The 72089-nt window shown below is 42.9% G+C and overlaps 4 protein-coding genes across 7 annotated transcripts in view; 1 reads left to right on the top strand and 3 right to left on the bottom strand.

Moving 5' to 3' along the window:
• Window positions 1-1770, top strand: part of LOC103281185 (zinc finger protein OZF-like) — a 5828-nt gene extending 4058 nt beyond the window's left edge. Inside the window, exon 2 of the mRNA XM_062969474.1 lies at window positions 1-1770. This exon is cut by the window's left edge and continues 2123 nt beyond it. The gene's annotated coding sequence lies outside the window, so the exon portion shown is untranslated.
• Window positions 1771-6772: 5002 nt separating this feature from the next.
• LOC100552227 (zinc finger protein 658B) lies at window positions 6773-17503 on the bottom strand. Its single transcript, XM_003228541.4, has 3 exons — window positions 16281-17503; window positions 12915-13037; window positions 6773-8654 (listed from the first exon to the last, which is right to left on the bottom strand). Exons 2-3 carry the CDS (start codon window positions 12923-12925, stop codon window positions 6806-6808), a joined length of 1860 nt encoding a protein of 619 aa, XP_003228589.2. The 5' UTR covers window positions 12926-13037; window positions 16281-17503; the 3' UTR covers window positions 6773-6805.
• Window positions 17504-23397: 5894 nt separating this feature from the next.
• Window positions 23398-40110, bottom strand: LOC134296980 (zinc finger protein 658B-like). The gene is made up of 3 exons (XM_062973197.1): window positions 40015-40110; window positions 26178-26251; window positions 23398-25393 (listed from the first exon to the last, which is right to left on the bottom strand). Exons 2-3 carry the CDS (start codon window positions 26186-26188, stop codon window positions 23527-23529), a joined length of 1878 nt encoding a protein of 625 aa, XP_062829267.1. The 5' UTR covers window positions 26189-26251; window positions 40015-40110; the 3' UTR covers window positions 23398-23526.
• A 7604-nt stretch (window positions 40111-47714) lies between these two features.
• LOC100552620 (zinc finger protein 709) lies at window positions 47715-66285 on the bottom strand. 4 transcript variants are annotated; one of them, XM_062973200.1, is made up of 5 exons: window positions 66200-66285; window positions 63965-64038; window positions 53928-54096; window positions 52428-52552; window positions 47715-51201 (listed from the first exon to the last, which is right to left on the bottom strand). In XM_062973200.1, the coding sequence occupies exons 4-5, from the start codon at window positions 52454-52456 to the stop codon at window positions 49407-49409; spliced, it is 1824 nt and encodes a 607-aa protein (XP_062829270.1). In that variant the 5' UTR covers window positions 52457-52552; window positions 53928-54096; window positions 63965-64038; window positions 66200-66285; the 3' UTR covers window positions 47715-49406. The 4 variants fall into 4 exon arrangements, with proteins under 4 accessions (XP_062829270.1, XP_062829269.1, XP_062829271.1 ...); XM_062973199.1 differs by lacking the exon at window positions 66200-66285 and adding an exon at window positions 65818-66188; XM_062973201.1 differs by lacking the exon at window positions 66200-66285 and adding an exon at window positions 64162-64813.
• Between the last annotated feature and the right edge of the window lie 5804 nt (window positions 66286-72089).

Here is a 72089-nt window from a genome sequence, read left to right as displayed (position 1 = left end):
ACTGAGGAAGTCTGGAGTTTGTTCTGTGCGTCTTGAGCGGCTGCTCAGAACGTTGGAGGAGAGGAAATGAGACCGAGAGGTGATTAGTCTCAATTTAACCATTTCCTGACAGATATAACCCCTAAGACTGTAACGACTTAGTCTTCTGTTGCCTACATGTACATCTCTACTCACTTGTGCACTTGCTTTCATAATACAGACATGTCTCTGTATCTGCACAAGGTTGACGCAATCTATGAAACAGCAGTTCCCAATCTGTGCTCCACAGAGCCCTGAGGACTCAAGTGTGCACTTCCCAGAGGCTCTAGGACTGAAAATAAATAAATGAAAATGGAATTAAATTGAATAAAAAACAAAAGGTACGATCAAAGTAAGAGTTGAACAGAAAATTGCCTAGTTGCATTTCGCACCTTGTCTAACGCTTGGTCATTCTGCTGCCACTAGCTCCAAAATTATTGTAGTGTGAGGTGGAGAGATGACGAGGCTGAGCACATACACATTGATCGTAAAGGGTAGAGTTGTAATGTATTTAAAAACACAAACAAAGTTTAAAACTTCGCATTATACTAAATGTTCTTTTGATTATAGCTCAACATGGACAGGGCAGGAAGATGGGGTCTGCTGAACAACATGACATGGATGGGGTAGGAAGACGCCGTTTTTTAACAGCAAGACAGCCACTCACATCAACTTTAGGTACCGCAGAGGCTAAATGCATTCTCCATTTATTCCCTGTATTCATGATCACAGGCTATCGCTCATGGCCGAGCATGATTGTCTTCCAGAGGTAAGTCCTGGCAGTGGGTTAGAACAACTGAATACAGATTCACTGCTCATGGACCTGTCCATAACTAGGGGCTTTCAGATTTCACAGTCCTTCCTCCATGAGACTTGACTGGTTTAGGGTCTGCTTGGAAGACGCCTGGGCGTGGATTCATTTTATGTGTGGGGATTGGTGCACAACAACCAAAACAACCTTCACTGAAAGAGCTTCCTATGCAATTGCATGGATGTTGTAATGATTGGGGGCCTCTTACCTGTTGCAGCCTTTGTCTACCTTCACAGCCATTCAACAGCTACAATGCTGCTGTGTCTTGCTGGAGGACAACCTTCCACCCTATTGCCCCCAGAATGTCAGTTGGTGATACTGTTAAGGACATTTAAGTGCTACTGCAGAGGAGACAATAGAACTAATTTTGCTGGATGGTTGCCTCCCATCCTGTGTCTACCGGAGTGTCATTGGTGGAAGTGGGAAGGGCTCTCAACAGTTACTGCAGAGGACATGATGGTGCTGTGTCTTCACTGCCTTCAACCCATGCAAGAAATGTCCAGTTCAGTCCAGGTGATGGAGGTAACTGCACTCCCCATTAGTTGCCTGCTGTGGAGGCTGCATGGCACTCCCACATCACTCCCCGTGCGTTGTCTGTAGTGGAGTGTGAGCTGCTCAAGACAAGAGGTTATTAAGACTTTATTTCAAGGGGATTTTTGCAAAGATCACTGCAGATGCAGACTGCAGCCAGGAAATCAGAAGACGTTTCCTTCTTGGGAGGAGAGCAATTGCCAACCTTGACAAAATAGTGAAGAGCAGAGACATCACACTGGCAACGAAGGTCCGCATAGTCAAAGCAATGGTATTCCCCATAGTCACCTATGGATGCGAGAGCTGGACCATAAGGAAGGCTGAGTGAAGGAAGAGAGACGCTTTTGAACTCTGGTGCTGGAGGAAAATCCTGAGAGTGCCTTGGACCTTGGCAAGAAGATCCAACCAGTCCATCCTTCAGGAAATAATGCCCGACTGCTCACTGGAGGGAAGGATATTGGAGGCAAAGTTGAAGTATTTTGGTCACATCATGAGAAGACAGGAAAGCTTGGAGAAGATCATGATGCTGGGGAAAATGGAAGGAAAAAGGAAGAGAGACCGACCAAGGGCGAGATGGATGGACGGTATCCTTGAAGTGACCGGCTCGACCTTGAAGGAACTGGGGGCGGTGACAGCCGACTGGGAGCTCTGGCGTGGACTGGTCACGAAGAGTCGAAAACGACTGAACGAGTGAGACAACGACGAAAGGGGATTTTCCGCATCATCCTCTGGGTTGTGGGAGTATGACTCAAGCCAAGAGAGTGTGACTTGCTCAAGACAACAATTAAGAGGTTATTGAAAGGGGGGATCTTCTGCATCTTCCTGGCCATGGAGATAAGACTCACATACATGGTATAAAAATAATTTCAAAAGGGGGGGGGGGGTTCTGTACCTTCCTCTGTGCCCTAGTGAGCGTGGCCTAAGGCTGAGAAAGTGTGATGCACTCAACACACAAATTAATCAAATATTTAGTTTTAAAATAGTGTGTGTGTGTATGGGGAGGGGTGTCATCAATGCCTTCCCCTGAACTTGCTCCAGGGCCTAAGGCTAGATGAGGAGGCAAATCTTGGACAGCATGGCCACCCACGCAGCCTTGGTGCCCTGTTTCGAAATGTATGCTGCCACCAGCAGCATCAGGATATATGGTAGGGGAATGCCTCACAGGAAAAAGCACTGCAGTTAGAAACAGGGTCACAAGGAACTGGAAATGTGTCCCAGTGAGCTGCTCTGTCACACAGACAGGAAAAGGCCAGCCTTGGTCCTCAAGGAGAAAGGAGTCCCATCCCAGACTCAAATAAGGAACAGACAAAAGCAACGGGTTGCTACTTAAATGATCTAACAAAGCAGTGTTCAGTGATCTCTGATTTGGAAGTCGTTTCAAGATCGTGGGTCAACCCCCCCCCCCCCCCCCCAATTTCACCATTACTTTCTGTTGGTCATGTTGGCTATGCGTGCCAAGTTTGGTCCAAATCCATTGTCATTTGAGTTCACAGTGTTCTTGGGTGAACTACAATTCCCAAAGTTGTGGGTCATTTCCCTTAGATGCTTAGATGTTGGAGGAACAATAACAAGTTTATTCAGGCACAGAGCTTAGTGGTTACAAAAGATGTTTCTCAGAGGCACTTTTATTAACAGTTACAATACTAGAATGAACTGAATCAAATTCCCTAAAGTGTCGCTTCTTTTACTTAAAGTAGTTAGAACTTCTTCCTTCTACTACTTTTAAACTGCAGTCACCCTGTGATTTACGATCACAGATTCTCTGTTCCTTACCAGGACACAGACTACATTAAATAAGTCACTAAACTTATTTTAAACCGACTCAAAAGGAACAATTGAGTCTCCCTGATCCCCTCAACTTAGGATCAATCTTCCCTGTGCCTCATCACATATAAGTTCACATATAAATCTACGTAAGTGATTGCAAGATGTATTATTAATAATAACTTTATTCTTGTATCCCACCCCATCTCTCCAAAGGGACTCGGGGCAGCTCACATGGGGACCAAGCCAAAAATACATCACAAAATACAAGGTACATTTAAAACATATAAACATAAAAAAATCAAAGGCATATAAAATACAGTAGAGTCTCACTTATCCAAGTTTCACTTATCCAATGTTCTGTATTATCCAAGGCAGTCTGCCTTTTAGTAGTCTTTGTTTTTGTAGTAAATCTTGCAATGTTTTGGTGCTAAATTCATAAATACAGTAATTACTACATAACATTACTGTGTATTGAACTGCTTTTTCTGTCAATTCCTTGTAAAACATTTTATTTATTTATTTATTTATTCAAACTTATATGCTGCCACTCCCCTAAGGCTCGGGGGGGCTTACAAGAACAGGCTAAAATCTAACAATTTAAAAACATCTTAAAAACATCTTTTAAAAACATCAATAACAGAAATCAAAAGCCAGCCAAAACAGGTGTGTCTTACATGCCTTACAAAAGGCTGACTAAGTCCCGTAAGGCACGAACTTCATGATGTTTCGGTGCTTAATTTGTAAAATCATAATGGAATTTTGTTTAATAGGCTTTTTTCTTTTCTTTTTGAATTATTTTTTATTGTGCATTTTATAAGCAACTTGTATCTTCTTATTACGGCCATTAAACAAGAGGTCCCCCCCCTTAAGAATAAAAAAACAAAAAGAAAAAGAAACACCACATAGATACCATAACCCAAATACCAACGTGGAAAAAAAGAAGAAAAAAAAAAGAATTACCAGTAGATATATACATATCATTTATCAGTTGCTATAAGTCTCTATGACTTCCAGAACTCTGGAATTGATCCTCTTTATTTTTCGCAATAATCATATGATTTACTTTTATAATTTAAAGAAAAGGTTTAACTACATTTATTATTGTTGTTGTTTTTAATCCTAAAAGGCTTTTTTCTTAATCCCTCCTTATTATCCAAGATTTTCACTTATCCAATGTTCTGCCGGCCCGTTTATCTTGGATAAGTATGACTCTACTGTACAATAAAAGCATACAATAGCCAATAGCCTTCTAGGCAGCAGTGAGTATTAGTAATTCTTACTCAAAGGAACAGAAATACAAGCGTGCAAATAGAAACAGATAACAGAAAAAAATTCCCGTGAATCAGAATAATATCTCCCCACAAGCACAAAACAAAAACAATGGTGCAACAACTAACAGAACTGTCTAAAACAATCATCCTAATGTATGCAACCCCATACGACTTATAGCAGAAATCCCGCAACTGAAATATTCAGAAAAATGCCTAATGAGTCCAAGTGTCTCTTAAAACTAGTCAAGGATTTCTCCTGCATCAACGTGATTAGTTTATCCATCTCAACTAATTTGTACATCTTTGTCAGCCAGTCCTCTTGCATCAGGATTGCTGGTTCCAGCCATCTCTGGGTTCAGATGATCCTCGCTGCAGACATTATGAAGAATAATAGTTTTCTATATTTCCTCTTTAATAGATCACCCAGCGTCCCAGCAAGGAAAACTGTAGTTTCATCATCATTTTGACCTTAACCATTTTTTTCTAACATCATATATCCTTGAGTCCAATACTTCTGGGCCTTTTTACAAACATATCTGGTAAAAGGTCTCAACATTATTCTCACATTTCCAACGTTTACTAGAACTGGGGACAGGGTAAACCAAACAAAGAAAGGCATTCAAACTCATGGAAAGGGCCACCGGGTATGATAATGATACACAATCAAGATAACTGCTTTATTACTTTAACCAAAATATTATTTTTTATAAAACAAAGGCTTTAACTTGTTGGCCTAAAAATGATTTTACTAATCTAGCTACAGAAGAGGTGGGAAAAAATATATTTCTAATATTGTGGGCCACAGTTGAAAAACACAGAATTAAAAATAGATAATTTTTGATTTGTAGTATTTATATTCCGCCCTTATTTCTCACCCCGAAGGGGACTCAGGGTGGATTACAATGCACATATACATGGCAAACATTCAATTCCATTGGACATGTTACATATATAGACAGACAGAGGCAATTTAACATTCCAACTTCATGAGGGTATGCTTGATTCCGGTCACAAGGGGAACTGCTGCTTCACCGTCCACTTGTGGCACCGAGTCCTTGATGGAGTACTTCCTCATTCTTCCGCTCGCTGCTGGAAGGTTTTATGGTGTTGTAAATTAGTTAATTTAGCCTCTTTGCATAAAGCAGTACCTAAATTTCCTTCTTGACAGATGCAACTATCTTTCGGACTGCACAGGTCAACATCAAGCTAGGCTATTTAATGGTCGGGAGCTTAATCTGACCTGGGCTTCGATCCCATGACCTTTTGGTCAGTAGTGATTTATTGCAGCTGGCTACTAACCAGCTGCACTACAGCCCAGTCTTTGACACAAATGGGCTATTAATTTTCATTGTAGTGGTTATCAGTATATACAAGTGAGGTGCTAGATTTTTCCTGTCCAATTATGTAAAAGAAAACCACTAACTTTTTGCTCCAATCCTAGGAGTTTATCCTGGATCAATAACATGAGAAACTGCAAATAATCCTAGCTTTAACATGCTGTTTGAGTAAAGATTATGCTGATGGTTGGATTGTTCATACGCTGTACACTGAAATTAAAACCTGGGTCTAATGATAATATCACGATAGGTAGTTCTAGATTGATTACTAACCAGCAAAAGGGGACTGGAAATTAAGGGATAGTTAAAAACTTCCATTGACAATTGCTTGTTTTATTAATTACTTTTTCTGCTGGAGCTCAGTTTGGAAAGGAGCTTAGCAAGTGAGGTTTCGCTCCTAGTCTGCTGAAGGAAGACACTGCATGGACATCTAAAGGACTATTTAAATCTCTCTTAAAAGGACATTGTATCAGTCAGTGCAACTGCTCATATGAACGTATATATGTTGCTCTGCATTTTGAAGAGTAAAATTCCTGTTATTTACTGTTCATCAGTGTGGCATATCTTTTCTTTGGCAAGACAGTGCGTAGACTGGTCAGGCGTGAACTATGAATGATTTTCATTTCATCACAAAGGATCTCCCCCAGAGCCAAAGATGAGCATCATCTCCAGAAGCCGGAAATGAAAGGAGAAGCCTTTGCCTTTGCTTGTGTTTGTATGTGATTGTAAAGGCATTGAATGTCTGCCTAGGTCTACGGTAAATGCCATAATCTGCTCTAAGTCCCCTAGAAGAAAAGATGGAATATTAATAAAATATGATGATCATGATGATTATTGTTATGGTAAATACAAAAATATACACATAGGGGAAAATATCAAGTCTAAAGACACACTGGAGGAACATTTTCCTAATATAAAGAATAGAAGACATTGGTTTGCCATTAGTAAGGAAATGTGTAGTAAGGAAATCTGCCACAGACCTCAAATTCTGGGTGCTGGAAAAAGCGGCAAACTGTAATGAACTAAGTGAACAAATATTTCCACTGAATTTTATTCCACATTCTATGCATTCACATGGTCTCACCCATGTGGGTCTTTAGATGTTTATTATATGAGCAACTTTTTGTGAAGGCCTTTCCACATTCCATGCATTTATATGGTTTTTCCCCTGTGTGGGTCCTATGATGGGTATGCAGATGTCCACTGTCGCTGAAGTTCTTTCCACATTCCATGCATTTATATGGTTTTTCCCCCGTGTGGGTCCTATGATGGGAACGCAAATGTTCACCTCTGCTGAAGGCCTTTCCACATTCCATGCATTTATATGGTTTTTCCCCTGTGTGGGTCCTATGATGGGCATGCAAATGTCCACTGTCGCTGAAGCTCTTTCCACATTCCATGCATTGATATGGTTTTTCCCCCGTGTGGGTCCTTTGATGGGCACGCAAGTCTCCCCTGGTCCTGAAGCTCTTTCCACATTCCATGCATTCATAAGGTTTCTCCCCTGTGTGGGTTCTTTGATGTGACTGCAAACTGCTACTACTAGAGAAGCTCTTTCCACATTCCTTGCATTCATGAGGTTTCTCCCCTGTGTGGGTTCTTTGATGTATACGTAGATTTGAACTGCAACTGAAACTCTTTCCACATTCCAGGCATTCATACGGTTTCTCTCCTGTGTGGGTCCTTAGATGTTTATTACATGAGCCACTATCACAGAAACCCATTCCACATACTGTGCATTTGTATGGTCTCTCCCCTGTGTGTATCCTTTCATGTACTTGTAGATTTCCCTTCTGACTGAAGCTCTTTCCACATTGCATACATTTATAAGGTTTGTCTCCTGAATGCGTTCTTTCATGTATACGCAGTACAGAAGTGTGACTGAAACTCTTTTCACATACCATGCATTTGTATGGTTTCTCTCCTCTGTGTGTTTTTAGATGTGTGTTTAGATTTGAAATGTAACCGAACGTTTTATCGCATTCCATGCATTTGTACGGCTTCTCACCTGAGTGAGTCCTTTGATGTAGATTACATGCTCTCCTATTACTGAAGCTCTTTCCACATTGCATGCATTCATATGGCTTCTCCCCTGTATGGGTGTATTGATGTACACGTAGTTGTCCTCTTTGTTTGAAGCTCTTCTCACATTCCATGCATTTGTACGGTTTTTCACTCGTGTGTGTTTTTTGATGTACACGGAGATTTGAATTCTGCCTGAAGCTCTTTCCACACTCCATGCATTCATATGGTTTCTCTCCTGTGTGAGTTCTTTGATGGGTACGTAGACTTCCATTGCAACTGAAGCTCCTTCCACATTCCATGCATGTGTATGGCTTCTCTCCTGTGTGTGTTCTTTGATGCATATATAGACCTGCACTCTGACTGAAGCCCTTTCCACATTCCATGCATTTGTATGGTTTCTCCCCTGTGTGTGTTCTTTGATGTGTACAAAGGTATGTACCGTTACTAAAGCTTTTTCCACATTCTAGACATTTATATGGTTTTTCTCCTGTGTGAGCCCTTAGATGTTTGTTATGCGATCCAGCGTCAGTGAAGCTCTTTCCGCATTCCATGCATTTGTATGGCTTCTCTCCTGTGTGTATTCTTTGATGTACCTGTAGAGTTGCTTTCTGACTGAAGCCCTTTCCACATTCCATGCATTTATATGGTTTGTCTCCTATGTTTAACTGTGCATGACATTTACACATTTCCCCACAGTCTGGACATTCCGTTTTATTTGATTCTGAGGTACAAGATTCAGAATGTTCAGCGTGTTTGAAGGAAGAGGAGCTCTTGTCTTTTTTCACTTGGGTTATGTGTTCTGTTTTCATTCTCTTTTGCTTTCCAAACACCTGTTTTTCCATGCCAGACTTTGTTACTGCTGGCTCCTTGCGTTTCATGTTCTTCTTCCGATTTCTTTTTTTGAGGAAAAAGAAAAAAAAAACACCTTTAGACAAAATGACAGAAATCAAAGACCAAAAGAGAGACTTATCTCAACTGCTTCCTTATCTCCAGACTCGTTAATCTAACATGACATACTGAAATCTAACAGTAACATCAACAGCATTGCCTGTTCAATTCTAAGAGGAACAGATGCATGTCCTTCACTCTTCTGGTGATATATCAATGCTTTCCATTTGTATTTGAGAAGTGAAAGATAACCCTGAGCTGTAGGAAGGATAAATGAAGAAGAGAATAACTCCTTGCTGCATAGCAATCCTCAGTCAGAAAGAGTCCCTGCTCCATTACAAAAACTGTTAGCCATTTGTGCTGAGTTTCTCCACATTGCAATGAGCTCATTGTGCACTTTCTAAAAAACGCAATTCCTGGCATATCTGTTATGAGTAACTTTTCAATAACTTTAAAGCAGAGGTTCTTTTTATTCTCTGTGTTACACTTTCTATCTCAGAAGATATCCCTCTCACACTGAAAAGAATAATCCTGCTCACAGTGCCAATTTGTCATGACCACTTTTTAAACAAAGGTTCTTTTTACTGCAATTTTCAGCAGGAGAAAGGGTATCTGAACTTTTACATTTGTACACAAAGAATGGCACTGGACATAGACATACAGATTCTATGTAACTACACTGGATTCACAAACAACCTCCAGTTACATTGGCTAACAAACAAAGGGGAAACTACATTTTTACTCAGCATTCACATCCACATTCATTTGTCCACATTCAAACATCACTATTTCTCCTGCTGTCTCTTGTAGAAGAACATCTCTTAGGCCAGACTGCTTCCTTGAATATCTGCTAATACACAGTTCCAAAACTTCTAAAATGCTTCCTCTTTCCCCAAGCACAATGCCAACAACCAGTTCTCTGTTTTCTATACAGAAGATCCTGGCTCCTGCACAAAACCCAAAACTCCAAAATCGCACTCCTTTCTTATGCCTTGAAAAAAGGAGGCCAAAGGACCAGACTTCTGCTTTCCATTGCAGATATGCCACTCTCCAAATACATACACCATCGCTATCCTTCCCATGGACCAGAGCATGGCGGGTGAGCCAGACTCCTCCGGTCTACCACAACTGAGAATTATTAGGCTGAATCTTTTATAGGAATATTCGGCTGATATGTTCTAAAGTTGTAAATGAATGATGGATGTTTTTCCAGCCTGAAACATCCTGACTTCGTTTCAGTTTCCTGGCAGACACTGATTCTTTGTAATTGATGTTGGTAAACATAATCTGCTTGTGTTGACTTCCTTCTTAAGAGATACAGTAAAACCCCGCTCGTTCGAGCCTCCGTGCAATCCGAGCAGGTGAATGGGGGGGGGGGGCGTAAAGGCCCTCCCCGTTCACCTGCTCGCTGGCGTGCGTGTTGCTAGGTAGATAGCAAGCTACCTAGCAACATGCACCGGGCGCTCGCCCCTTGGGAGGCGGCCCCTGCGTGTTGCTAGGTAGATAACAAGCTTGTTATCTACCTAGCAACACGCACGTCCGACTCCTTCGCCTCGCCGGGCACCGGGCTTTTGCGGCCCTCCCCGTTCACCCACCTGCCGAACGAAGGGGCTTTCTTCCTTTGGCGAAGGCTTGGAGCCAGGGAAGCGAGAGTCACTTCCCTGGCTCCAGGCCTCCGCCAAAGGGAGGGAGAGCCCCTTCGTTGCGGGGGTGCTCCCAACCGCGGGGAGGCCTCTCCATGGGGACGAGGACTGAACCGGGAGGCGCTGCAAACAGCGACTCCCGATCCAGCCTTCGTCCCCATGCAGAGGCCTCTCCATGGGGACGAGGGCTGAACCGGGAGGCGCTGCAAGCAGCGGCTCCCGATCCAGCCTTCGTCCCCATGCAGAGGCCTCTCCATGGGGGCGAGGGCTGAACCGGGAGGCGCTGCAAACAGCGGCTCCTGATCCAGCCTTCGTCCCCATGGAGAGACCTCTCCATGGGGGCGAGGGCTGAACCGGGAGGCGCTGCAAACAGCGGCTCCCGATCCAGCCTTCGTCCCCATGCAGAGGCCTCTCCATGGGGACGAGGACTGAACCGGAAGGCGCTGCAAACAGCGGCTCCCGATCCAGCCTTCGTCCCCATGGAGAGACCTCTCCATGGGGACGAGGGCTGAACCGGGAGGCGCTGCAAACAGCGGCTCCCGATCCAGCCTTCGTCCCCATGGAGAGACCTCTCCATGGGGACGAGGGCTGAACCGGGAGGCGCTGCAAACAGCGGCTCCCGATCCAGCCTTCGTCCCCATGCAGAGGCCTCTCCATGGGGACGAGGGCTGAACCGGGAGGCGCTGCAAACAGCGGCTCCCGATCCAGCCTTCGTCCCCATGGAGAGGCCTCTCCATGGGGACGAGGGCTGAACCGGGAGGCGCTGCAAACAGCGGCTCCTGATCCAGCCTTCGTCCCCATGGAGAGACCTCTCCATGGGGACGAGGGCTGAACCGGGAGGCGCTGCAAACAGCGGCTCCTGATCCAGCCTTCGTCCCCATGGAGAGGCCTCTCCATGGGGACGAGGGCTGAACCGGGAGGCGCTGCAAACAGCGGCTCCCGATCCAGCCTTCGTCCCCATGCAGAGGCCTCTCCATGGGGACGAGGGCTGAACCGGGAGGCGCTGCAAACAGCGGCTCCTGATCCAGCCTTCGTCCCCATGGAGAGACCTCTCCATGGGGGCGAGGGCTGAACCGGGAGGCGCTGCAAACAGCGGCTCCCGATCCAGCCTTCGTCCCCATGCAGAGGCCTCTCCATGGGGACGAGGGCTGAACCGGGAGGCGCTGCAAACAGCGGCTCCCGATCCAGCCTTCGTCCCCATGCAGAGGCCTCTCCATGGGGGCGAGGGCTGAACCGGGAGGCGCTGCAAACAGCGGCTCCCGATCCAGCCTTCGTCCCCATGCAGAGGCCTCTCCATGGGGACGAGGGCTGAACCGGGAGGCGCTGCAAACAGCGGCTCCCGATCCAGCCTTCGTCCCCATGCAGAGGCCTCTCCATGGGGACAAGGGCTGAACCGGGAGGCACTGCAAACAGCGGCTCCCGATCCAGCCTTCCTCCCCATGCAGAGGCCTCTCCATGGGGACAAGGACTGAACTGGGAGGCGTTTGCAGCGCCTCCCAGTCCAGCCTTCGTCCCGCCTGGTAATCCGAGTTATCCGGTTGACCGAGTTGCAGTCCGCCGGTTTAACTCGGGAGTACTGGGGTTCTACTGTATTGGTTTCTGGGCAACGTTGACACATATAATCATTTCTCTTATCACTGTCCCAGTTCTTCTCAGTTTACTAAGGCAGGTCAACCATTTCAGTTCTCATTAGCAGGTTTTAATTACAATCCCAGCAAGCAGGAAGTTAATGATTTTGTCACTGCAAGCCTTAGGTCTCAGAATGCTGTCTCCAAAATTAGCTATCATTCATTCCTTTCATTCAGTTCATTCATACCCATACATCGTATATTTTTGATCATGATACACTGACAGAATTTTCTTTTTTGAACTGCATTCTCATAAAACCTGAGTTAGAGCCCTTGAATCTATCAGATGAGCCCTTGCTTCTTGTTCATGGGCTCCTGACTTCTGAATGAGCTTTGTCCACTTTTCTTCCCTTTCTCATGACAACCAGATTCTTTTCTTCTATGTTCCAACTGCAATTCTCTACCCAGAGCCCTGGGCCTGGCATTATGAAACTTCTTTTCTGGATAGTTAGAATTTTTGCCATCTATAAGTAATCTCTTTTCCTCCAGTCTTATCTTTTAGTTGGGAAAAAATGAGTGCATTCCCTTACTCTAAAATATCAGGCACTCCAAGTTGTTGTATCAGCCTATCCCAAAAGATAATGGAAGGGAAACAGCTCTTGCCCATCAAAAGGACAAGGGATATGGAAGCTCCAGCTCTGAATGGCCCAATGATATATGGTGAGGAGCAGTGGAAGGCTCTGCGCAGCCCTTCGTAGCCTGTTCCACGGAGGTACACCCATAGTCTACCCCCTGTTTAAGAAAGGGATTGAACTACTTAGTTTGATCAGCCTCTCTCCATGGAACAGGTTCCCCTGGGACTGAAAAGGAAGAGCAGGAGCCACCACATTCATAACCGTATCAGCTTTGCACCTGGCAAAAGAGTAGCTTTACCCTGAACAGTTTCACACAAGCTCAGGTCTGGCACAGTTTGGGCAAAGGTACATGATCTGCATCTGAACTGGCATCTCAAGAGAGAAGTGGTCAATCCATTTTTAAAGGTAGAAAAACCTTACCTTGGTGTCATGTTCTCACAAGTCTCCACTCTATCTCCTACACACGAAGCCCAGCAGAACCTGATCCAGAATACTCCACTCCTCAGAGAAAGACACAACAGCCTCCTCTAAGGCTGGCAGAGGCTAAAAGGGGAAAGGTGAGATGGAAAATAGTGTTGTTTTACATCTCTTTTTTAATCATCTTGAAAGGTGAGCTATAAGGACAGCTGGTCAATAAATGAGTTACTATATTATGTTTTTATTTATTTATTTATTTTGTGTCAAAAGCATTGCATAACAAATACATTTTAAAAATGATGGGGGGGAAAAAGGAAATCACAAGCCGGTAGATACCTCAAGCAATGGCTGATGCCGGATGAGAGACTCCCTCCTGGGCACACAGAAGACTGGTCAAAGGACATTTAGTACCATGCTAAGTTTTTTAACTTTGTTTCCAAACACATCACAACTTGTACCCTCGGTTCGCTTCTGACACGATAAATAAATATACAGTAGAGTCTTATCCAACATAAACGGGCCGTAAGAACGCTGGATAAGCGAATATGTTGGATAATAAGGAGGGATTAAGGAAAGCCTATCAAACATCAAATTAGGTTGCACCAAAACATGTTATACAACACATTTAATCATCATCATCATCATCATCATTTAATTACTTATTAATCGCCCTCCATCCAAGATGCTCTAGGCGATTTACAAGATCAAATTGTAAAGGATAAAAATACATACATACAAATATTGATAAAATTAACATAGATTAAAAGCTCTAGTAAAGAGTCAGGTCTTAAGTGCTAGGGTAAAAGGCCCTAACTCACGCATGGCTCTCATATAGGGCGGCAAGGCATTCCATAATAACGGAATAATAATAATAATAATTTTATTTTTATACCCCGCCACCATCTCCCCAGAGGGACTGGGGGCGGCTCACAGATAGAAAACAAGCATACAGTGGTATCAAATACAAAAAACACAGAGATAAAATTTGATAGAAAAAGTAGTTCAATACATGGTAATGCTATGTAGTAATTACTGTATTTACGAATTTAGTACCAAAATATCACGATGTATTGAAAATACTGACTACAAAAATGGCTTGGATCATCCAGAACCTTGGATAAGCGAGGCTTGGATAACTGAGACTCTACTGTACATCACAACTTGTACCCTGGGTTCACTTCTGACACGATAAATAAATATACAGTAGAGTTTCAGTTATCCAACATAAACGGGCCGGCAGAACGTTGGATATGCTGGTTTTGACCTATAAAGCCCTAAACGGTTCCGGCCCAATCTACTTGTCCGAATGTATCTCCTCCTATCATGCCAGCAAGATCCCTCAGATCATCTGGAGAGGCCCTGCTCTCGGTCCCACTTGCCTCGGAGGCACGGCTGGTGGGAATGAGGGACAGGGCCTTCTCAGTGGTGGCTCCCTGGCTGTGGAACACCCTCCCAAGAGAGATGCGTCAAATTCCAACCCTGTTGGGCTTCAGAAAAGCCCTTAAAACATGGCTGTGTGCCCAGGCTTTTAATCAATAAATGGTGAAGAGGACACGGACTGAACTATGGACAAAGCATGAGGAAGAATGGATCTGATTTTGTTTGAAATGCATATTTTTAATTCATAATGTATTTTAACTTAGTGTTCATGTGGCCCGCCCTTGGTTTTATTGTTCTACTGTTCTTTTGATTTTGTTTACTGTACTGTATATATATATATATTCTTTTTTATTGTATTGTTTAATGCGTTATGATTTGTTGTTTTATTTATATTTTGTTATATTGTATTGTTCTGGGCATGGCCCCATGTAAGCCGCCCCGAGTCCCTGTTGGGGAGATGGTGGCGGGGTATAAATAAAGTTTATTTTTATTATTATTATTATTAATAGTTTTAACCGTTTTATGTGCTGTTTTATATTGGTTTGTACGGGCATCTAATTGTTGCCCTTCGGGTGAGAAGGGCGGGATATAAATGTGAGAAATAAATAATAAATAAATTGGATTAGCGAATATGTTGGATAATAAGGAGAGAATAGGAAAAAGTCTACTAAACATCAAAATAGGTTATAATTTTACAAATTAAGCGCCAAAGCATCATGTTATACAACAAAGTTGACAGAAAAAGTAATTCATTACACATTAATGCCTATATCCCAGGCCCGCCTTGTGGGTACTAGGGAGAGGGCCTTTTCTGCTGTGGCCCCTCGACTATGGAATTCACTGCCCATTGAGATTAGGCAAGCTCCCACTCTATTAGCTTTTAAAAAAGATTTTAAAACATGGCTCTTCCACTGCGCTTTTGGAGAGTACCTGTTATTTATTCCTTTTCTTGCTCCTCTCCAACATCTTTCCTCTAGACGGTTCCACTTTCGTATGTCCCTGCTCCCCGTGGTCTCCATTCCCTTTATCTTTCTCACCCGAGTTTTTATCTTTGTATTCATGCGGCCGGCCCTGTTTTTACTGTTTCTTTGATTTGCGTTGTAGTGTATATTGTATATTATTACTTATTGTATTGTTTAATTGCTCTATGTTATGTTGTATTTATACTTGTTATATTGTTTGCTCTGGGCATGGCCCCATGTAAGCTGCCCCGAGTCCCCGTTGGGGAGATGGTGGCGGGGTATAAATAAAGTTTTATTATTATTATTATTATTATGATGTAGTAAATACTGTATTTACGAATTTAGCACCAAAATATCACGATGTATTGAAAACACTGACTACAAAAACACTGTATTGAAAACACTGACTTGGGCTCGGGCTGTGGAGCAGGCTGGAGAGCAGCTGCAATGAATCACTGCAATGAATCACTCTGACCAGGAGGTCATGAGTTCGAGGCCCGCTCGGAGCCTATGTTTGTCTTGTCTTTGTTCTATGTTAAAAAGGCATTGAATGTTTGCCTATACAGTAGAGTCTCACTTATCCAACACTCACTTATCCAACGTTCTGGATTATCCAACGCATTTTTGTAGTCATTGTTTTCAATATATCATGATATTTTGGTGCTAAATTCGTAAATACAGTAATTACAACATAGCATTAATGCGTAATGAACTACTTTTTCTGTCAAATTTGTTGTGTAACATGGTGTTTTGGTGCTTAATTTGTAAAATCATAACCTATTTTGATGTTTAATAGGCTTTTTCTTAATCTCTCCTTATTATCCAACATATTCGCTTATCCAACATTCTGCTGGCCCGTTTATGTTGGATAAGTGAGACTCTACTGTATGTGTAATGTGATCCGCCCTGAGTCCCCTTCGGGGTGAGAAAGAAGGGCGGAATATAAATGCTGTAAATAAATAAATAAATAAATACAAAAAATGCGTTGGATAATCCAGAACGTTGGATAAGTGAGACTCTACTGTACCTGGAAATGGGTCCTGGAGTTCCCCTTCTTCGGCCTGCCTCGGCCCCTGAGGAAGCCCTTCGTCGTCCTCGGAGGCGGCTCTCCTTCCCTCAGAGCAGCAGGAGCCTCGCTTTCTTTTCTCCTCAGCGCCTGGGACTCCAACTCCCAGCATCCCCGCCCGCCCGCCGAAGCAGCTGAGGCTTCTGGGAGTTGGAGGCCTCGCGTGGCAACAAGGCAGGCGGGACGCGGAGCCTCTGACGTCACTTCCGGGGGAGAGGGCCGGAGGAGACCGTTGGAATTGGCGGGAAGGAGGCGCTGAGGAGGCTCCGGAGAGACAGCCAGAGCGGAGCGGCGCCATTTTAGGTGGGATCTTTGGCAGAGAGAATGGGGAAGGGAAAGGGAAAGGGAAGGAAGAAAGAGGGGTGCCAGGAAGGAGGGGTTGCCTTGTGCTTCCTTGGTGGCAGAAGGGGGCTGGCCTGGGCGGCCTAGAGTTCTGTCAGCATTAGAAACGCTGACCATTTCCGCTCCCTTGGCAGCCACCCCAGCAATGGGGGCTATGAGACAAAATGATCCAACAAAGCAGTATTCAATGTTCTTTGATATTGGGGGAACTACAGTTTCCAACATCATGCGTCAACACCCTCCCCCAAATTCCAACGTTATTTTCTGTTGGTCATGATGCCTATGTGTGCCAAGTTTTGTCCAGATCCACTGTCATTTGGGTTCACAGTGTTCTTTGATTATGGGTGGACTACAATTCCCAAAATGGTGGGTCATTTCTCCCCAAACTATGTTGGGTGTGTGTGTGTGTGCCAAGTTTAGGTAAAATTCAGCGAGCAATGGATATGGACCAAACTTGGCACACGCACCCAACATAGTCAACTTGGAATACTGACAGGGTTTTGGGGGGCAGGGGATTGACCCACAATCTGCCTAATTCATATTCAACCTGACAAAGAACCCAGTGTTACTTGTCCATTTATTAACCAGACTGGGCTGATATGTCCAGCAGTTGGATGGGAAATAACTTCTCCGTGATCTTCAAGGGTGAACCTCAAAGACAATGAAGACTTGAACTCCTCTCCTCTTTGGGAGATTTATATTTAAGTCTCTATATGTGATTGTAAGATGTATTCGTAATTTTTATTCAAAGGAAAAGAAATCCAAGCGTGCAAATAGAAACAGATACAGAAATACAGTAGAGTCTCACTTATCCAACATAAACGGGCCGGCAGAATGTTGGATAAGTGAATATGTTGGATAATAAGAAGGGATTAAGGAAAAGCCTATTAAACATCACATTAGGTTATGATTTTACAAATTAAGCACCAAAACTTCATGTTATACAACAAATTTGACAGAAAAAGTAGTTCAATACGCAGTAATATTATGTAATTACTGTATTTACGAATTTAGCACCAAAATATCACGATATATTGGAAACATTGACTACAAAAATGGCTTGGATTATCCAGAGGCTTGGACAAGCGAGGCTTGTATTAGTGAGACTCTACTGTAGTTACATTGAGCAATAATAATACAGTAGAGTCTCACTTATCCAACACTCGCTTATCCAACGTTCTGGATTATCCAATGTATTTTTGTAGTCGATGTTTTCAATAAATTGTGATATTTTGGTGCTAAATTCGTAAATACAGTAATTACTACATGGCATTATTTCGTATTGAACTACTTTTTCTGTCAAATTTATTGTATAACATGTTTTGCTGCTTAATTTGTAAAATCATAACCTAATTTGATATTTAATAGGCGTTTCCTTAATCCCTCCTTATTATCCAACATATTTGCTTATCCAGCGTTCTGCCAGCCCATTTATGTTGGATAAGTGAGACTCTACTGTATCTCCCCACAAACAACAAAAAATTTGCAACAACTAGCGAAACTATGTCTACAGCAATCATCTTAACCTATGCAACCCCATACGACTATAACAGAAATCCTGTAGCTGAAATTTGTTCCCATCTTTTCTGCAGAAAACTGCTCAATGAGTCCCAGTGTTTCTTAAAACTAGTCAAGGGTTTCTCCTGCATCAATATTTCAGCTAATGTGTACATCTTTGTCATCCAGTCCTCTTGCATCAGGATTGCTGGTTCTAGCCATCTCTGGGCATAGATTATCCTCGCTGCAGGCATTACGTAGAATAATAGTCTTCTATATTATCTCTCTAATAGATCAGTCATCTAAGAGATGTTCAATGTGTTGTCGAAGGCTTTCATGGCCAGGATCACAGGGTTGTTGTATGTTTTCCAGGCTGTCTGGCCATGTTCCAGAAGTACTGTATTCTCTCCTGACGTTTCGCCCATACCTCGCACCTCTGAGGATGCCTGCCATAGATGTGGGCGAAACGTCAGGAGAGAATACTTCTGGAACATGGACATACAGCCTGGAAAACATACAACAACTGTGAAGAAGTGTATAATTATATTTTGTTTATAGATGATATGTATATTTGATTTTGTTTGAACAGCCAGGTTTGGCTAAGTTAAAATGGTGAGTATTTAAGTTGACAATATGTATGGGGGAAGGTAGCCATCTTAGAGTGCTAGAACAGGTTACCATAGCAACAGGGGCGGAGCCAACCGCCGTTTGGAAAGAAAAAGGGGGAATGTTTTAAAACCCAGCTGGCAGTCTGTGATTTTCTAGTCACAGTGGAGGATCTGATTCTTGTGAGGAGAATCAGGTTGGCTCAAATAGAAGGATTTGAGTCAGATCTAAGTTGGACCAGACTAGGCAAGTTAGGTGACTTGTCTAGGGTCATTTATAGAGCCTGTAGATTAGGGAAAATTAACCCCAGGGGATCCAGGAGGATCAGGGTTTAGTGTAATCCAGAGAAAGAAATATTTTGAAAGTTTGACCACCTCATATCCGTTTGTAACCATTTAGTGAAGTGCCTTTAACAAGTTATATGAAACCATCAAGCTCTATACCTGCAATAAACTTATTTTGATTTTATTCTAACTAAGCCTCTGTCATACTCTTATATTAAGTAACAACAACATCTGAAGTAAAACAAATAGAGACAGCTTAAAAGAACCAGTGCCATCTGCCTGACGTCTCCTCCATTGGTGGCAGCGAAGAAGATAGTCAAACAAATAATTAATTAACATCATCTCTCATAAAACATCTTTATTAATTGGTGGTATCTGTGTGTGTGTGTGTAGGATCAGAGGGATTCCATCTCTGTCACACATTCCTGTCAGACACCTTACCTCTGCACATATTGGTGGCAAGCGGAGGGGATCAAAAGGATTCCATTCCCTGTCACCCTCAGTTCTGTACATTTTGGTGGCAAGCGGTGGGATCAAAAGGGATTCCATCCCTGTCACCTCAGCATCTGTACAACAACCCAATAGGGTACCTTGTCAAAAGATGTTGAAAATTAACAATATAGTTTTAAGTATAATAATGGTATACAATCAAGATAACCACTTTATTACTTTAACCAAAAGATTGGTTTTTATAAATCACTTGTTGATCTAAAAATGATTTTACTAAACTAGCTACAAAAGAGATGGGAAAAACTTATTTCTAATATTGTGGGCTACAGTTGAAAAACACAGCATTAAAATGGATAATTTTTGATTTACAGTATTTATATTCCGACCTTCTCTCTCCGAAGGGAACTCAGGGCGGATTACAATGCACACCTATACATGGTAAACATTCAGTGCCATTAGACATACAACATATAGACAAGACGCAGAGGCAATTTAACGTTTTCCGGTTTCATGAGGGTATGTTCAATTCCGGCCACAAGGGGAGCTGCTGCTTCACCGTCCACTTGTGGCACTGAATCCCTGAAGGAGTGCTTCCTCATTCCTTTCTGCATGCTGCTGGGAGTTTTTATGGTGTTGTAAATTAGTTAAATTAGCATCCCAGCATAAAGCGGTACCTAAATTTTCTACTTGATAGATGCAACTGTCTTTCGAGCTGCACAGGTCAACATCAAGCTAGGCTATTTAATTGTTGGGAGCTTAATCTGACCTGGGCTTCGATCCCATGACTTCTTGGTCAGTAGTGATTTATTGCAGATGGCTACTAACCAGCTGTACAACAGACCAGTCTTTGACACAAATAGGCTATTAATTTTCACTGTAGTGGTTATCAGTATATACAAGTGAGGTGCTAGATTTTTCCTGTCCAATTATGTAAGAGAAAACCACTAACTTTTTCTCTAATCCTAGGAGTTTACCCAGGATCAATAACATGAGAAAAACTGCAAAAGCATCCTAGCTTTAACATGCTGTTTGAGTAAAGATAATGCTGATGGTTGGATTGTTCATACGCTGTACACTGAAATTAAAACCTGGGTCTAATGATAATACGATGACAGGTAGTTCTAGATTGATTACTAACCAGCAAAAGGGGACTGGAAATTAAGCGATAGTTAAAAACTTTCACTGACAATTGCTTATTTTATTAATTACTTTTTCTGCTGGAGCTCAGTTTGGAAAGGAGCTTAGCAAGAGGTTTCGCTCCTAGGTTGCTGAAGGAAGACATTGCATGGACATCTAAAGGACTATTTAAATCTCTCTTAAAAGGACATTGTGTCAGTCAATGCAACTGCTCATATGAACGTATATATGTTGCTCTGCATTTCCCCCCATTTTTAAAAATAGTTTTTTTATTAAAGTTTCAAGTGAAAGTGTGAGAACAAGTTTGTTTATAGGGTAGAGGGGTGAAAAGATAAAGTAAGAAGTGTGAAAAAAAATTAAAAAAGGGGGGGCGGTGTTGGCTGACTTCTGTTCATCTTTCTTTTGTCCTTTGTAAGAACTCTGGGTTAAATACCATTAGTCTCAAATAAAAATATTCTAAATCACTCATTATGAATCATTTCCCAGTACTTTTCTGCTACAGTAGAGTCTCGCTTATCCAACGTAAACGGGCTGGCAGAACGTTGGATAAGTGAATATGTTGGATAATGAGAGATTAAGGAAAAGCCTATTAAACATTAAATTATGATTTTACAAATTAAGCACCAAATTTGACAGAAAAAGTAGTTCAATACACAGTAATGCTATGTAGTAATTACTGTATTTACGAATTTAGCACCAAAATATCATGATATATTGAAAACATTGGCTACAATGTTGCTGTGGCGAAGTATGGTGGTATAGGAAATAAAAGTATTGAGGATTGGTTGTAGTTAAGGTAAAGGATAAAGGTTTTTCCCTCACAATAAGTCCAGTCGTGTCTGACTCTGGGGGTTGGTGCTCATGTCTATTTGTAAGCCGAAGAGCCGGCGTTGTCCGTAGACTCCTCCAAGGTCATGTGGCATGACTGCATGGAGCACCTTTACCTTCCGCCAGATGCACTCACATTTGCATGTTTTTGAACTTCTGGGTTGGCAGAAGCTGGGGCTAACACTGGGGGCTCTTTGCGCTCCCCCAACTCAAACCAGAAGTTTGGCAGCTCAACGCTTTAACACGCTGCGCCATCAGGGGATATTTCTTAAAGGTTGTGAATATACAATATTTCTGATTTTTTTTTGTCTGTTGGAGGGAAGTATGAATGCTGCAATTAGGCATAATATTAGCAAGTAATGGCCTTGCAGCTTTAAAGCCTGCCTGTTTCCTCCCTGAGTGTATTTTTTGTTGTTGGGAGGTGTTAGCTGGCCCTGATTGTTTCCTGTCTGGAATTCCCTTGTTTTCAGAGTGGTGTTCTTTGCAATATTTTATGTGCTTCTACTGTCTGTGGCCCTGAGAAAACAGAGGATTTGCCAGACTTTGATGATGGAAATACTTTGTTGGGAGGTGTTAGCTGGCCCTGATTGTTTCCTGTGTAGAATTCCCGTTTTCAAAGTGTTGTTCTTTATTTAGTGTTCTGAATTTAGAGATTGTTCTGTTTTATTATACCACAGTAATTTTTATATATTCTGATTTTAGTGTTTTTGAATACTTGGAGCCAGATTGTATTCATTTTCATGGTTCACAGCAACAAAATAATAATAATAATAATAATAATAGTAATGATAGTAATAATAATGTATTCATTTTCATGGTTCACAGCAACACAATAATAATAATAATAATAATAATAATAGTAATAATAATAATAATAGTAATAATAATGACTTTGGTAATACAAACTGCTTCACTCCCTTCTCAACTTCCTTTCTGGAAGAATCCTTCCTTGGCAGGTGTTAGGCCCAGATTGTTTCCTTTGTGGAATTCCCAATATCCCTGCTTTCAGAGTGTTGCTCTTTATTTACTGTCCTGGTTTTAGAGATCATATTGTTCTGTATTATTCTATCCCAGTAATTATTTCATATTTCGTAGAATTTCACTTATCCAACATTCGCTTATCCAATGTTCTGGATTATCCAACGCAGTCTGCCTTTTAGTAATTAATGTTTTTGTAGTCAGTGTTTTAAATTCATTGTGATATTTTGGTGGTAAAATTGTAAAAACAGTAATTACTACATAGCATACTGCGCATGGAACTAATTTTTCTGTCAAATTTGTTGTATAACATGATGTTTTGGTGCTTAATTTGTATAATTATTACCTAATTTGATGTTTAATCGGCTTTTCCTGAATCCCTTATTATTCAACATATTCACTTATCCAACGTTCTGCCGGCCTGTTTATGTTGGGTAAGTGAGACTCTACTGTATATTGATAATCTTATATTATCTGCTTAGAACTGGATTATTTGAGGCCCTTTTTACACAGCTGCATAAAATGCACACTAAAGTGGATTCTATGGCAGTGTGGAGTCAAGATACTCCAGTTCAAACAGATAATATAAGATTATAAATGGGTTATATAGCTGTGTGGAAGGGCCTGTCCCCTGGGTGAGTGGGTTGCTAGGAGACCAAGTGGGCGGAGCATAGCCTTCTAACTGGCAGAAATTGGATAAAAACAATTATTCCTCTCCCTCTAATTAAAACTTTCTTTTTCTTTTCTTTTTGTTGTATCAACCTAGAGGCATGGATAATGGGTTGTGTTGTCAAATTTCGAGGTTGGGGGGCCTGTAGTTTTGTTGTTTTGTCCGCTGCCGTGATTCTAGATAGAAGACATTGGTTTGCCATTAGTAAGGAAATTAGTGGAATTTCAACGCTCCGCCACAGACCTCAAATTCTGGGTGCCAGAAAAAGCGACAAATTGTAATGAACTAAGTGAACAAATATTTCCACTGAATTTAATTCCACATTCTAGACATTCACGTGGTTATGCCCATGTGAGTCCTTAGATGTTATTATATGGTCAACTTTTTTCTGAGGGCCTTTCCACATTCCATGCATTTATATGGTTTTTCTCGTGTGGGTCCTATGATGGGAACGCAAACGTTCACTTCTGCTGAAGGCCATTCCACATTCCATGCATTTATATGGTTTTTCCCCTGTGTGGGTCCTATGATGGGAATGTAAACGTTCACTTCTGCTGAAGGCCATTCCACATTCCATGCATTTATATGGTTTTCCCCCTGTGTGGGTTCTATGATGGGTATGCAGATGTCCACTGTCGCTGAAGTTCTTTCCACATTCCATGCATTGATATGGTTTTTCCCCCGTGTGGGTCCTTTGATGTGTTCGTAAAGCATGACGATGAGAGAAGCTCTTTCCACATTCCATGCATTCATAAGGTTTCTCCCCTGTGTGGGTTCTTTGATGTGACTGCAAACTGCTACTACTAGAGAAGCTCATTCCACATTCCTTGCATTCATGAGGTTTCTCCCCTGTGTGGGTTCTTTGATGTATACGTAGATTTGAACTACAACTGAAACTCTTTCCACATTCCACGCATTCATATGGTTTCTCTCCTGTGTGGGTCCTTAGATGTTTATTACATGAGCCACTATCACAGAAACCCATTCCACATACGGTGCATTTGTATGGTCTCTCCCCTGTGTGTGTCCTTTCATGTACTTGTAGATTCGATTTCTGACTAAAGCTCTTTCCACATTGCATACATTTATAAGGTTTGTCTCCTGAATGCGTTCTTTCATGTACACGCAGATGAGAGGTCCGACTGAAACTCTTTTCACATACCATGCATTTGTATGGTTTCTCTCCTCTGTGTGTTTTTAGATGTGTGTTTAGATTTGAAATGTAACCGAACGTTTTATCGCATTCCATGCATTTGTACGGCTTCTCACCTGAGTGAGTCCTTTGATGTAGATTACATGCTCTCCTATTACTGAAGCTCTTTCCACATTGCATGCATTCATATGGCTTCTCCCCTGTATGGGTGTATTGATGTACACGTAGTTGTCCTCTTTGTTTGAAGCTCTTCTCACATTCCATGCATTTGTACGGTTTTTCACTCGTGTGTGTTTTTTGATGTACACGGAGATTTGAATTCTGCCTGAAGCTCTTTCCACACTCCATGCATTCATATGGTTTCTGTCCTGTGTGAGTTCTTTGATGGGTACGTAGACTTCCATTGCAACTGAAGCTCCTTCCACATTCCATGCATGTGTATGGCTTCTCTCCTGTGTGTGTTCTTTGATGCATAAATAGAACTGCACTCCTACTGAAGCCCTTTCCACATTCCATGCATTTGTATGGTTTCTCCCCTGTGTGTGTTCTTTGATGTGTACAAAGGTATGTACCGTTACGAAAGCTCTTTCCACATTCTAGACATTTATATGGTTTTTCTCCTGTGTGAGCCCTTAGATGTTTGTTATACGATCCAGCGTCAGTGAAGCTCTTTCCGCATTCCATGCATTTGTATGGCTTCTCTCCTGTGTGTATTCTTTGATGCACCTGTAGAGTTGCTTTCTGACTGAAGCCCTTTCCACATTCCATGCATTTGTATGGCTTCTCTCCTGTGTGTATTCTTTTATGTCTATGCAGATATGCTTTCTGACTGAAGCCCTTTCCACAATCCATGCATTTATGTGGTTTACCTCCTTTGTGATGACAGGCATCTATGTTTAACTGTGCATGACATCTGCACATTTCCCCACAGTCTGGACACTCCGTTTCATTTGATTCTGATGTCAGCGATTCAGGATGATCAGCCTGCTGGAAGGAAGAGCAGCTCTTCTCTTTTTTGTCTTGGGTTCTGCGTCTTGTTTTCATTCCCTTTTGCTTTCCAAACACCTGTTTTTCCGTGCCAGACTTTGTTACAGTTGGCTCCTTGCGTTTCGCGTTCTTCTTCTGATTTCTTTTTTGAGGAAAAAGAAAGAAAATCCTTTAGACAAAATGACAAAAATCAGAAACCAAAGAAGAGACTTATCTGAACTGCTTCTTTATCCCCCAGACTCTCATTAATCTGTTTAACATGCCATGCAGAAATATATGATTTTTATGCTCGTCTCAGCCAGTAACATCAATAGCATTGCCTGTTTAATTCTAAGAGGAACAGCTGCATATCCTTCTCTCTTCTCGTGATATATCAATGCTTTCCATTTGTATTTGAGAAGGGAAGGATAACCCTGAGCTGTAGCAAGGATAAATGAAGAAGAGAAGAACTCCTTCCTGCATAGGAATCCTCAGTCAGAAAGAGTCCCTACGATACAAATGCTATTTCCATATCTCCTGTCCTCTTGCCCATCTACAGGACAGGGGATATGGAAGCTCCAGCTCCATGGAAGCTCCAGCTCCATGGAAGCTCCAGCTCTGCGCTGCCCTACATATCCTGTTCCACTGAGGTACATCAATAGTCTACCCCGTTTAAGAAAGGGATTCAACTGCTTAGTTTGATCAACCTCTCTCCATGGAACAGATCCCTGGGTCTGAAAAGGAAGAGAGGGAGCCACCACTTTCACAACCAATTACTGTGCATGAACCGTACAAGCTTCACACCTGGCAAAACAGCAGCTTTACACTGAATAGTTTCACACAAGCTCAGGTCTGACAGTTTGGTCAAAGGTATGTGATCTGCATCCAAACTGGCATCCCAAGGGAGAAGTGATTGATCCCCTTTTTAAAAGCTAGGAATATCTTACCTAGGTGCCATGTTCTCACAAGTTTCCACTGTATCTTCTAGACACTAAGCCCACCAGACTTGATCCAGGACACCCTGTTGATTGTTGTAGAAATAAATAGATAAATAGAAGTTTTACCACAGTTTCTGAATCAAAGTAAACCCTGCAGTATAATAAAATGTCACTCAGGCTTGTGCGACAGGTAACAGTATCTTTACCTCAGTTTAAAAGTTCAAACAGGGCAACAAAATAGATAACAGTCTTTCTGAATTCACACAGAGAATGTAGAAATAAACATTCCCTTTAAATATGCCTCATTTGCCTTATAAAAACTAGGTTTCAGAGAGTATTGCAGCCATTTCCTCCCTGACCATTTTCAGTCAGTGTTCTCCTTCCCTGAGATCAAAGTGGCAGTTAAAACCGTTTGTCTCTACAGCAAGCTAGAGACAGCAGCCAATCAGAATTCTTGCTCCTGACTGGCTCAGCCAATCAGTTGTCGCCACATGCCCTTTTCAGTCAACTCACCACATCATGGTGCCTCTTTTACAAACCCTCACACACCCCACTCCTTCTCAGAGAAAGACACAACAACTTCCTCAAAGGCTGGCAGAGGCTAAAAGAAGAAAGATGAGCTGGAAACCAACGCTGAAATTAAAAGCCTGCTGACCTCACTAGTGGTGAAGAGCAAGCAAAGAAGGTGGAATGAAAGTAGAAGACATAGAATGGGCTAGCAAAAATAGGTTGCTTACCTGTAACTGTCTTTCTTCGAAATGGTCATCTGTGAATTCACACAGAATCATAGAATCATAGAATCATAGAATAGTAGAGTTGGAAGAGACCTCAAGGGCCATCTAGTCCAACCCCCCGCTAAGAAGCAGGAAATCGCATTCAAAGCACCCCCGACAGATGGCCATCCAGCCTCTGCTTAAAAGCCTCCAAAGAAGGAGCCTCCACCACGGCCCGGGGGAGAGAGTTCCACTGCCGAACAGCCCTCACAGTGAGGAAGTTCTTCCTGATGTTCAGGTGGAATCTCCTTTCCTGTAGTTTGAAGCCATTGTTCCGTGTCCTAGTCTGCAGGGCAGCAGAAAATAAGCTTGCTCCCTCCTCCCTATGACTTCCCCTCACATATTTGTACATGGCTATCATGTCTCCTCTCAGCCTTCTCTTCTGCAGGCTAAACATGCCCAGCTCTTTAAGCCTCTCCTCATAGGGCTTGTTCTCCAGACCCTTAATCATTTTAGTTGCCCTCCTCTGGACGCTTTCCAGCTTGTCAGCATCTCCCTTCATCTGCGGTGCCCAAAACTGGACACAGTATTCCAGGTGTGGTCTGACCAAGGCAGAATAGAGGGGGAGCATGACTTCCCTGGATCTAGACGTTATTCCCCTATTGATGCAGGCCAAAATCCCATTGGCTTTTTTAGCTGCCGCATCACATTGTAGGCTCATGTTTAACTTGTTGTCCACGAGGACTCCAAGATCTTTTTCGCACACACTGCTGTCAAGCCAGGCGTCCCCCATTCTGTATCTTTGATTTCCATTTTTTCTGCCGAAGTGAAGTATCTTGCATTTGTCCCTGTTGAACTTCATTTTGTTAGTTTCGGCCCATCTCTCTAGTCTGTCAAGATCGTTTTGAATTCTGCTCCTGTCTTCTGGAGTGTTAGCTATCCCTCCGAGTTTGGTGTCATCTGCAAACTTGATGATCGTGCCTTCTAACCCTTCGTCTAAGTCGTTAATAAAGATGTTGAACAGAACCGGGCCCAGGACGGAGCCCTGCGGCACTCCACTTGTCACTTCTTTCCATGATGAAGACGACGCATTGGTGAGCACCCTTTGGGTTCGTTCGCTTAGCCAATTACAGATCCACCTAACCGTAGTTTTGTCTAGCCCACATTTTACTAGTTTGTTTGCCAGAAGGTCGTGGGGGACTTTGTCGAAGGCCTTACTGAAATCTAGATATGCTACATCCACGGCATTCCCTGTATCGACCCAACTCGTAACTCTATCGAAAAAAGAGATCAGATTAGTCTGGCATGACTTGTTTTTGGTAAATCCGTGTTGACTATTAGCAATGACCGCATTTGTTTCTAAGTGTTTGCAGACCACTTCCTTAATGATCTTTTCCAGAATCTTGCCTGGTATTGATGTGAGGCTGACCGGACGGTAATTGTTTGGGTCGTTCTTTTTTCCCTTCTTGAAGATAGGGACCACATTCGCCCTCCTCCAATCTGCTGGGACTTCTCCTGTTCTCCAAGAACTCTCGAAGATGATTGCCAGTGGTTCTGAAATAACTTCCGCTAGTTCCTTCAATACTCTTGGATGTAGCTGATCTGGCCCTGGGGACTTGAATTCGTTTAGAGTGGCCAGGTGTTCCTGGACAACTTGTTTCCCTATTTGGGGTTGGATTTCCCCCAATCCTTCGTCCATTCCATGTTGCTGAGGTTGAAGATGGCTTTCTTTTTGTGAGAAGACCGAGGCAAAGAAGGCATTAAGCAGTTCTGCCTTTTCCCTATCCCCTGTCACCATCACCCCATCTACTCCTTGCAGTGGCCCTATCGCCTCCTTTTTCTTCCTTTTTCTACCAACATAAGCAAAAAAACCTTTTTTGTTGTTTTTTATGTCCCTGGCAAGCCTGAGCTCATTTTGCGCTTTAGCCTTGCGAACCTTTTCCCTACAGGAGTTGGCTATACGTTTGAATTCTTCTTTGGTGATTTCTCCCCTTTTCCACTTCTTGTGCATGTCACTTTTGAGCTTTAGCTCAGTTAGAAGTTCTTTGGACATCCATTCTGGCTTCTTTGCACTTGTCTTATTTTTCTTCTTTGTTGGCACTGTCTGCATTTGCGCCTTGAGTATTTCACTTTTGAAAAACTCCCATCCATCCTTAACTCCCTTGTTTTTTAATATCGGCGTCCATGGAATGCCGCTCAGTAATTCCTTCATTTTTTGGAAGTCAGCTCTCTTAAAGTCCAGAATGCGTGTTTGACTTGTCTTAGTTTCAGCATTCCTTTGTATTGCAAACTGCAGGAGCACATGGTCACTTGCCCCTAAGGATCCAACCACTTCAACTGTATTGATCAGGTCTTCCACATTTGTTAAGATTAGATCAAGAGTTGCTGATCCCCTTGTTGCCTCTTCTACCTTCTGGACCATAAAATTATCTGCAAGGCAAGTGAGGAATTTGTTGGACTTTGTACTCTTGGCTGAGTTTGTTTTCCAGCAGATATCGGGATAATTGAAATCGCCCATGACTACTATATCTCTTCTTTGTGCCTGTTTGGTCAGCTGTTGACAGAAGGCTTCATCAAGTCCTTCATCCTGACTCGGAGGTCTGTAGTAGACACCCACGACAAGATCTTTTTGAGTCCCGGTTCCCTTGATTCTTATCCAGATGCTTTCAAGCTGGTTTCCCGGATTACAGTCTTGCATTTCTTCTGCAACGTAACTGTTTTTGACATATAAAGCTACTCCCCCTCCTCTCCCCTTTGTTCTATTTCTGTGAAAGAGGTTATAGCCCTCAATGGTTAAATTCCAGTGATGGGAGTCATCCCACCAGGTTTCAGTGATGCCTATGACATCGTATGTGTGGTGCTGTGCTAGGAGTTGGAGTTCGTCTTGCTTATTTCCCATGCTCTGAGCATTAGTGTAAAGACATGTAAGCCCCTGTGACCTCCCCTCGAACTGTTTATTTGGGATTATTGTGCTCTCTGTACTTGGTCCTTGCTGTGTTTGTGCAGCCCTCCGTTTAGTCTTACGGCGGTTCCCTGTGGTCGTGGGTAATATAGTGTTCGCCAGGCTGTTGTTCCCCTCCCCCAGTGGATTTAGTTTAAAGTGCGCCTGATGAGGTTTGTGAGTCTGTGTGCAAAAAGATGTTTTCCTACTTGTGTGAGATGCACCCCATCGCTTGCCAGTAGTCCATCCTCTTGGAAGAGTAGACCATGGTCAAGGAAGCCAAAATGCTCCTCTTGACACCATTTTCTGAGCCAGTTATTGACCTGTACTATTTTTCCGGCCCTTGTAGAGCCATGTCCTACAACGGGGAGGAGGGATGAAAAGATCACATGTACATTATACAGTTTTAGCTTTGTTCCCAGAGCTCGAAAATCATTTGTGATCTTTTGAAAAGTATGCCTAGCGGTGTCATTGGTACCTACATGAATCAACATAAGGTGGGGAGGGTGATGGGGCTTTAGGAGCCTGCTGAGCCTCTGAGTGATATGGTGTATTTTTGCCCCCGGGAGGCAGCATGTTTCTCGAGCCATCCCATCCGGTCTGGAAATGATGGCTTCCGTTCCTCTAAGGAGGGAGTCACCTACTACCAAGACCTGTTTCCTTTGAGGATTGACAGGGTCCCTTTTGTGCAAGACAGTGTGTATGTCCCCTGAAGAGTGTTCCTGTTGAAGTGAATCATGTAGGTGTAAAGTGTTGTCCTCCTCCTCAACATCCCCAGTGCATTCATCAATGACAATCCATTGAGGTACATCCGAGAGCCCATTACTCTCCCAAGGATGTTCCTGTTGCTCCTGGTCTATGATTGGGGATGGAGCATTTGCATGATTACATAAGTGTGACTGTGGTGATGCACTGTCCCTGTCAGGGCTATCCCCTGCGCATTGATCCAGGATGGTCCACTGAGTGGTATCTAAGAAACTGTGGTCCTCCACAAGATGTGTTTCCTGATTGTATGTTAATGATGTAAGAATTTCAAATCTGTTGTGTAAATGCAGCTGAGCAGAGGAGTTCTGCGGAGGCTGCCTGGTCCTGCGTCTCCTTCTATGGGTGACCTCCTTCCAAGCCTGAGGGTTGTCTACCTTTGAGTTGATCTCCCCATAAGGTTCCTGATCATGGTCTTGGTGGTGTTGGTGTGATGCAGGCTGCTGATCTACAGCAGCGTGTTGTGCAGTGTCCAAGAAGAGCTCGAGTGCCTGAATGTCCTTAAGGGTCTTAATACGGTGCTCGAGCTGTTGGATCCTCTGCTCCATCAGAGTCATCTGTTTGCATTTGGAGCAGATGTAGTTGTCTAGTTTTTGTGTGAAAAAGCGGAACATGCCACAGCTGGTGCATGTGATGGGAATGTTTTGCTTTTGTTGCATCTCTTGGTGAGCGTGGTGGCCAAGTGGGATCTTTGTACAGTTAAGTAATATGCACGAACTTTATGTGCAGACTGCAACAAACCACGTCTTTGTGTATTTGTTTATGTTGCTTTGTTTCCTGTATGTACTGCAAAGGATAGTTAGTAAAGGTGCCTGAAGGCGCGTGCGACACTGGCAAATAAAGCTTTCCCAGAAACTCAATTAACAGGGGACAATGCCTGCTGTCAATCAACTTAAGTACCTGGCTCTCTTTCAACACAACAGTCACACAACAGTTAGACTTTGACCACAGGAGCCAAGCCCAAACTCAGTTTAAAATCTTAGCCAAATCTTAGCCAAATCCTACCTGAAGCCAGGGAGCAAAAATGTCCTCCTGCTTCCTCTGCTTCTGCGAGAACCAACTGCCCTTCTGGGATCAGGCTCTGGCAGAAACTCACACTGGCAAATAAAGCTTTCCCAGAAACTCAATTAACAGGGGACAATGCCTGCTGTCAATCAACTTAAGTACCTGGCTCTCTTTCAACACAACAGTCACACAACAGTTAGACTTTGACCACAGGAGCCAAGCCCAAACTCAGTTTAAAATCTTAGCCAAATCTTAGCCAAATCCTACCTGAAGCCAGGGAGCAAAAATGTCCTCCTGCTTCCTCTGCTTCTGCGAGAACCAACTGCCCTTCTGGGATCAGGCTCTGGCAGAAACTCACACTGGCAAATAAAGCTTTCCCAGAAACTCAATTAACAGGGGACAATGCCTGCTGTCAATCAACTTAAGTACCTGGCTCTCTTTCAACACAACAGTCACACAACAGTTAGACTTTGACCACAGGAGCCAAGCCCAAACTCAGTTTAAAATCTTAGCCAAATCTTAGCCAAATCCTACCTGAAGCCAGGGAGCAAAAATGTCCTCCTGCTTCCTCTGCTTCTGCGAGAACCAACTGCCCTTCTGGGATCAGGCTCTGGCAGAAACTCACACTGGCAAATAAAGCTTTCCCAGAAACTCAATTAACAGGGGACAATGCCTGCTGTCAATCAACTTAAGTACCTGGCTCTCTTTCAACACAACAGTCACACAACAGTTAGACTTTGACCACAGGAGCCAAGCCCAAACTCAGTTTAAAATCTTAGCCAAATCTTAGCCAAATCCTACCTGAAGCCAGGGAGCAAAAATGTCCTCCTGCTTCCTCTGCTTCTGTGAGAACCAACTGCCCTTCTGGGATCAGGCTCTGGCAGAAACTCACACTGGCAAATAAAGCTTTCCCAGAAACTCAATTAACAGGGGACAATGCCTGCTGTCAATCAACTTAAGTACCTGGCTCTCTTTCAACACAACAGTCACACAACAGTTAGACTTTGACCACAGGAGCCAAGCCCAAACTCAGTTTAAAATCTTAGCCAAATCTTAGCCAAATCCTACCTGAAGCCAGGGAGCAAAAATGTCCTCCTGCTTCCTCTGCTTCTGCGAGAACACAACTGGGTATTCTACATCTGCACAGAACCTCTTTGGAACTTTTTAGAATCCTTGGGCAAAGAATTTTAGCACTAACCCAACCTACTCTCCCAAGGGCACAAAAGGAGGCGATCACCAACAGCACCCAATGTGACCAAGGGTGGCATGATACTAGTGGGGATAATTTTTTTGTGTCAGTAGCAATTTGAGAAACTGCAAGTTGCTACTGGTGTGAAAGAACTGGCTGTCTGCAAGGACACTGCCCAGGGGGCGCTCGGATGTTTTACCATCCTGTGGGAGGCTTCTCTCATGTCCCCACAGACATGACAGACGGGGCTCACCCAGCTCCCTGGATTCAAACCGCTGACCTTTTATTCAGCAGTCCTGCTGGCACAAGGGTTTAACCCATTGTGCCACGGGGGCTCCTAATGAGGAGAATAGGTGGGATTGTGTGAATTCTCAGATGACCACTAAAAGAAATATAATTGCAGGTAAACAATTTCTCCTCCTCCTTCTTAGTGTCTGTGAATCACAACTGGGTGGTGACTGGCAAGCTATATTGAGAGGTGATGGGAGCATGACACAATACACACCTGAATAAAAAAAAACCCTAGAAATTTTAATAAAATGCCACCAAGTAACACATGAAAATGTCAGCCATATGTGAAGCATAAACTTTAGCAAATTGTCAGAGAAAGACAGAGTGGCACCAAATTTACAGTGTAACAGATACGACCTGAAAATGTGTTGTTGAAGGCTTTCTGGGATTGTTGTATGTTTTCTGACCTGTATGGCCATGTTCCAGAAGTATTTTCTCCTGACGTTTCGCTCACATCTGTGTCAGGCGCACAACCTCACAACCTCTGAGGATTCCTGCCATAGATGTGACTGAAACGTCAGGAGAGAATACTTCTGGAACATGGCCATACAGTCCGGAAAGCATACAACAACCCTACGACCTGAAAACATTGGCCACGCATGAACGATAGCAAATTCACAGTGGAAAATGTAAATCACAGCCACATGAAGGTAGACAATTGGAGAAAACAGAAATGAAGATCAACTATCCTGTCAAAACAAGTGTGTGCCTACTACAAAACAAAATGTAGCAAAACCAATCAATATCTTGCAGGAAAAAACACCCACAACATTTGGAAGCAGATGTGAAATCCATAACATGCAAAAGTATCCCAAACAGATAACATTGTCACGATATGTAGGACAATAATATTTAGTGACTGAAAGCAGTGTCTGCTGTGGAACTCAAGTTCATGTGATAGTGAGAAATAAAAGTGGAAGGGGTCCCCCAGGAGAGCGTTTTACAAAACCTTGGGGTGCATCTATGCTATAGAATGAATTCACTTTAATTGCCTTGGTTCAATGCTATGGAGTCATGGGAGCTGTAGTTTAATATGGTCTTGGGCCCTGGCCATTAAATCAGAGGTGGCATTTGTCAAATAGGAGCTCCAGGTCCTCCTGAAGCAGCTTCCCCTAGTGCTTTGGCTCAGTACTAAGATTACCGTATTACACTAATCTAATGTGCGCCTTAATTTTGGCAGTTGATTTAGCCAAAAAAGGTGAGTGTTGGATTCAAGTAAATACAGTAAGTGCAAGGTCATAGCATCCCAAGGGTCTACGCCCTGGTCTTCAAAGAACTTTACATAACATCTCCATTTGTGGAACGTTCCAAAAAGGTTTGTTCTTGTGACTTGGTTTGAGTTGGAGAGTGCCGATTCCAAAAGCACTCTGGGAGCCATGGCCAAGCCAAAGGGAGGCACATGGAATTGAAAAGCTCAGATGGCTACACAAAAAATAAGGAAACATTAATACCGTTGTAGAACTGCAATGTGGAATTAGACACCTTTCAAGTCAGTGGTGACAAACCAATCTCCTTGATGAAACAAGGGAAGGATGGGAAATAGTCACCATACAGAAGTAATGAATAGTGATGAAAGTCTTCACAATTCTGAGATCCAGTATTGGATGAAGACCACCATCTTTCTTCAGAACCCCAAAGAAGAAGGGAAAAAACAACCAGGGGTCAGAGTCTTGTGCTTCAACCTGTTCTACTGCTCTTTTCTGGAGTAAAGAAATTATCTCTTTTAAGATGGGACCCAAAGGAGATAGTAAATGGACCTTCACTGTTGGGGGTAAGGAATTGAACACTATGGCCCAACCATTGATAACCAAGGCCCAACCAAGGGACAACTAGAACAAAAGATACAACACAACAAACTAGTTAAATGTGAGCTAGGCAATGCTACTGTTAGGTGGATCTGGAATTAGTTAAGTGACCAAACCAATGCCAGCTAGCGTTTATCAACAGGTGTAGGTTTGAGACATCCTGTGATTATTCTGCATGTTTCGTTCAGTGCTATTTTCACCTGCTTCGTGTGGACAGAGACTTGTGCCAGACAGGGCAGGCAAACTCGGCAGTTGAGTAAGACAAAGCCAGGGCTGACGTTCTTATTCATTCTGGGTCTGCACCCCATGCGCTGCCAGTAAGTTTCTGCAGGATGTTATTGCATGCACTACTTTGTGATTGTTGTTCATGCAGTGTTTCCTACATGTTAGTGTTCAATCTAAGGTGTTGGGAGGTGTTAACAGGCCCTGATTGTTTTTGCCTGGAATTACCTGTCTTCTGAGTGTTGTTCTTTATTTACTGTCCTGAATTTAGAGTTTTAAAAATACTGGTGGCCAGATTGTGTTCATTTTCACGGTTGTTCCTTTCAAGAACAAACCACGAGAGAAAATACAAAGATCCACCCAGAGGTAAAGTGTTCTTACCATACATCAAGGTCAGGGAACCACTGACCACATAGGGAAACTCATGAAGAAACACAACCTACAAACTATCAACAGACCCACTAAGAAAATCCAACAAATGCTACATTCAGCAAAGGACAAGAGGGATCCTCCCACCTCTGAAAGAGTCTACCGTATACCTTGTAACTGTGGACAAGACGTCTGCAGAGGAATCATAGAATAGTAGAGTTGGAAGAGACCTCATGGGCCATCCAGTCCAACCCCCTGCCAAGAAGCAGGAAATCGTATTCAAAGCACCCACGACAGATGGCCATCCAGCCTCTGCTTAAAAGCCTCCAAGGAAGGAGCCTCCACCACAGCCCGGGGGAGAGAGTTCCACTGTCGAACAGCCCTCACAGTGAGGAAGTTCTTCCTGATGTTCAGGTGGAATCTCCTTTCCTGTAGTTTGAAGCCATTGTTCCGTGTCCTAGTCTCCAGGGCAGCAGAAAACAAGCTTGCTCCCTCCTCCCTATGACTTCCCTTCACGTATTTGTACATGGCTATCATGTCTCCTCTCAGCCTTCTCTTCTGCAGGCTAAACATGCCAAGCTCTTTAAGCCACTCCTCATAGGGCTTGTTCTCCAGACCCTTAATCATTTTAGTTGCCCTCCTCTGGACGCTTTCCAGCTTTTCAACATCTCCCTTCAACTGTGGTGCCCAGAATTGGACGCAGTATTCTAGGTGTGGTCTGACCAAGGCAGAATAGAGGGGGAGCAGGACTTCCCTGGATCTAGACGCTATTCCCCTATTGATGCAGGCCAGAATCCCGTTGGCTTTTTTAGCTGCTGCATCACATTGTTGGCTCATGTTTAACTTGTTGTCCACGAGGACTCCAAGGTCTTTTTCGCACACACTGCTGTCAAGCCAGGCGTCCCCCATTCTGTATCTTTGATTTCCATTTTTTCTGCCAAAATGAAGTACCTTGCATTTGTCCCTGTTGAACTTCATTTTGTTAGTTTCGGCCCATCTCTCTAGTCTGTCAAGATCGTTTTGAATTCTGCTCCTGTCTTCTGGAGTGTTAGCTATCCCTCCCAGTTTTGTGTCGTCTGCAAACTTGATGATCGTGCCTTCTAACCCTTCGTCTAAGTCGTTAATAAAGATGTTGAACAGAACCGGGCCCAGGACGGAACCCTGCGGCACTCCACTTGTCACTTCTTTCCATGATGAAGATGACGCATTGGTGCGCACCCTTTGGGTTCGTTCGCTTAGCGAATTGCAGATCCACCTAACCGTAGTTTTGTCTAGCCCACATTTTACTAGTTTATTTGCCAGAAGGTCGTGGGGGACTTTGTCGAAGGCCTTACTGAAATCCAGGTAGGCTACATCCACAGCATTGCCTGTATCGACCCAACTCGTAACTCTATCAAAAAAAGAGATCAGATTAGTCTGGCATGACTTGTTTTTGGTAAATCCGTGTTGACTATTAGCAATGACCGCATTTGTTTCTAAGTGTTCGCAGACCACTTCCTTGATGATCTTTTCCAGAATTTTGCCTGGTATCGATGTGAGGCTGACCGGACGGTAATTGTTTGGGTCGTTCTTTTTTCCCTTCTTGAAGATAGGGACCACATTCGCCCTCCTCCAATCTGCTGGGACTTCTCCCGTTCTCCAAGAACTCTCGAAGATAATTGCTAGTGGTTCTGAAATAACTTCCGCTAATTCCTTCAATACTCTTGGATGTAGCTGATCTGGCCCTGGGGAGTTGAATTCGTTTAGAGAGGCCAGGTGTTCCTGGACAGCTTGTTTCCCTATTTGGGGTTGGATTTCCCCCAATCCTTCGTCCATTCCATGTTGCTGAGGTTGAAGATGGCTTTCTTTTTGTGAGAAGACCGAGGCAAAGAAGGCATTGAGCAGTTCTGCCTTTTCCCTGTCTCCTGTCGCCATCACCCCATCTTCTCCTTGCAGAGGCCCTATCGCCTCCTTTTTCTTCCTTTTTCTACCAACGTAAGCAAAAAAGCCTTTTTTGTTGTTTTTAATGTCCCTGGCAAGCCTGAGCTCATTTTGTGCTATAGCCTTGCGAACCTTTTCCCTACAGGTGTTGGCTATACGTTTGAATTCTTCTTTGGTGATTTCTCCTCTTTTCCACTTCTTGTGCATGTCACTTTTGAGCTTTAGCTCAGTTAGAAGTTCTTTGGACATCCATTCTGGCTTCTTTGCACTTGTCTTATTTTTCTTCTTTGTTGGCACTGTTTGCATTTGCGCCTTGAGTATTTCACTTTTGAAAAACTCCCATCCATCCTTAACTCCCTTGTTTTTTAATATTGGCGTCCATGGAATGCCGCTCAGTAATTCCTTCATTTTTTGGAAGTCAGCTCTCTCAAAGTCCAGAATGCGTGTTTTGACTTGTCTTAGTTTCAGCATTCCTTTGTACTGCAAACTGCAAGAGCACATGGTCACTTGCCCCTAAGGATCCGACAACTTCAACTGTATCGATCAAGTCTTCCACATTTGTTAAGATTAGATCAAGAGTTGCTGATCCCCTTGTTGCCTCTTCTACTTTCTGGACCATAAAATTGTCTGCAAGGCAAGTGAGGAATTTGTTGGACTTTGTACTTTTGGCTGAGTTTGTTTTCCAGCAGATATCGGGATAATTGAAATTGCCCATGACTACTTTATCTCTTCTTTGTGCCTGTTTGGTCAGCTGTTGACAGAAGGCTTCATCAAGTCCTTCATCCTGACTCGGAGGTCTGTAGTAGACACCCACGACAAGATCTTTTTGAGTCCCAGTTCCCTTGATTCTTATCCAGATGCTTTCAAGCTGGTTTCCCGGATTACAGTCTTGCATTTCTTCTGCAACGTAACTGTTTTTGACATATAAAGCTACTCCCCCTCCTCTCCCTTTTGTTCTATTTCTGTGAAAGAGGTTATAGCCCTCAATGGCTACATTCCAGTGATGGGAGTCATCCCACCACCGAATGCAGCAGCATTGCCCAGGCACAAATCAAGGAACATGAAAGGCACTGCAGACTAATCCAACCAGAGAAGTCAGCCATAGCAGAGCACTTGTGAAAGCAACCTGGACACAGAATATTATTTGAGAACCTGGAAATGTTGGATCCTCTCACAATTACCATGTCAGACTACACAGAGAAGCCATTGAAATCCATAAGCATGTGGACAATTTCAACTGAAAGAAGGAAACCATGGAAATGAAGCATTCTCTCCTGACATTTCGCCCACATCTATGGCAGGCATCCTCAGAGGTTGTGAGATATATGGAGAAACTAAGCAAAGGAGGTTTGTATATCTGTGGAAGTTTCTGGGGCTGCTAATCAGGGGCAGCTAACCACTCTGAACAAAGGATTCCCCCAGGCCAGGATGTGAGGCTGGGAAGGTCATTTAATGCTAATCAAGGTGATTAATTACAACATTCACACTGGCCTCCAACAGACAAGAGTTCTTTTCCCCAACCTGGACTTTCCACAGATATATAAACCTTCCTGTCTTAGTTTTCCCATATACCTCATAACTTCTGTATTTTCTGATGTTATTTTATTTTGGTTTGCTGTTTTATCCCGGCTTGGCTCCATGTAAGCCGCCCTGAGTCCCTTCAGGGAGATGGACGCGGGGTATAAGAAATAAAGTATTATTATTATTATCATCATTATTATTACTGTATATGTCAATTGTCCCATGTAAGTCACCCTGAGTCCCTTCGGGGAGATGGAGGCAGGGTATAAAAATAAAGTATTATTATCATCATTATTATTACTGCATATGTCAATTGTCCCATGTAAGCCGCCCGGACTCCCTTCGGGGAGATGGAGGCAGGGTATAAAAATAAAGTATTATTATCATCATTATTATTACTGCATATGTCAATTGTCCCATGTAAGCCGCCCTGAGTCCCTTCGGGGAGATGGAGGTGGGGTATAAAAATAAAGTATTATTATTATTATTTCGTTATTATTACTGCATATGTCAATTGTCCCATGTAAGCCGCCCTGAGTCCCTTCAAGGAGATGGAGGTGGGGTATAAAAATAAAGTATTATTATTATCATTATTATTACTGCATATGTCAATTGATCCATGTAAGCCGCCCTGAGTCCCTTCAGGAAGATGGAGACGGGGTATAAGAAATAAATTATCATTAAATAATTATACAGTACAGTACTAATAACAAGACTTAACACCTACCCGCCAATGGGTGCATTCCCTTCTGATTAGACTAATTAATTACAGGCAAAGCCCCAGATTATGACTGAGACTGGCCTCCAGAAGTCACCCAGAAGCCAAACCAGGCCTGGGCCAGCTTGGGCCTCCCTCCAGGGTTTTTGGACTCCAACTCCCACAATTCCTACCAGCCTCCCCTGGAGGGAGGGCCCAAGCTGGCCCAGGCCGGGCGTGGATGTTCCCAGCCTGCCATTCCCACAGCCGCAGGCCCTCGCCTTCAAGGGGCGGACATGGCCTGGAAGGCGAGGAAGGAAACCCTTGGCCCCGGACGCAACCCAAACCAGGGCCGGCGAGGGCCCAAAGCAGGCCGCGAGAGGCAGCAATGGCGCCTCTTCAGTCACTCACCCGCCTTCCTGCCTTCCTTCCCTCACAACAAAGCCATCGCCCAGAAAATGACACCTGAAGGCGTGGCGGCGCCTGATTGGCTAAGGAGGGCTTGGGGGCGGGCCCAAGGAGGAGCGCCGGACTCCATCTCCCAGGATGCCTCTCCCTCCGCCAAAGCAGCCGAGGCTCCTGGGAGTTGGAGTCCTTTGGCGTTTACCTCAGCGGGGAAGGAGAAGCGGGGCCTAGTGGAAGCCATGGAAGGAAGGAATGATGGAAGGAAAGGGAGAAGGGCGGGGGCTGTGACGGGATGCCTTCCAGAAACAGAGGCCTGGCCTTCCCTCAGGAGGAGTGGAGAGTGAGCCTGGGAGCAGAGAGGCCCCTCAGTGCAGGCTAGGCATGGGTTTATATTATATATAGTAAGCATGGATTTATATCATATATATATATATATATATATAATATACACACAGTAAGATTATGTTTAGTAAACATGGATTTAGATATATATCTATATAGTAAGAATGGGTTTATATTAGATATAAATATATATAGTAAGCATATATTCATATATATACTGTATATATATGGTAGGCATGGGTTTATCTATCTATATATATAAAAGAGTGATGGAATCCTGGCGACCGCCAAAACAACAAAACGAAACACCCCACAACATCGAAAATTGACAACACAACCCATCATCCATGCCTCTAGGTTGATACAACAAAAAGAAAAGAAAAATAAAGTCCTAATTAGAGGGAGAGGAATAATTGTTTTTATCCAATTGCTGCCAGTTAGAAGGCTAAGCTCCGCCCACTTGGTCTCCTAGCAACCCACTCACCCAGGGGACAGGCAGAGTTAGGCCTCTTCCACACTGCCTATAAAATACAGATTATCAGATTTTAACTGGATTAGATGGCAGTGTAGACTCAAGGCCCTTCCACACAGCCATATAACCCATATAATCTTATATTATCTGCTTTAACTGGATTATCTGGACTCTACACCTTTACCCTTTACCTTAACTACCAACAATTCCTCAATACTTTATTTCCCATACCACCATACTTCGCCACAGCAACGCGTGGCCGGGCACAGCTAGTATTATATATAGTAAGCATGGATTTATATCATAGATATATATACAGTAAGTCTATGTTCATTATATCTAAATAGTAAGCTTGGGCTTAGACATATTAGATATAAATATATATAGTAAGCATATATTCACATATATATATAGTGAGCATGAGTTTATATTAGAGATACAGTAGAGTCTCACTTATCCAACACTCGCATAGCCAAGGTTCTGGATTATCCAAGCCATTTTTGTAGTCAATGTTTTCAATATATCGTGATAGTTTGGTGCTAAATATGTAAATACAGTAATTACAACATAACATTCCTGCGTATTGAACTACTTTTTCTGTCAAATTTGTTGTATAACATGATGTTTTGGTGCTTAATTTGTAAAATACTAACCTAATTTGATGTTTAATAGGCTTTTTCTTAATCCCTCCTTATTATCCAAGATATTGGTGTATCCAAGCGTCTGCCGGCCCGTTTAGCTTGGATAAGTGACTCTACTGTATATATATAGTGAGCATGAGTTTATATTAGAGATATATAGTAAGCATATATTTATATTACACATATACTGTATATAGCAAGCTTATGTTTATATATAGTAAACATGTTTATATTAGGTACAGCTATTATATTTATATTTATATTAGACATTGCCATTGCCTCTTTCATCAATAATAATAATCTATACACATAATAAAAGTGAAAATCTGTATGTGTGTATGTGGGTTGTTGTGCATTTTCCGGGCTGTTTGGCCATGTTCCAGAAGCTCTCTCTCGTGATGTTTCGCCCACATCTATGGCAGGCATCCTCAGAGATTGTGAGGTATATTGGAAACTAAGCAAGGGAGGTTTATATATCTGTGGAAGGTCCAGGGTGGGGGAAAGGACTCTTTGTCTGCTGGAGGCCAGTGTGAATGTTGTAAATAATAATAATAATAATAATAATGATGATGTCGCCATCCCAGGTGCCAGTCGCATTGATGAAAAACAACAGGAAAAACTCAGCCGCTATCAGGACCTCAAGATTGAACTTCAAAGACTCTGGCAGAAACCAGTGCAGGTGGTCCCGGTGGTGATGGGCACATTGGGTGCCGTGCCAAAAGATCTCAGCCGGCATTTGGAAACAATAGACATTGACAAAATTACGATCTGCCAACTGCAAAAGGCCACCCTGCTGGGATCTGCACGCATCATCCGAAAATACATCACACAGTCCTAGACACTTGGGAAGTGTTCGACTTGTGGTTTTGTGAAACGAAATCCAGCATGTCTATCTTGTTTGCTGTGTCATACAACATCGTTGTGTCAATAATAATAATAATAATAATAGGGTGCCATGCCAAAAGATCTCAGCCGGCATTTGGAAACAATAGACATTGACAAAATCATGATCTGCCAACTGCAAAAGACCACCCTACTGGGATCTGTACGCATCATCCAAAAATACATCACACAGTCCTAAACACTTGGGAAGTATTCGACTTGTGATTCTGTGATACAAATTCCAGCATATCTATCTTGTTTGCTGTGTCATATTATTTCTTTGTGTCAGTAACAATTATTATTTATTTATTAGCAACATTTATATCCCGCCCTTCTCACCCCGAAGGAGACCCAGGGCGGCTCACAAATCATATGTACATACAATATATTATATTATTAGCATAGCACAATATAAGCATTATATATTAATATATTGTACTATAACACTATATTGTAATATTATTAGTAATATTACATGTAATATAAATATACCATAACAGTGTATAATTATTATTATAATATCATATTCCATTATAATATTATTAATATTATAGGCATATACAATATATTATATTGTTAGTATAGCATAATATGATTATTCTATATTATTATATTGTTATATTGGCACAGGAAACATGGTGGAATGATGTCTTCCTGCCCCATTCTTCATTCTGGCTCAGAATGGCAGTTATAATAATATTTTATTTTTCTATCCCGCCTCCATCTCCCCGAAGGGCCTCGGGGCGGCTAACATGGGGCCAAGCCCGAAGAACAAACAGTAAACCGAATAAAATGCATACAAATAAAGTAACCAAAATTAAAACCATAAAATACAAAATAATACAATAGAACAATAAAATACAAAATGATAAAAGCAAAAGCACCAATTAAGGCAATTAGATAGATAAAATTGAGAGGGTGTCTGGAACAAAGTGCAAAGGTATAAATTGTAAACACTGTTTGGTCGGGTAAGTAAACAAAGTGCTAACATGATCCCTAGGAGACTTGGAGCAGGATAGGATGTCAAGTCATTTCCAACAAGGGAGCAGAGTAATGTGCAAAATATAGTGATTGCTAATTAATCACCTTGGTTAGCATTAGTGGCTTTGCAAGCTTCATTCCAATGTACTTCACAACCTCCGAGGATGCCTGCCTGCCATAGATGTGGATTAAACATCAGGAGAGAATGCTTCTGAAACATGGCCATGAAAGCCTTTGACAATGCGTTGTGTGTATGTGGCTGGGGTGTCCATTAATTTTGCACAGTCAAGCTCCCGCCTCCACAGACAACAACAACCCCACAGTGCTTTATTTCTCGGGTCAGAAGCTACAGAAGGGTACAGTTGTCTTGTATTTGAAAATGCAAAGTTGAAAAATTGACCTGATACTAAATGTTTTGTTGAAGGCTTGTCCAGGGTGGGAGAAAGAACTCTTGTCTATTTGAGGCAAGTGTGGATATTGCAACTGGCCACCTTGATTAGAATTGATTGGCCTTTCCGCTTCAAGGCCTAGTTGCTGCCTGCCTGGCAGAATCCTTTGTTGGGAGGTGCTAGCTGGCCCTGATTGATCTATCTCCCAGAAGGGAGTCAGGGCACCTTGTACAGGGACAAGCCCAACAACAACATAAATTTACATACGAACAGAAATTCTTGAAAGGATTCAGTTTGGTTATGCTGGTTTGTGATGACAACTACTGTAAAGTAAATAATAAATTTTGATTTTTTTAAAATTCAACCATAAATGTGAATTCTTCTTTGTGGAAAAATAAGACATCCCCTGAAAATAAGACCTAGCGCATATTTGGGAGCAAAAATTAATATAAGACACTGTCTTATTTTCGGGGAAACAGGGTAGTTGAGGTCTACCTAGAATGTCAATTACAGGCCTCTCTTGTCTTTTTAAGTGGGAAAACTTGGTTTCTGACTAAATACTACCCCCCCCCCCCCATTGTAAGACCTGAGGGGAACTGAAGAGGAAGTGCGTGCCCACTAATCCCAAACATCCAGCCTATCTACAAATCCCCTCACAAAAGAATTTTTTTTATGTCAGGAGCAACTTGAGAAACTGCAAGTCGCTTCTGGTGTGAGAGAATTGGTCGCCTGCAAGGACGTTGCCCAGGGGACGACCAGATATTTTGATGTTTTTACCATTGTTGTGGGAGGCTTCTCTCATGTCCCCGCATGGAGCTGGAGCTGATAGAGGGAGCTCATCCACTTTCCTCGGGATGGATTCAAACCTGGCAGCCTTCAGGTCAGCAACCCAACCTTCAAGTCACAAGGCTTTAACCCACTACACCACAAAAAGATTTGCTCATGGTTTCAAAACTACACATCTCTGTCCTCTTTTTAAAAAATCATTTACCACACTTACATGGTGCAGGAGATCACAGCTGCACAAATGAAGTTCTGTGCTTACTTCTTGGGAAAAACTAAATATAACATGTTCCGTCTTCCAGGGTTTTGATTTTACAAGTTGCTTATAGTTGCAGGTATAGCACCTGTTTGCATTTCTTCCAGGGCTGTTGCAGATTCTGCTGCAACCTGATAGTTCAACTATTAGCAGAGTTTATAGCCAGTTTGCAAAGCCTTGCTGCTATAGGCTTGAAATGTATCATTTTATTCTGGAGACCACCCCTTTTCCTGGGAAAGAAGGCTCCATTTTGAGAAGCCTCTTGCCTTCTAGACAGGAAGAAGAAACCACTTAGATGTGCTTGTGTGGCCAAGCCAGGCCAACTCTGACAAGGCCATCATAAGTACTGACTTGTCTTTAAAACCAGTGCCGAGCATAGATAGGGAAAGACCTGTTCTTTCTACAAATAGTAGCTTGGCACTGGGGCAGAGAACATCTCCTGATTTCTTTGCCACTGGAAGAAGCCCTACCAACTTCGCCTCAAAAACTAACTTTAAGCTTATATAGTAATAGACCTGCTCTTTTTGATAGCAGCTCAGGGCTAGGGTAAAGAGGATCTCAGGATCTCTTTGCCTTTGGTGGAAGTTAACTCAGCTTACTTACTTAATTGCTTAGGCGATCCCTCGTAGTTCGAGGACGATTGTCTTCCATCTCTGGTGTCTTGGGTGTGTGTTCTTAGGTGGCTGAAGAGACCAATTCTTGACCCGCATATTCTCCCGCAGTGAGGACATCGGTTTCCAGGTGAAAGGCGGTCCCGGTCGGGGTTAGCTTGACGCTCCTTCCTCTTGGCACGTTTCTCCCTTAAGCGCTCCATTCGTACCTCTTCGAACTCCGCAGCACTGCTGGTCACAGCTGACCTCCAATTAGAGCACTCAAGGGCCAGGGTTTCCCAGTTCTCAGTGTCTATGCCACAGTTTTTAAGGTTGGCTTTAAGCCCATCTTTAAATCTCTTTTCCTGCCCACCAATATTATATTTCCTGTTCTTGAGTTTGGAGTAGAGTAGCTGCTTTGGGAGACGGTGATCGGGCATTCGGACAACGTGGCCAGTCCAGCGGAGTTGATGGCGTAGGAGCATCACTTCAATGCTGGTGGTCTTTGCTTCTTCCAGCACGCTGACATTTGTCCGCCTGTCTTCCCAAGAGATTTGCAGGATTTTCCTGAGGCAACGCTGATGGAAACGCTCCAGGAGTTTGGTGTGACGTCTGTACACAGTCCACGTTTCGCAGGCGTAGAGCAGGGTTGGGAGGACAATGGCTTTATAAACAAGCACCTTGGTATCTCTACGGATGGTCCCGGTCATCAAACACTCTCTGCTTCATACGGAAAAATGCTGCACTCGCAGAGCTCAGGCGGTGTTGTATTTCAGTGTCGATGTTGACTTTTGTGGAGAGGTGGCTGTCAAGGTAGCGGAAATGGTCAACATTTTCTAATGTTACACCATTAAGCTGTATTCCAGGCTTTGCAGAGGGATTAGCTGGTGCTTGTTGGAAGAGCACTTTGGTTTCCTCGATGTTCAGTGAGAGGCCGAGCTTCTCGTATGCTTCTGCGAAGGTGTTTAGAGTGGCTTGTAGGTCTTCTTCTGAATGCGCACAGACTACATTGTCATCAGCATATTGGAGTTCTATAACAGATGTTGTGGTGACCTTGGTTTTGGCTCTCAGTCTGCTGAGGTTAAATAGCTTGCCATCTGTCCAATAGATGATTTCCACTCTGGTGGGAAGCTTCCCATCAACAAGGTGAAGTATTATAGCGATGAAGATGGAAAATAAGGTGGGGGCAATAACACATCCCTGCTTGACACCTGATTCCACCTTAAATGGGTCACTTTGGGAGCCGTTGCTGTCCAAGACTGTTGTTAACCCAGCAACTAAAAGGGAAAAGCAAGAAAGGAACATCTGCAAGGTTTTATAAGTTGACTGTTTTTATTTGCAACCTTAACTACGTGTGCCAAGTCTGTCAAGGACTTTGTGAAAATAAAATTTTGTTTGATTGTTCTACTTGAAGTGCCTTTGGTTACTGGGATTTCCAGAGCTTCTAAGTAAGGCCCCCACAGTTCACCTGGGCAAAGGAAGAAGTACATCTTGAAGCTTTAAAAGGTGCCTGGGTGTGACGGCATATAACATGCATGTGTGTGTATGCCCGTGGAGCCTTTCTGACTCCCCACCTACTGTGAAGTGGGTCCATCAGGAGGCGATGTCAATCTGTCAAGTCAAGTTTCCAATCTCCTGAGTGAATCTTGATCTCAGCCACCGCTAGACATCAGTAATGTATAAATCTATATGCTCTACATTTGGCTGTTCATATTTCATAGTTGGAAAAGACCATGTGGGTCATCTAGTCCAATTTCAGCCTTGCAGGAGAAGCACAAAGTACCCCTGACAGATGCAGTACAACCCGTTGTGTTCTCCAAGACTCACCTTTTGTGCAAACTGGACTTGGACAAATCATCTCATCGTGGACAGTTTCACATATTACCTGTCTGCTCCTTTCCACAGGGCAAACCTTGTAAATGACTCTGGTAGCTGTTCATTTTTCCTGCCACAGAGGAAATTCACTCCTATTTTGGTGTCAGGATTCCACAGCCAACAGGACCCCAAATCGAAAACAGGTGGACTTCTGACGAATCAGGAGAGGGCATAAATATTTTATGGCTACAAAAAGAGGATCCAATGCCTTTTACTGTACTGCATGCTTTATGTCTGATCACTCTGAGTGCAGACTCTGTATCAGACATCCTTTCAGGCTTAAAAGCAGTAAACCTCTGTTCCTATTGCTTTCAAACCTTGTTTGTATATTGATCTGATCTTCAAGGTAATGGACTGTGCTGGGCATTGGACTCTCAACCCGCTCCTTTAGTGGGTAGATGAATCTTGGCCTTAGCAGGAGGAAGGCAGGCTCTATATGACTGATTTTATAAACCATCTTGACAAACAGATACTCTGACTCATTCAGAACTTGTAAATCAACTTTATTGTAGGTACTATTCAATGTCATTATAAAATATAGACATAGGAAAATATCAAGATTTATAAAGGAGAATAGGTGTCTAATTCAGGAAATAGAAGAAATGGGTTTGACATTAGAAAGTCATTTTGAGGAATTTCAAAGCTGGTAAATTCTCAGGAACTAGAGGAACAACATGAATATTTTCCCTGAATTTCATTCCACTTTCCATGCATTCAGATGGTTTCATCTGTGTGAGTCAATACATGTTTACAACGTGAGCCAATCCTGCTGAAGGCCTTCCCACATTTGATGCACATATATGGTTTCTCCCCTGTGTGAGCCATTAGATGATTATTTGTTATGGTTGAGCCTTATGGCTCCGATTCTGGGAGACGTGGTCGTAAGACTCCTCAGGAGTCAGACTCTCTTGAGGAGCGAGAAAGGAAACGGCTGCGGGACTTATTTGCAGAACCAACTGATGAAGACTCCTTTGAGGGTTTTACCGAGGGAATGGAGGAAGAGATGGTTAGCTCAGAGGAGGATGATATGGAATGGACTCGTGTGAGGGAGGATTTGGGTGCCACCGGCAATGATAGCATGGGAGGCGACTGGGGGGTTGCAGGATTAGACCCGTGGACGAGCTGGAGGGATGGGACGGGATCCACAGCTGGGGATGCTGTGGGGCGTAGTCAAAGGTGTTTTAGCTCTGATGAGGAGGATGATGATGAGGCACCTGGAATTAGGGTAACAGCTGACAGCAATGAGGAGTTGTAAACTGGCATAAAATGGGGTCTAGAATCCAGGGCTAATTGCGTTGGGCAAGGTAATCTGGACGAACGCTTGGGCTCTTGTTGGGAATTTCCTGAAGACGGGTGTGATTCGTTTGCTGAATACCTTGGACCTCCGTCGTCTTTTTGACGGACATTAATTGCCTACTCTGGATTGACGCTGGACTGACTGACTGACTGACTGCGACCTCGGACTATCCCTTCTGTGATTATCGGTGGAACTGGTGAACTAAGACGCCTTCGACCTTGGACCGGATTGGGACCCCGCTGACTGCTTCTGCCCTGATTGATGTGTTTGAACCCGGAGTTCGCTTGCTACACGGAGGAGTAGCAACTTAAGTTAATCAACCACAGCTGTTGAGTAGCAGAGAGAAATCTGCTGCCAGTTATTTACGTTTTATTGTATCTTTGTTTACCAGTTTTTGTTTGTTTTAAGTGCCAGGCTGAAGTAAGCATTTCTGGTTTAACCCGGATTAAACTCCCGTTTAATCCGGTTTATCTTTTGAACTGTTTTTTAGTATCTTTTCGTATTGAAGGCGAGTGTTTGCCTAGCCCTTTGTCTTTTACGGGCATTTTTGGTTCTGTATCCTTAATAAACTGTGTTGAATCTTATCTAGTGGCGTTCTGTCTCTGACATTATTATATGATCCAGGATCACTGAAACACTTTCCACATTCCATACATTTATATGGCTTTCCCCCTGTGTGGGATATTTGATGGCAACACAGCTGCTTACTCCACCTGAAGCTCTTTCCACATTCCATGCACATATATGGCTTCTCTCCTGTGTGGACCATTTGGTGGGATTGCACATGTGCCTTCTGACGGAAACACTTTCCGCACTTCATGCATTGATATGGCTTCTCCCGTGAGGGTCCTTACATGATTATTATATGATCCAGCATCACTGACACTTTCTCAACATTCCATGTATTTTAATTGCTTCTCCCCTGTGTGGGTCTTCAGATGTTTATTATATGTTATACTAAGACGGAAGGTCTTTCCACATTCAATGCATTCATACGGCTTCTCCCCTGTGTGAATCTGTAGATGGCTATTATATGATCCACTAAGACGGAAGCTCCTTCCACATTCAATGCATTTGTATGGCTTCTCTCCTGTGTGTATTCGTTGATGACAAATCAGAGCATTGCTCCGACTGAAACTCTTTCCACATTCCATACACATATATGGCTTCTCCCCTGTGTGCGTCGTTTGATGCATACGAAGTTGTGCACCGTCACCAAAGCTCTTTCCACATTCCATACATTTATATGGTTTTTCTCCTGTATGTGTTTTGAGATGTTTATGGTATGTTGAAATATCACGGAAGCTCTTTCCACACTCCATGCATTGATATGGCTTCTCTCCTGTGTGTATCCTTTGATGGCTACGCAGATGCGCACTCCGGCGGAAATTCTTTCCACAATCCATGCATTCATATGGCCTCTTCCCAGTATTGATACTTTTCTCCCCTGAGTGAGTTGCTAGATGGTTAATACGTGTTTGATTATCACTTAAGCTTATTCCACATTCCATGTATTTATGTGGTTTCTCTCCTGTGTGAGTCCTCTGATGGGAACGCAGACATGCCCTCTGAATGAAGCTCTTTCCACATTCCATGCATTTGAATGGTTTCTCCCCTGTGTGAATCTTTAGATGATTACGATAGGCTCGACTATCACTGAAACACTTTCCACACTCCATGCATTTGTATGGCTTCTCCCCTGTGTGGGTTCTGTGATGGGAACTAAGACTTCCACTCTCCCTGAAGCATTTCCCACACTCCATGCACTTCCATGGCTTCTCCCCTGTGTGGGTCCTCTGATGGGAATGCAGTTGTGCCCTCTGAATGAAGCTCTTTCCACACTCCATGCACTTGTGTGGTTTCTCCCCTGTGTGAATCTTTAGATGGTACCTATATGACTCTTGATCACCGAAACCCTTTCCACATTCTATGCATTTATAGGGCTTCTCTCCTGTGTGTATTCTTTGATGCCTACGCAGATGCGCACTCCGTTGGAAATTCTTTCCACAATCCATGCATTTATGTGGCCTCTTCCCAGTATCAATGCATTTCTCCCCTGAGTGAGTCGCTAGATGGTTAATACATGTCCTATTATCACTGAAGCCCTTTCCGCATTCCATGCATTTATATGGCTTCTCCCCTGTGTGGGTCCTCTGATGGGAACGCAGTTGTGCCTTCAGAATGAAGCTCTTCCCACACTCCATGCATTTGAATGGCTTCTCTCCTGTGTGAATCTTTAGATGGCGACCAAGACTTCCGCTCTCCCTGAAGCACTTTCCGCACTCCATGCATTTATGTGGCTTCTCTCCCGTGTGGATCATTTTATGGCGGCGGAGATTGCTACTATAACCAAAGGACTTTCCACAGTCCATACATTGATATGGTTTCTCTTTTGTGTGAGTTTTTTGATGTGAACATAGGTGATCACACGGACTAAAATTATTTCCACATTCCATGCATCTGTCTCCTTTGATGAGCCTGGCATCTATGTCTACCTGTGAATGGCATTTGCAAATTCTCCCACAGTCAGAACATTGAGTTTGACTTGATTCTGAGGTTGGAGATTCAGAATGATCATCCTGCTGGAAGGAAGATAAGGTCTTTGGATTTTTCACTTGGGTTGCGCTATTCATGTCAGGGTTTGTCACAGCAGGCTCCCCATGGTCCTCGTTCTCCTGCTGATTTCTATTTTGACGGAAAATAATATTCCATTAGAAGAAAGCACAGAAACCAAGGATCAAATAAGGAGCTGATCTCAACTGCTTTGTTAGCCCCAAGACTCTCCTTGATCTACTTAACATATCATCCCTTTTCTATACAAGACTGTCAACCAGGAATATCAATACCATTCCTTCTTCACTTCTAACAGGAACAGATACATTCCCTCTCTCCTCTGGTGATATATCGGCGCTTTCCCTTTCCATCTGAAAAGTGGAGGATAGCCCAGAGCTGTAGCAAGGCTGAACCATGAGGAGAAGACTGGCCCGGCTGGGAAGAAAGTCTTGCTGGATGGGAATCCTCACTCAGAAAGAAAATATAAGTTTAAAAGTATTTATTGAAGTAAAAGAAATACATTCTGGATAGGAAAGTTCTTGGAGCTAACTCACTTTCTAAATCTTGTATTCTAAGGAAGGTAAAAGGTAAAATATCAATAATATGCAATCAGCTACATTTTGCCATTCTCCAGACAAGATGTAGCTGCCTGGAGAATGGCAAGATGCATCCTCACAGGAAGAGACAAAAGGCAGAAGAGAAAGAAAATGGAGGCCGACAACGTGGTCGAAGCTGAGGCCCAAAACAAGATGGCAATAGGGAGGAAGTTACCTCATTCCTCAAAGAGGTCACATTGCTACATCAATCAAATGGGGGAGGAGATAGTAGCAAACAGGAAGAGAGGAGTAGAGACAGAAAGACCCTTCTAGGAAGGCATAGAGAAAGGAATCCCACATTCGAATCCTGTTTTCTTAGTCTATCTACTCACTGAGGACTGGAGACTTGTGGAGTCCAGGATGACACCCAACACATTTCTATTGAGTGTCTTACACTGCAATGAGCTAATAGTGTAATCTTTCTAAGAAAGCCCTTCCTGACATTGCTGCATTCTTAAAACATCAGAGATGGAGCTCTTGAACCTATCAGATTGGACCGTTCCTTGTTCAAGGGCTTCTGGCTTCTGGAAGAGCTGTGGTCATCTTTCTTATGCCGTCCTCTACCTTTTGCCCCAGGGGTCAGAGGAAGAATTTTGCCCCATATATATGCATTCTTGTTTGGCTTGGAGAACTGTTTCAAGGATAACATGGATGAGATTCCCCTCACTCTACAATATCAGGCACTCCAGGTTGTTTTTCCTGCTCACTCCAAAAGACAATGGAAAGGAAAGGGGGAGGGACACGGAAATGATGCATTCTTACCCAGAGGGCATGTTCTCACAGGTCTCCATTGTATTGTCCACACATGAAGCCCACTAGACCTGATTCAGGACACACAACGCCGTCTCAGAGAAACACAGGGCCACTTCCTCAAATGATGCCAGAGCCTGAAAGGAGAACAATGAGATGGAGAACATCACCAAAATGCAATACTGGCCTCGTTGTGGGGTGACAGTGGTGGTGGTTAAGAGCAGCTTAACGGATAAGTGTCACAGCCAGCAGTTTGGTGGGTCTGTCTCTGCTGGTGCTGAGGGCTTGGAAGGGGGTAATCTGGCCTTCCCTTACTGAGGAATGGTTTACAGGCTTCTGAGATTCAGCCTCCTGAAATGAGTAGCAGATGAGGATCTCTGCCTAAAAAGAGGGGTGGAAGGGTAGCACATTTGGTAGCAGTAATGTCAAACTATGGGAGCAATGCCTTGGATCTTGGCTGTTACCCCTGGGTTAGATCTCTAGGCCCAGACCTTGGTCTTGTGATCCTGTCTCAGACTCTGCTGTATCCCGAAAACATGCCTTAAGATAAAGGTTTTCCCCTGAATGAAGTCTAGTCGTGTCTGACTCTGGGGGTCAGTGCTCATCTCCATTTCTAAGATGAAGAGCCGGCGTTGTCTGTAGATGCCTCCAAGGTCGTTTGGCCGCTGGCATGACCTCATGGAGCGCTGTTACCTTCCCGCCAGAGCGGTACCTATCGATCTACTCACATTTGCATGTTATCCAACTGCTAGGTTGTCGGGAGCTGGGGCTAACAGTGGGAGCTCACCCTGCTCCCCGGATTGAAATCGCCGACCTTTCGGTCAGCAGCTTAGCAGTTTAACCCAGTTAACCTCAAGAGCGCCCCGAACCCCACCGGTGATGGATTTGCACCATGGGTGGCCCACAAAACCCTCCCAGTATGTTCTGTGGGTCACGGGGTTCTGTGTGCCACCCGTGGTGGAAATCTATCACCGGTGGGGTTCAGGGCGCGCTCTTGAGGACACGATTTTGAGAATTGTGGAAAGTGGACCAAACTGGGCTTCCATGCCTTGCCTCTTGACATGCCACCATAGCCCCCCCCCCCACTTCCCCAGGAAACCCCAGGAAGAGAGAGAAGGGGGAGGGAATGCAACCCTGAGGAGACCCCTGACTCTTTGGGTGGGGTGGGTCAAATGGGGTTCATGCCTTCCTCGCCCACGTGACCCCCTCCATGGCCCCTCCCCTCCTATTCCCCCCCCCTTTGCCCCCCTCTTTACTCTGCACCCCTTTTGCAGGCTCCTGAATGAATGGGAGGAGAAACATCCTGGAGAAGATGGAGTTTCCAAGGGGAAGGACTGGTCTCTTTGTGGGGGGTGGGCATGAGGGCTTGCTGCAAGGAGAATCACACACACACACACACCCAAGGCTTCCCTGCCCCTTCCCCCAGCCCCAGAGAGAGGAGGCAGAGCCCAAGGAAGTCTCTTTTAGGGGGCAAAGGGGCAGCCCATCATATCCCCCAAGCCCCACTCTTACCTTCCTCTCCTGCTTCCTTCCTTCCTTCCTTCTCCTCCCAAGAAAGGCAATGCCCCGAGGTCCACGTGTTGCCCCACCCCTCCCTTCCGGAAATGACGTCAGGGGGAGGGGCTTCTCTCCTTTCCCTTCTTTCTTTTCTTGCCTGCCCTTCCTTGGGGTCTCGATGCTCCTGGGAGGAATGAGAGGAAAGGTCCTTGCAGGCACCTCCAGGCCCACTCTTCCCAAAGAGGAGGGGGCTTCTTCTCCATCCATCAAATGAAGGCAAGGTTGGAAACATCAGCCACCCAAGCCTTTCACTATTTATTTGTTAATGTATATATTTGCTAACCTGTATTCTACATATATAGTCTTTAGATATAGTTGTACTCACTCAAGTCCGTAAGTCATACTTCTCTACTGAAGTCCAAACAGTGTAGGGACCATAAGCCAGAAAATAGTAAACTATTGCCTATGTAGCTTTGCCTCTGCACGTATCATATAGCCTTTATAGAGACAACTAGCTGTGCCCGGCCACGCGTTGCTGTGGCGTTGTCTGGTGGTGTTGGTGAGAAATTTGAGTTAGTGGTGGTATTGAATGTCTGTTGTATGGTTGTCTTTATGTTTAGTATGTACAGTAGAGTCAGGCCTCTCTTAGTATACAGCTATCTTTTTTCTATGTGAAAAAGATAAGCAAACACTCTAAAGGTTCCAAACATAAAAAGAGATGTGACATGTCAGGGCCACAGAAATAGTCAGGCCTCTCTTAGTATACAGCTATCTTCTTTCTATGTGAAAAAGATAAGGAAACACTCTAAAGGTTCCAAACATAAAAAGAGATGTGACATGTCAGGGCCACAGAAATAGTCAGGCCTCTCTTAGTATACAGCTATCTTCTTTCTATGTGAAAAAAATAAGCAAACACTCTAAAGGTTCCAAACATAAAAAGAGATGTGACATGTCAGGGCCACAGAAATAGTCAGGCCTCTCTTAGTATACAGCTATCTTCTTTCTATGTGAAAAAGATAAACAAACACTCTAAAGGTTCCAAACATAAAAAGAGATGTGACATGTCAGGGCCACAGAAATAGTCAGGCCTCTCTTAGTATACAGCTATCTTCTTTCTATGTGAAAAAGATAAGGAAACACTCTAAAGGTTCCAAACATAAAAAGAGATGTGACATGTCAGGGCCACAGAAATAGTCAGGCCTCTCTTAGTATACAGCTATCTTCTTTCTATGTGAAAAAGATAAGGAAACACTCTAAAGGTTCCAAACATAAAAAGAGATGTGACATGTCAGGGCCACAGAAATAGTCGGGCCTTTCTGAGTATACAGCCATCTTCTTTCTATGTGAAAAAGATAAGCAAACACTCTAAAGGTTCCAAACATAAAAAGAGATGTGACATGTCAGGGCTACAGAAATAGTCAGGCCTCTCTGAGTATACAGCTATCTTCTTTCTATGTGAAAAAGATAAGGAAACACTCTAAAGGTTCCAAACATAAAAAGAGATGTGACATGTCAGGGCCACAGAAATAGTCAGGCCTTTCTGAGTATACAGCCATCTTCTTTCTATGTGAAAAAGATAAGCAAACACTCTAAAGGTTCCAAACATAAAAAGAGATGTGACATGTCAGGGCCACAGAAATAGTCAGGCCTCTCTTAGTATACAGCTATCTTCTTTCTATGTGAAAAAGATAAACACTCTAAAGGTTCCAAACATAAAAAGAGATATGACATGTCAGGGCCACAGAAATAGTCAGCCTCTGCAAACCTTAGGATTGTATGATGATGTTGTTATTATTACTATTATTATTATTGAGAGGCTGGGTGGCCATCTGTTGGGAGTGCTTGGATTGTGTCCTGCATGGCAGATCGTGGGAGGTGTTTGCTGGCCCTGATTGTTTAGTGTCTGGCATTCCCGTGTTTTAAGAGTGTTGTTTAAGAGTGTGATTTTAAGCTTGTTAAAATATTAGGAGAGAGATTGTGTTGATTGTCATGGTTCATAGCATATATTTAAAATATAGAGTATTAAAATGGGTTGGATATTGTAGAAGGCTGGAGTGGAGATAAATGGTTTGGATGATGGGCGGGCGCTAGGACCCAGGGGACAGCTTTTCCCCATTGCCTGCCTTCCCTGTTGCCGGCGGCCATGAGGGCTTCTCTTTTCCCTCCCTGGCATGGCTCCCGATGGGGCGTTGTGAGTTCTCTCCATGTGGAGGTGCGTGAAGTGATTTTGTGTTGTTTCAACCTTAAGGCATGGATGATGGGGTGTGTTGTCCAATGTCGAGGTTGGGGGGCCCGTAGTTTAGTTGCTTTGCTTGGTGCCCGAATTCCATCACTCTTTTATATATATAGATGTAAGCACTTGGTATGAACCAAAGTAGTATGTGCAACACAGGGCCTGTGCCCCTCCCTTTTTGGGGGCTGGTGCCTTTCTTCAGGAAGTTCCAAAGGAAGAAGAAAGCTCAGAGTAAACAAGTTAGGTCATTGGTATCACTTGTGCCAAGTAGGTGTGGAAGGTGAGGAAGACCCTCAGCCATTGGTCAATTCTAGATAAGATATAAAAGGGAGAAGAAAGCTCAGAGTAAACAAGAAGAAGGAGAAGGAATGTGAATAAAAGTTTAGGAGGAGATGGTTAATCAAAAAAGAGGACAAGGAGAGGATTTATTGGCTGTAGAGAAAATGGGAATACAATGTTACTGTCAGGTGAAAGTTTGCCTGGACTGGACACTAAATTCCTTGCAGCTTGAGGCATTTTACTTTTGGACGTTGCTGATTAAGATTAAATTCAAAAGGGAACTAGCCAGTGACTCTTTACAGTAGATGAACCCAAGTATTGAAAGTTATCCTTTTGAGAACCAAAGGCATGATACAATTGGTTATGCTTCATGTTGCTTAATCTAAAAAAAAATGAGCCATTTGACTCAAATAAAAGTTGACACTGGTAGTGGTTTTCCCTGGAAAAAGGACAATGCATAATAATTTTGTTAGGTCATTGGTATCACTTGTACCAAAGTAGGTGTGGAAGGTGGAGAAGATCCTCAGCTATCGGTCAATTCTAGATAAGCCAAGAGGTATCAATTCTTTGTTTGCTACGCACATGTTGCAACGGCCATTTGCATAGTGCGGACCCACAAATGGGTACCTACGGCTGTTTTGCCTTATCATCAGCTGTGATAATAATAAAAGGCTTGTTTTATTGCTCTCCTGGAATTCTCTCCTTTACTTCCCCTCCGGGTCGTCTCCAACAGTAACAAAACAACAGTATATGAAAGAAATGAAATCTGTATAAAGCCTTTCACTCCATCATTATTGTTGTTATTTTGTTGAGAAATGGAATGCCCTTTCCACAAGGGCAGAAATATGTTTTCAGACTTCTCTAGCAGGCAAGGAAACAAGACAAAATACTGCATGATCCTAAAGAATAGGTTGGTCTGGAATTTCCTAATACTAAGCTGTGTTATGAACCTTGAAGGAATGGATTTTGCATAGAGATGAGAGACTGAGAACTTGCTGGTCATTATTTAATTTTTGGGTGGCACGGTTCCTTTGGTTGATCAAGTGAGATTGTAGGGGAAAGTTTCATGAAAGGCTGTTGTTTTTGTGTTCCTTCAAGTCATTTCCTGGGAGGGATCCCAGAAGCTCCCTGAAATGAGCTGGATGGCTGGCCAGAGGGTGTAAAGACCCCAGTCACTTTGGCCAGAGGTAGGGGCAAGTGACCCAGAGACCGGTCCCAAGGACAGGAGATTGTTCCCCAAGACCGTAAGATTCCCAGGAAGTTGGAACAGTTCAAAAATCCCACCCAATACAAGGAGGTGCTTCACTGATGTGTATCTTCCCCCAATGCCTGCCACAGGTGGTGTACAATGAGCATCTGGCCAAGGTTGTCTGGAAATAAGAGCAGACCAAACCATCATGGTTACTGTTCAAACATCTTGGATTTTTTAAAACTTCTTTGGTCTGTGTGACAAGAGCTTTCCCTCTCAGAAAACCATATTGTTGGCTTACAAATGGGTGGGTCAGACTTCCTCAACATGGACAGGGCAGGAACATAGGGTCTGCTGAAAAGCATGACATGCATGGGGCAAGAAGACGGGGTTTGCTCAACAGCAAGACATGGCCACTCCCATCAACTTTAGGTGCCACAGAGGTCAAATGCACTCTCCATTTATTCCCTGTATTCATGATCACAGGCTATCACTTGTGGCCGATCGTGACTGTCTTCCAGAGGTAAGTCCTGGCAGTGGGTTAGAACAACTGAATACATATGCACTACTCCTGGACATGTCCATAACTAGGAGCTTTCAGATTTCACAGTCCTTCCTCCATGAGACCACAGGCGGTCCAACTGCGAGGCGAATTAAGCGGTCGCCTGTGGTGCACACCAACAGGGGGCGCACTCGAGGTGCCCCCGTGTAAGCATGGTGTTGCCGCTCTTCCCTCCTCTGCACCCCGAAAACCACACTGGAGCCAGTATCACAAGCAAAGCAGTTTATTGATAAATATATATATATCTATATGCAGGTAGCATATAAAATCAGTATGAGAAATAGTCCTTAATGTAAAGTCTTTAACAGTTCAAAACAAGTTCAGCAAAGCCTCCATAGTAATCCACAAGTGAAACTTGATAGTTCCACTAAGAAATCAAACTTAGTCCATGAACCAAGAAACAGGAACAAGATGCTGCAAATCTGCAAACTGTAATCCACTTGGAGAGTCTTGACTCAGGAAAAGTGAAACAAAGCAAGGTCTACTCGAGAGTCACAGGGTGCAGCGCGGCTTGGATGGAAAGTCTTGACTCAGGAAAAGGAAAGCAAGATAAACAAGGCAAGGTTTACTTCAGAGTCACAGGGCGCAGCGCAGCTTGGAGCTCTGGGAACCAGGCACTGTAACGAGGCAGGAAACAAGGCTAGGAGCTGGATACTGGAACATGGAAACCTCTTCCAAGGATAGCAAAGTTGACACCGCAACGAGAACACAGGAGGACACCTTTAAGGATATCTCAAGGTTGCAAGAATATGGGAGTGCAGCACGCACAAAACTTCCCATGGGAAAATCAGTCATTATCGTACTTCAGAGCTAACCTTTGGCTCCTTCGCACGCCCTCCCTTCTGCTCCTATCCCTTGTGAAAGATTCCCTCTGATTAAAAGACATATATTCACCTGAGTCAACACCATCTGGCAAAGGCTACCTTGAGGAGACATCGGAATGCTCCCCAATTAACGGATCCTCTGGCGCCAGAAACCCAGGCACCTGCAAGGGCAACAGGCCTCATTCCAAGTCCAGAGCGGCCCCAAAATCTCCGATTCCATCTCCTGATGAAGTATAGGCCGTGATGGCTGAGCCACATCTTGTCTGTTGGAGGCATGTGTGAATGTTGCAATTGGCCACCTTGATTAGCATTAAATAGCCTTGCAGCTTCAAAGCCTGGCTGCTTTCTGCCTGGGGTAATCCTTTGTTCGGAGGTGTTAGCTGGCCCTGATTGTTTCCTGCCTGGAATTTCTCTGTTTTCTGAGTGCTGTTATTTATTTACTGTCTTGATTTTAGAGTTTTTAAAATACTGATGTTTCGCCCACATCTACTAAGTTTGTCCCCGCTTCAAGTAAGTCACCCCAGCCTTGCCATCAGTGTTGTCAGAGGTTGAGAAGAAGGTCTGCTCATCATTCTCATGCTCATCAGAGGACAAGGACCATAGTTATGCTGAGCATATTCTCCAAAATGCCAAAGCCTATTTATTTATTTACAGTATTTATATTCCGCCCTTCTTTCTCACTCCGAAGGGGACTTGGGGTGGATTACAATGCACATATACATGGCAAACATTCAATTCCATTGGACATGTGACATATATAGACAGACACAGAGGCAATTTAACATTCCAGCTTCCGGCTTCATGAGGGTATGCTCAATTCCGGCCACAAGGGGAGCTGCTGCTTCACCGTCCACTTGTGACACGGAGTCCTTGATGGAGTACTTACTCATTCATCCGCATGCTGCTGGAAGGTTTTTTTAAAAGGTAAAGGTTTCCCCTGACGTTAAGTCCAGTCGTGATTGACTCTGGGGGTTGGTGCTTATCTCCATTTCTAAGCCGAACAGCCGGCGTTGTCCATAGACACCTCCAAGGTCATGTGGCCAGCATGACTGCATGGAGTGCCCAATTGCTGGAAGGTTTTATGGTGTTGCAAATTAGTTAATTTAGCCTCCCCGCATAAAGCGGTACCTAAAATTCCTACTCGACAGATGCAACTGTCTTTCAGACTGCATTGGTCAACAGCAAGCTAGACTATTTAATGGTCGGGAGCTCACTCCGGCCCGGGCTAGCTTCGAACTCATGACCTCTTGGTCAGTTATGATTTATTGCAGCTGGCTACTAATCAGTTACACTACAGCTGGTCTTTGACCAAATGGGCTATTAATTTTCATTGTACTGATTATCAGTATATACAAGTGAGGTGTTAGATTTTTCCTGTCCAATTACATAAGAGAAAACCACTAACTTTTGCTCTAATCCTAGGAGTTTATCCTGGATCAATAACATGAGAAAAACTGCAAATAATCCTAGCTTTAACATGCTGTTTAAGTAAAGAAAATGCTGATAGTTGGATTGTTCATATGCTGTACACTGAAAAAACGTGGGTCTAATGATAATACGACGATAGATAGTTCTAGATTGTTTACTAACCAGCAAAAGGGGGCTTCTGCTCCATGACTGGAAATTAAGGGATAGTTAAAAACTTCCACTGACAATTGCTTGTTTTATTAATTACTTTTTCTGCTGGAGCTCAGTTTGGAAAGGAGCTTAGCAAGAGGTTTCGCTCCTGGGCTGCTGAAGGAAGACACTGCATGGACATCTAAAAGACTATTTGAATCTCTCTTAAAAGGACATTGTGAGAGTCAATGCAACTGCTCATATGAATGTATATATGTTACTCTGCAAGACAGTGCGTGGACTGGCCAGGAGTGAACTACGCATGATTTTCATTTCAAAGCACCTCTCCCAGAGCCAAAGATGAGCATCATCTCCAGAAGCCGGAAATGAAAGAAGCCTTTGCCTTTGCTTGTGTTTGTGTGTCTCATTGTATGTGATTGTAAAGGCACTGAATGTCTGCCTAGGTCTACTGTAAATGCCATAATCCGCTCTAAGTCCCCTAGGAGAGAAGGTGGAATATGAATAAAATATGATGATGATGATCATTATTATGGTAAATACAAAAATATACACATAGGGAAAATATCAAGAACTCTAAAGAGACTCATTGGATGAACATTTGCCTAATATAAGGAATAGAAGACATTGTTTTGCCATTAGTAAGGAAATTTGTAGAATTTCAACGCTCTGCCACAGACCTCAAATTCTGGGTGCTGGAAAAAGCGGCAAACTGTAATGAACGAAGTGGGCTGTGGTGCAGGCGGGAGAGCAAGCCAGTGCAATTAACTGAAATGAATCACTCTGACCAGGAGGTCATAAGTTCGAGCCCCGCTCGGAGCCTATGTTTGTTTGTCTTTGTTCTATGTTAAAAGGCATTGAATGTTTGCCTATATGTGTAATGTGATCCGCCCTGAGTCCCCTTCGGGGTGAGAAGGGCGGAATATAAATGCTGTAAATAAATAAATAAATAAATAAGTGAACAAATATTTCCACTGAATTTCATTCCACATTCTATGCATTCATATGGTCTCACCCATGTGGGTCCTTAGATGTTTATTATATGAGCAACTTTTTGTGAAGTTCTTTCCACATTCCATGCATTTATATGGTTTTTCCCCTGTGTGGGTCCTATGATGGGAACGCAAATGTTCACTTCTGCTGAAGGCCTTTCCACATTCCATGCATTCATAAGGTTTCTCCCCTGTGTGGATCCTATGATGGGCATGCAAATGTCCACTGTCGCTGAAGCTCTTTCCACATTCCATGCATTGATATGGTTTTTCCCCCGTGTGGGTCCTCTGATGTGTTCGTAAAGCCTGACGATGAGAGAAGCTCTTTCCACATTCCATGCATTCATAAGGTTTCTCCCCTGTGTGGGTTCTTTGATGCAGCTGCAAACTGCTACTACTAGAGAAGCTCTTTCCACATTCCTTGCATTCATAAGGTTTCTCCCCTGTGTGGATTCTTTGATGTGAGTGCAAACGGCTACTACTAGAGAAGCACATTCCGCATTCCTTACATTCATAAGGTTTTTCCCCTGTGTGGATTCTTTGATGTGAGTGCAAACTGCTACTACTAGAGAAGCTCATTCCACATTCCTTGCATTCATGAGGTTTCTCCCCTGTGTGGGTTCTTTGATGTGTGTGTAGATTTGAACTGCAACTGAAACTCTTTCCACATTCCAGGCATTCATACGGTTTCTCTCCTGTGTGGGTCCTTAGATGTTTATTACATGTCCCACTATCACAGAAACCCATTCCACATACTATGCATTTGTATGGTCTCTCCCCTGTGTGTGCCCTTTCATGTACACGTAGATTTGATTTCTGACTAAAGCTCTTTCCACATTGCATGCATTTATAAGGTTTGTCTCCTGAATGCGTTCTTTCATGTACACGCAGATGAGAGGTCCGACTGAAACTCTTTTCACATACCATGCATTTGTATGGTTTCTCTCCTGTGTGGGTTCTTCGATGGGAATGTAGACTTCCATTGCAACTGAAGCTCTTCCCACATTCCATGCATTTGTATGGTTTTTCACCCGTGTGTGTTTTTTGATGTACATGGAGAGCTGAATTCTGCCTGAAGCTCTTTCCACACTCCATACATTCATATGGTTTCTCTCCTGTGTGGGTTCTTTGATGGGAATGTAGACTTCCATTGCTACTGAAGCTCCTTCCACATTCCATGCATGTGTATGGCTTCTCTCCTGTGTGTGTTCTTTGATGTGTACAAAGGTATGTACCGTTACGAAAGCTCTTTCCACATTCCATGCATTTGTATGGCTTCTCTCCTGTGTGTATTCTTTGATGTACATGCAGATATGCTTTTTTACTGAATCCCTTTCCACAATCCATGCATTTATGTGGTTTACTTCCTTTGTAAGGACGGGCATCAATGTTTAACTGTGCATGACAGTCTGGACACTCCGTTTCATTTGATTCTGATGTCAGCGATTCAGGATGATCAGCCTGCTGGAAGGAAGGGGAGCTATGCTCTTTTTTGACTTGGGTTCTGTGTTTTGTTTTCATTCCCTTTTGCTTTCCAAACACCTGTTTTTCTGTGCCAGGCTTTGTTACATCTAGCTCCTTGCGTTTCGCATTAGTCTTCTGATTTCTTTTTTAAGGAAAAAGAAAAAAATCCTTTAGACAAAATGACAAAAATCAAAAACCAAAGAAGAGACTTATCTGAACTGCTTCTTTATCCCCCAGACTCTCATTAATCTGTTTAACATGCCATTCAGAAATATATGATTTTTATGCTCGTCTGAGCCAGTAACATCAATAGCATTGCCTGTTCAATTCTAAGAGGAACCTTATATATGTCCTTCTCTCCTCTGGTGATACATCAGTGCTTTCCATTTGTATTTGAGAAGGGAAGGATAACCTTGAGCTGTAGCAAGGATAAATGAAGGAGAACTCCTTGCTGCATAGGAATCCTCAGTCAGAAATAGACCCTGCTCCAATACACTATTAGCTATTTCTATATAACCTGTCCTCTAGCCCATCCACAGGGCAGGGGATATGGAAGCTCCAGCTCTAGGTGGCCCAATGATACATGATGAAGAGCAGTGGAACGCTCTACACAGCTCTTCGTTGCCTGTTCCACTGAGGTACATCAATAGTCTACCCCATTTAAGAAAGGGATTCAACTGCTTAGTTTGATCAGCCTCTCTCCATGGAACAGACCCCTGGGTCTGAAAAGGAAGAGGAGGGACCACATTCACAACCAATTACTGTGCATGAACCGTGCAAGCTTCGCACCTGGGAAAACAGTAGCTTTACACTGAACAGTTTCACAAAAGCTCAGCTCTGGCACAGTTTGGGCAAAGGTACGTGATCTGCATCCAAACTGGCATCCCAAGAGAGAAGTAATCAATCCCTTTTTTAAAAGCTAGGAATATCTTACCTAGGTGCCATGTTCTGACAAGTCTCCACTGTATCTTCTACACACTAAGCCCACCAGACTTGATCCAGGACACCCTGTTGATTGTTGTAGAAATAAATAGATAAATAGAAGTTTTACCACAGTTTCTGAATCAAAGTAAACCCTGCAGTATAATAAAATGTCAATCAGGCTTGTGTGACAGGTAACAGTATCTTTACCTCAGTTCAAAAGTTCAAACAGGGCAACAAGATATTTATCAGTCTTTCTGAATTCACAGAGAACGTAGAAATAAACAGTCCCTTTAAATATGCCTCATTTGCCTTATAAATAACTAGGCTTCGGAGAGTATTGCAGCCATTTCCTCCCTGATCATTTTCAGTCAGCGCTCTCCTCCTTCTCCGAGATGAAAGTGGCAGTTAGAACCGTTTGTCTCTACAGCAATCTAGAACCATAGAATAATAGAATCATAGAATAGTAGAGTTGGAAGAGACCTCATGGGCCATCCAGTCCAACCCCCTACTAAGAAGCAGCAAATCGCATTCAAAGCACCCCCGACAGATGGCCATCCAGCCTCTGCTTAAAAGCTTCCAAAGAAGGAGCCTCCACCACAGTCCGGGGGAGAGAGTTCCACTGCCGAACAGGGCTCACAGTGAGGAAGTTCTTCCTAATGTTCAGGTGGAATCTCCTTTCTTTCCTGTAGTTTGAAGCCATTGTTCCGCGTCCTAGTCTGCAGAGCAGCAGAAAACAAGCTTGCTCCCTCCTCCCTATGACTTCCCCGAGACCCTTCGGGGAGATGGAGGCGGGGTATAAGAAATAAATTATTATTAAATTATTATACAAGACAGTACAATTGTTTTGTTATGTATCTTAATCTTGTAAATTGTACTGGGTTTTATGTATATGTCAGTTGTCCTGTGTAAGCCGCCACGAGACCCTTCAGGGAGATGGAGGTGGGGTATAAGAAATAAATTATTGTTAAATTATTATACAAGACAGTACAATTGTTTCGTTATGTATCTAAATCTTATACATTGTATTGTGTTTTATGTATATGTCAACTGTCCCATGTAAGCCACTCCGAGACCCTTCAGGGAGATGGAGGTGGGGTATAAGAAATAAATTATTGTTAAATTATTATACAAGACAGTACAATTGTTTTGTTATGTATCTTAATCTTGTAAATTGTACTGGGTTTTATGTATATGTCAGTTGTCCCATGTAAGCTGTCCCGAGACCCTTCAGGGAGATGGAGGTGGGGTATAAGAAATAAATTATTGTTAAATTATTATACAAGACAGTACAATTGTTTTGTTATGTATCTTAATCTTGTAAATTATATTGTGTTTTATGTATATGTCAATTGTCCCATGTAAGCCGCCCCGAGACCCTTCAGGGAGATGGAGGTGGGGTATAAGAAATAAATTATTGTTAAATTATTATACAAGACAGTACAATTGTTTTGTTATGTATCTTAATCTTGTAAATTATATTGTGTTTTATGTATATGTCAATTGTCCCATGTAAGCCGCCCCGAGACCCTTCAGGGAGATGGAGGCGGGGTATAAGAAATAAATTATTGTTAAATTATTATACAAGACAGTACAATTGTTTTGTTATGTATCTTAATCTTGTAAATTATATTGTGTTTTATGTATATGTCAATTGTCCCATGTAAGCCGCCCCGAGACCCTTCAGGGAGATGGAGGTGGGGTATAAGAAATAAATTATTGTTAAATTATTATACAAGACAGTACAATTGTTTTGTTATGTATCTTAATCTTGTACATTGTACTGGGTTTTATGTACAGTATATGTCAATTATTATTATTAAATAATTATACAGTACAGTACTAATAACAAGACTTAACACCTACCCGTCAATGGGTGCCTTCCCTTCTTATTAGACTAATTAATTACAGGCAAAGTCCCAGGTTATGACTGAGACTGGCCTCCAGAAGTCACCCAGAAGCCAAACCAGGCCTGGGCCAGCTTGGGCCCTCCCTCCAGGGGAGGCTGGTAGGAATTGTGGGAGTTGGAGTCCAAAAGCCCTGGAGGGAGGGCCCAAGCTGGCCCAGGCCGGGCGTGGATGTTCCCAGCCTGCCATTCCCACAGCCGCAGGCCCTCGCCTTCAAGCGGCGGACATGGCCTGGAAGGCGAGGAAGGAAACCCTTGGCCCCGGACGCAACCCAAACCAGGGCCGGCGAGGGCCCAAGGCAGGCCGCGAGAGGCAGCAATGGCGCCTCTTCAGTCACTCACCCGCCTTCCTGCCTTCCTTCCCTCACAACAAAGCCATCGCCCAGAAAATGACACCTGAAGGCGTGGCGGCACCTGATTGGCTAAGGAGGGCTTGGGGGCGGGCCCAAGGAGGAGCGCCGGACTCCATCTCCCAGGATGCCTCTCCCTCCGCCAAAGCAGCCGAGGCTCCTGGGAGTTGAAGTCCCGTGTCGTTTACCTCAGCGGGGAAGGAGAAGCGGGGCCTAGTGGAAGCCATGGAAGGAAGGAAGGGAAAGTGAGCAGGAAGGAAAGGTAGATGGAAAGAAGGAAGGAAGGAATGATGGAAGGAAAGGGAGAAGGGCGGGGGCTGTGACGGGATGCCTTCCAGAAAGAGAGGCCTGGCCTTCCCTCAGGAGGAGTGGAGAGTGGGCCTGGGAGCAGAGAGGCCCCTCAGTGCAGGCAAGAAGGCCACACACACACACACACACACACACACACACACACACACACACACACACACACATATATATATATATATATATATATATATATATATATATATATTATATGTATGTATGTATGTATGTGGCCTTCTTGCCTGCACTGAGGGGCCTCTCAGTATATAGGAATATATAGGATTCCATCACTCTTTTATATATATATATATAGGCTAGGCATGGGTTTATCTATCTATATATATAAAAGAGTGATGGAATCCTGGCGACCGACAAAACAACAAAACTACAGGCCCCCCAACCTCGAAAATTGACAGCACAACCCCTCATCCACGCCTCTAGGTTGATACAAGAAAAAGAAAAGAAATATAAAGTCCTAATTAGAGGGAGAGGAATAATTGTTTTTATCCAATTGCTGCCAGTTAGAAGGCTAAGCTCTGCCCACTTGGTCTCCTACCAACCCGCTCAGCCCAGGGGACAGGCAGACTTAGGCCTCACTTAGGCATCTTCCACACTGCCTATGAAATACATAGACCCCCTCTACCCTCACCACTTTCACAGTACACAAACAACCAAATGCATACTAAACAAAGACAACTGTACAACAGACATTCAATACCACCACTACCTCAACAATTTCTCACCAACACCAGACAATGCCACAGCAACGCGTGGCCGGGCACAGCTAGTATTATATATAGTAAGCATGGATTTATATCATAAACATATATACAGTAAGTCAATGTTCATTATATCTAAATAGTAAGCATGGGCTAAGACATATATATATAGTAAGAATGGGTTTATATTAGATATAATTATATATAGTAAGCATATATATATATGGTAGGTATGGGTTTATATTATATATAGTAAACATGGATTTATATCATATATATTATTTATTTACATCACTTTTACCCCGCCTTTCTCTCCGAGGAGACTCAAAGCGGCTTACAGTAAATAGGCAAAAATTCAATGCCTAAAAACAATGTAAAAATAACAATTCATATAAAACAATCTACAAAATAACAGTTCATATAAAACAGATACCATTACAAAATAAAATCACATTATATAAAATTTTAAGAATGTCCAAGATTAAAATCCATTCATCCAGAATCCTCATATATACAGTAAGATTATGTTTAGTAAACATGGACTTTGATATATATCTATATAGTAAGAAAGGGTTTATATTAGATATAAATATATATAGTAAGCATATATTCATATATATACAGTAGAGTCTCACTTATCCAAGCTAAACGGGCCGGCAGAACCTTTGATAAGCGAATATCTTGGATAATAAGGAGGGATTAAGGAAAAGCCTATTAAACATCAAATTAGGTTATGATTTTACAAATTAAGCACCAAAACATCATGTTATACAACAAATTTGACGGAAAAAGTAGTTCAATACGCAGTAATGTTATGTTGTAATTTCTGTATTTACAAATTTAGCACCAAAATATCACGGTGTATTGAAAACATTGACTACAAAAATGTGTTGGATAATCCAGAAACTTGGAAATGCGAGGCTTGGATAAGTGAGAATCTATTGTAAATATATATATGGTAGGCAAGGGTTTATATTATATATAGTAAACATGGATTTATATCATAGATATATATACAGTAAGTCTGTTCATTTTATCTAAATAGTAAGTATGGACTTAGACATATATATAGTAAGAATGGGTTTATTTTAGATATATATAGTAAGCATATATTCATATATATATATAGTGAGTATGAGTTTATATTAGTAAGCATATATTTATATTACATATATACTGTATATAGCAAGCTTGTTTATATATAGTAAACATGTTTATATTAGATACAGCTATTATATTTATATTTATATTAGACATTGCCATTGCCTCTATCATCAATAATAATAATCTATACACATAATAAAAGTGAAAATCTGTATGTGTATATGTGGGTTGTTCTGCATTTTCCGGGCTGTTTGGCCATGTTTCAGAAGCACTCTCTCCTGACGTTTCACCCACATCTATGGCAGGAATCCTCAGAGGTTGTGAGGTATGGAGAAACTAAGCAAGGAAGGTTTATATATCTGTGGAAGGTCCAGAGTGGGAGAAAGGACTCTCTCTGTCGGAGGCCAGTGTGAATGTTGTAAATAATAATAATAATAGACAAAATCTGCACACATCATCCGAAAATACATCACAGTGTCCTAAACACTTGGGAAGTGTGGGACTTGTGATTTTGTGATACGAAAACCAGCATATAGATCTCGTTTGCTGTGTCATACTATTTCTTTGTGTCAGTAATAATATTTATTTATTAGCAACATTTATATCCCGCCCTTCTCACCCCGAAGGAGATCCAGGGCGGCTCACAAATCATATGTACACACAATATATTATATTATTATAATAGCACAACAGTTAATAATAATTATAATATAATAGCACAACAGTTAGACTTTGACCACAGGAGCCAAGCCCACACTCAGTTTCAAATCTTAGCCAAATCTTACCTGAAGCCAGGGAGCAAAGATGTCCTCTTGCTGCCTCAACTTCTGCGAGAACTCAACTAACCCGATTCTAGAGTTTTCTTTTCATCCTGGCAGCCAGATTGTGTTCATTTCCATGGTTTCCTCCTTTCTGTTGAAATTGTCCACATGATTGTGGATTTCAATGGCTTCTCTGTGTAGTCTGACATGGGAGTCTGACAATGTGATTTTCTTGATGTGTTTTCTCATGTTGTCTCTCATAGTTGAGATCTACCTAGGATGTCAATTACAGGCCTCTCTCGTCTTTTTAAGTGGGAGAACTTGGTATCTGACTAAATACTATTTTTCTCCCACTGTAAGACCTGATAGGGAACTGAAGAGGAAATACATGCCCACTAATCCCAGACATCCAGCCTATGTACAAATCCCCTCACAAAAGATTTTTTTTTCATGTCAGGAGCGACTTGAGAAACTGCAAGTTGCTTCTGATGTGAGAGAATTGGCCGTCCACAAGGACGTTGCCCAGGGGACGACCGGATATTTTGATGTTTTTACCATCCTTGTGGGAGGCTTCTCTCATGTCCCCGCATGGAGCTGAAGCTGATAGAAGGAGCTCATCCACACTTTCCTCGGGTTGGATTCGAACCTGGCAGCCTTCAGGTCAGCAACCCAACCTTCAAGTCACAAGGCCTTAACCCACTACACCACCGGAGGCTCCACAAAAGATTTGCTCATGGTTTCAGAACTATACATCTCTGTCCTCTTGTAAAAAATCATTTACCACACTTACATGGTGCAGGAGATCACAGCTGCACAAATGAAGTTCTGTGCTTACTTCTTGGGAAAGACTTAATATAACATGCATGTGTGTGTATGCCTGTGGAGCCTTTCTGACTCCCCACCTACTGTGAATTGGGTCCATCAGGAGACGATGTCCATCTGGGAGATTCAGTCCATCAAGTCAAGTTTCTAATCTCCTGAGGGAATCCTGAGATCAGCCACCGCTAGACATCAGTAATGTATAAATCTATATGCTCTACATTGGGCTGTTCATATTTCATAGAGTTGGAAAAGACCACATGGGCCATCTAGTCCAATCCTCCGCCTTGCAGGAGAAGCACAGTCAAAGTACCCCTGACAGATGCAGTACAACCCATTGTGTACTCCAAGACTCACCTTTTGTGCAAACGACTTGGACAAATCATCTCATTGTGGAGTACTTCACATATTACCTGTCTGCTCCTTTCCACAGGGCCAACCTTATAAATGACTCTGGCTTTAAAGCAACACATGACAGCTGTTCATGGCTTTTGCGCATGCGGCTGGAGTGAGCAATCGCATTCTAATCTCTCTCCCTGAAGAAAATAAGTAATTAAGCCCTAAAAAGAAAACAAGGAGAGTCAACAAACTGAGGAGTGAACATACTTCTAAAGTAAGTGAAGATAAGACTCTCCAGAGAAACCCGAAGAGGAAAAACATAGATATAAGCCTTAAAAAGGCTCATTAGCTAAAAAACAATGTCTCTGAAAGAGCCTCCATTAACCCGAGCTGATTTGGAGGGGAACAAAAAAGCTATAGAAGAAATGAAAAACATGCTACAGGACAATCTCAAAATTATGAATGAGACTTTGAGTAAAATGGAAGAGAGAATGTGTGTTCTTGAAAATAAATTAATTGCTACAGAAAAACAATCAAAAAACAATATGAAAGAGATACAGAAATTAAAAGAAAAAAATCTCAGGCTTGGAAGATAGAAGCAGAAGGGCAAATCTGAGACTGGGAAACTGGCCAGAGAAAGAAAAACAAAAACCGGAAGATCTAAAAGAAGAGATTGTAAAATGGTTTCAAGATAATCAAATAGTCATCAATAGTCATAAGTGTCATCAGTGGATATAGATAGATTGCACCGGACCTCAAAAAAAGGAGGCATGAAATCACCTCTTTCTACAACGCCAAGACAAGTGATTATTAAGTTTGCTACTGAAAACAAAAAGGAAGAGGTCTTTAGAGATTTAAAGAGGAAGAAACCACTATATAGAAACATGCAGATTACAGTGAGACAGGATTTGTCTAAAGAATCTCTGAAAATTAAACAAGATTTACAACCCTATGCCGAAGCATTGTATTCAGGTGGAGTACAATTTACCTGGGGGTTCCCAATGGCTATTATTCACTTTAGACAAGGGAAAGGATACATTGCCAGAACACCAGAACAAGCGGAGGATCTCCTGAAAACACTTGGAGTCAGGAACACTGCAAGCAGAGGCAAGAAGAAAAAAGATACAAACGTTTCCTCAAGGAGTAAAGAGAGTAAAGTCCCAGCAGAAAGTCAAGAAGAGGAAGATGTGGAAAAAGAGGAGGAAGAGGAAGAAGAAGAGGAAGCTGAATAAATAAAATTGAACAATTCAAACTTATTTTGAAAACAACTGTTTACTTTTCCTCCTCCTCTCTGGACGCACAAGGACTGAAATGGCTGCTGTATTATCATTTGAGACTTTGGTCATTATTATTATTACTTACCCACCTTTACCCTAATTTAGGGCTGGACAAAGGTACAAAGTATGATGTATCTTATTTATGTTTTGTTAAACAAATAAGTAGTACAATTTATGATTTGTTAAAACATAATAGCACAATTGGTTGCCGGGCATGACTAGTGAATATCTAAGGACCAGTTTAATTTGTACAGATTGGGGGGGGGGGGGGTGCTGAGCCTCTTATTTATGTAGCTATAAGAGTAAAAGCTTAGAACTGGAGGCATAGTTCATAACATTGCAAAAGGGGGCAATTAAATAATAATGTTAGAGGGCATGCTAATAAAGGTTAAACAGGGAAGGGACAGCTGTTCATTTTTCCTGCCACAGAGGAAATTCACTCCTATTCTGGCGTCAGGATTCCACAGCCAACAGGAGCCCGGATCGAAAACAGGCGGACTTCTGACCAATCAGAAGAGGGCATAAGTATTTTATGGCTACAAAAAGAGTATCCAATG

This window comes from Anolis carolinensis, chromosome 2 (assembly GCF_035594765.1).
Source record: "Anolis carolinensis isolate JA03-04 chromosome 2, rAnoCar3.1.pri, whole genome shotgun sequence".
NCBI lineage: Eukaryota > Metazoa > Chordata > Lepidosauria > Squamata > Dactyloidae > Anolis > Anolis carolinensis.
This window is presented reverse-complemented; position numbering and strand designations above follow the sequence as displayed.

Excerpts from the sequence above, each read along its gene's own strand:
- LOC100552620 (XM_062973200.1), bottom strand. The coding sequence starts at position 52,456 with ATGGAGACCTGTGAGAACATGCCCTCTGG. Across the intron at positions 51,202-52,427 it reads TGTGAGAACATGCCCTCTGG|AAATCAGCAGGAGAACGAGG; the intron begins GTAAGAATGCAT and ends CCGTCAAAATAG.